This window comes from Lactuca saligna, chromosome 3 (genome assembly GCF_052625555.1).
Source record: "Lactuca saligna cultivar CGN05327 chromosome 3, ASM5262555v1, whole genome shotgun sequence".
In the NCBI taxonomy this organism is placed as follows: domain Eukaryota; kingdom Viridiplantae; phylum Streptophyta; class Magnoliopsida; order Asterales; family Asteraceae; genus Lactuca; species Lactuca saligna.
Genome location: NC_136419.1, coordinates 134,260,049 through 134,332,137, shown reverse-complemented (window position 1 = coordinate 134,332,137; position 72,089 = coordinate 134,260,049). Strand labels below are relative to the sequence as shown.

Below are 72,089 nucleotides of genomic sequence, written 5' to 3'. Positions count from 1 at the left end.
GTTTGTAAGTTATGAAAACCTTTTATCTTTAGCTTGTATTCCCCCCTGAAAACATGACAAACTCGAAAAGTGTAGGGGTATGAACTCACAATTTATCGTAGGATCCAAATGATCGATTGGTTATGAGTGTCGCGTGTCAACCGATGATTTGTTCGTGTGTGGACCCTATTAACATATATCGCACATATATGTATTAGATTAAGTATTCCGTGACAAACCATGATGGGAAACCACCCTAAAGACTTGGAATCAGTAGAACTAAGTGTTTTATGTCCCATACTTATCGATCTTTGTAAGTTTAAGGCCAAATATGAGATTTAGAGTAGGTGTATGGCCATAAAAGTGAGTGTGCGGCCAGACTGTGTGTGCAGCTGCACAAAGGAGTGTGCGGCCATACAGAGTGTGTGTGCGGACGTACACAGGAGTGTGCGGCCGTATACTCCTTGTTTGAGCCCAAAATGTCGATTTTTGAGGTGTTTCAAGTTCCAAACCAAGTCTTAATTCGAATATAGGGGCCAAACTCTCACTTTGGAGGGTATTTGAGTGTGTGTGGCCACCTTATGAGTGTGTGAGGCCTAAATTTAAGTGTTTTACCTATACAGCAAGCTAAATGATGGAGTTATTCACGTTTTTGAGGTCCTTAGAGTGTTCTTGGATGAGACTTTTAGAGAGAGAAAGTAGAGAGAGAGAGAGAATAGTGTGCAGCCAATGAAGAAAAATAGAATGAAAGGGGGTCCTCTACTATATATAGAGTCGGGTGTGTGGCTAGGGGTGTGTGTACGGCTGGGTGTGCGGCTGGCTTGCCGCACACTCGGGTATGTGGCTGCACACACCTTCTTTGGTGTGATTGGCTCGATTTTGTGATACTACACACTCTTTAACCCTTCTTAAGACTCATATCTAGGCTATACTAAGCCTAAAGCACTCATATGGACCCACAATTTCGCTAAAAGATGATAAATTCGAGTGTAATATTGATATACGGATCAATTGTACAGGATAAAAGTTTCAGGTTGTCACACCATGACATGTACTCAACCTGATGTCTCATTTTCTCTAAGCATGGTGAGTCATTTTCAGGACAATCCAGATGACAGTCATTGAAAAGAAGTAAAGAACATTTTGAAATACTTAAGAAGAACAAAGGAATTTTTCTTGGTATATGGGGGTAAGGATGAGTTGAGAGTCACAACTTATATAGATACGAGTTTCCAAACTGATAGGGCCAACTCATGTTCGCATTCCGGATGTGTATTCTTGCTTAATGGAGGATCAGTCACTTGGAAGAGTTCGAAGAAGTCAACAGTGACAGACTCTACGTGTGACGAAGAGTATATAGTGGCTAATGAAGCTGCAAAAGAAGCTACATGGTTGAAGAATTTCATTGATGATCTTGGTGTCGTTCCGAGCATCAAGGATCCTTTAGAAATCTTCTGTGACAATGAGGGTGTAGTCGCACTGACGATAGAACCCAAGGACCATGGTAACTCTAGACATATACATAAGATATTCCACTATGTGAGGCATCGAGTCAAGGTTAAACACATTTTCCTGAATAAAGTATCATCATGGGAGAATCCAACAGATCTGTTCATGAAGCCATTATCAAGGATCAAGCATGCTAGTCATACTAGATCTATAGGCATTAGATTTGTTGATGATATGGTGTAATTCTTTGGTTGTTTAGTTTGATGATCTTTGAAACATTTATCAGTATGAATTGATGTTTATTTTGTTGAGACTTAATAAATTTCTAGTGATGCTATCATTTGTATTAATTTATTATTGTGTTTCACTTTTACATGTTTGGAACCTACTTCCTGATTAATTTACTCAAACCTCCATAGTCGGTGATACCCTTGGAAGTAAGTAGCGATTCAAGAATGTCACGAGTATTGGTTGATTGGCCATACTGATTGGGCATAGCATCGTGATTGCACCAAGATTCATGAGTACTTAATGGAGATTTAAGTATTGGAACAACCCGCACATAAAGATTACTTCATGGATATAGTCACAAGTAATCCTAAGATGATAATATATTTTGTTCTTCAAACTATGATATAGATGGGATTTTGATCTATGGTTCTGTTATATATTGGTGTACTCTAACACTATCCGTAACTGGTAGGAATAACATGTATATCCATGTATAATATGATGAAATAGATAGAAACTATGTAGTCAAAGTTTATTCGTCCCTTCTTCTTTAACAGGAGAAGCAATATCTATGGGTCCCTCGATGATTTGGTGTTGACATCATGAATACCTGGTTGCGTCTTAATTGAAATTAATGTTTTGAATTTAGTAGTCATATGCAGTTGTCACAAGTCTTTATCGGGAAACATAATATTGAATTCTGAGATTGATCATTATCTATGTCTCAAATTCATATATATATAATGAGGATGAAGGAATAGATGATTATTTACCTGAGGGCTGAAAACTGATTAGATCATAGTTTGGTAGATGCATTGGATGACATTCTCTCTGTTGATTATTAGAGAAGTATTTGACCACATATAGTTGATGACTTGTCCAAGTGGGAGACTATTGGAAAGTGTGTCCAAGGTCATCAATTATTGGTAATATTTCTAATAATAACAGGGTCCTCTTGGGTTGACCTCAAGACTCAAACTAAGTGGAATAATTAAAGGAGAAATTATTTTATTAATTATTATGGTTTAATAATTAATTAGAAACTAATTGGAAAATAATTTGCGAATTTATTAACACTTTAATTAATAGAAGGGTTGAATATCAATTAATCAATAGTTAGTTAATAAGGAATATTCCAGAACGCTAAGAAGAAAGGTGGTGGACGAAAATACCCTTTGGATAAGGGAAATTTCGTTCTTAGGGCTATCCTATCCCACATGTGCTTGAGGATAAAACCTTAGGAGATATCTAAGTCTATAAATAGGGCCTTAGGGATTTATTCCTCCTTGCTCATTCTTGGTTTGATTTTTCACCACTTCTTTCTCCCTCTTTTTGGAACAACTCTCCTTATAGTTCATTCCCTCCTAGTTATTTTTGATTCTACTCTTTTGAGTAGGAGTGTTCACTGGGCAGTACAATTCAGAGAGTAATAAAACTGTGAACCGTGATCATGGGCGGGTACCTTACATGCACTAACCGAATCCGAACCGAAATGATAGAAAACCCGAACCGAACCGAGCCAAACCGTGTAAAGACGGGAAATGACGGTTCGATTCGCGTACACCCACTAAATACAAAAAAAATAAAAATCAAGCAAAGTTATAAAGTCCACTTTTGTCACACCACCGAACCGTCAGGAAAACAACGGCGGAAACGTCCGGGGGCGACGACGTCATACGTAGTATCACAACAATTGTATCATAGCAATCAAAGTAAACACAACCATTACATTACAATATGAATATTTACATCTGTTTGAAAACATAGTTTGTATATAGCATTGTATAACAAAAGATAAAGACGAGACTCCTAAAATGCTCCGTCTTCTCCAAAAGCTGGCTAGGTACCTGTCTATCGTTGCCTTGAGAATACAAGCGGTTTTGAAAATGTATCAGCATCAAGCTGGTGAGTTCATAAGCAGCTTTTTGTATTGAAAACTACTCACTGAATTTGTCTAAACAGTTTCTTTCCATTATAATTAAATATATCGTTTGTATTGAAAAACCATTGTTACCGAGTTCTGAAATATGTATGCATGCTTACCAAGAAAATCCAATATTTTCTAACATGTTTGTTGGTTTCTGTATGAAAGGTACGTTCTGTTTGAAAAGCCTGGCTACCATCAGTTTGTAATGTATGATCTTTTTGAAACCCTGGTTACCACCAGTATGTGTAGTAGTTTTATTACTTCAAATAGAACTATAGATTTTGTCCCTGGAATACCCTCCAGTAAGTAGATAAGTAGTTTTATTAGTTAAAATAAAACTATAGAAGAAAAAAAATCCCGTAAACAATGATTCGTTTATACTTATTGTGAGTCGTATAACCATACTAATATGACTGATGACTTCCTTGACATTCTTCAGGCGTTGCATGATTCCAATATTTGTCACCCCAGGCGTGCCCGCCTAACTATAGCTAATAGTTTAGGTGTGGTATTGTCGGTCCCGAATAGATCTATTCACAAATTTCATGTTCTCCCTCCAAGAGACTTTCGTTATACTACTGGTGAGAATTTATTGGTACCCCGAGGGGCAAAACGAAGATAGTCTCACAATCCTGTATTAACTAGTTTACATGTTTGTTCGGTTGTTCTCGAGTTCGAAATCGTTTGGAACGGTGTAGAGTATAAATAATTATACATAAAATAATTATTCAGCATGATACTCTAGTTTTTGTATTCGTAGTAATGGATAAACTAAATCTGACATGGTTTATATGTTTGACTTTGCATGAAAGTTTGAGCTTGTAAGACTGGTAATGAAATCCCAAACTATACATATTATAGTTTGAATGGTTGTTACGTTCATGTATGGTTTTGAAAACTATGCAATTATGAATTGAAAACCTCCCTTATGCTCCGCATAATACAAAAGGGATAATTGTATCTAAACATTTGATAGAAAATCATTGTAATTGCATCAGTTTTTAAGTTATGAAAACATTTATGTTTAGCTTGTATTCCCCCCCCCCCCCCCTAAAAACATGAAAAACTCAGAAAAGTGTAGGGGTATGAACTCACAGTTTAACGTAGGATTTCAGTGTGCGATTGATATGAGTGCTGAGTGTAAACGGATGTTCTGAACGCAATTGGACCCTATTAGTCATATGGTAACACATATACGTATTATATTAGGGTATTTCATGACTAATCATGGTGGGAAACCATCCTAAGGTCTTGGAAATCTTTGTACTAAGTGTTCTAGGTTCCACACGTAGTGATCCTTGCAAGTTTAAGGCCAAATATGAGCATTAGAGTGGGTGTATGGCCATAAAAGCGAGTGTGCGGCCAGGGAGTGCAGCCAGACTTGTGTGTGCGGCCGTACACTCCTTATTTGTGTCCGAAATGTCGATTTTGAGGTGTTTTCGAGGTGTTCTTGTGCTAATACCAAGTGTGACATCCCCAATTTCACGGCCAGAAAAGACCGATTTGTTTATGCTTTGTTTTATAAAATAAGAGTAATCTTTTGATTAAAAGAGTTGCCGAATTTGCTCCCAAAATAAAATATGATAACCATTTATCAAAACATTTCTCGAAAAAAATGTATTTTCATTAATAATAAAACCTTGGGATGTCATGTTCGATACAGACCAAAAGCATAAACAATATAAAATAGACCTTACAATAGTTATTCAACTACTGATCTATAATCCAAAATCTCTCGTCAAGTCCACCAACTTATACATTTGTGCCATTACCTGTAATGAAAAGAAAACTGAGTGGGTCAGGCTTGGGAGCCTGGTGAGCATATAGGGTTTTCAACCCACAATAACATAATTATTATATGTAATCAGCAAACAATCAACCTAATTACCCATCCCCATTATCTCCTTAAGGTTTTACCCTAAGAACCAACTATCCTTCATTCATTTATTCGTAAGGAATTTGGCACGAATTCCATTGCTGCCAAAGCTTATTTATCAAGTACTAAATCCATAGTTATCTGGCACTAACTCCATAGTCACCAAGGTTCACTTAACAAGCGCTAACTCCATAGTCGCCAAGGCTTACTCAACAAGCGCTAACTCCATAGTCGCGAAAGTTTACTCAACGTGCGCTAACTCCATAGTCGCCAAGGTTTACTCAACGTGCGCTAACTCCATAGTCGCCAAGGTTTATACAATAGGCGCTAACTCCATAGTCACCAACTATTCCATCTACCTATGTTCTACCCAACAATTTTGTAGATATAAATACTTACACAGTTTAAATCATTTAACACCTGTATAAAACTCCAAATTTCCATGCCCATCTCAAATAGACAAATAACATATAAACACATAGCACATATTCTATAGCAAATACGTCATATTAGTGTGTTAGAAGAAAGTAACTACACACTCACACATATAAACAACAATAAACTCAATACACTCAAACCATACTTGTATTATTATCGTGTTTATGAAAGGTAGTATACACTCACTTGAGCAGAAGATGATCGGACAACACTACGACTTGCAAAAGTAGAAATCCTCAGCAGATCTGGAAGATCTCTACAAAAATCGAACTTCTCGCGGGCAGAGCTTCGGCTCGGAAACCGCACCTCTCGGGATCTTCAGAATCTCGGGACTTGCTTCGGGACTCGGGAATATTACTGGGGATTTGGGGTATTTCTGGCACGCAAAACGATGCAAAACGGGAGAGAGAATGGAGAAAAATAGCAAAGAAGTCGGCTGCCCTCGCATCCTATTTATAGGAGGCTGGAGCCTCGGAGTACGCGGGGCGTACTGGTCCGAAATCGTCACTGTGTTCGTCATCCGAAGTCCTCGAGTGCGAGTGTCGACATCTTCGCTATACGCGGGGCGTACTTCGGATCGGACCGCTGACTCCTCTTCGGATAATGCCGGGGTTTAATAATTAATTTTAATTATTAATTATTTAATAAACTTCGGAAATCCATATCTCCTTCATACGAACTCCGTTTTCGACGTTCTTTATATCCACGCGAAGGTGAGACCACGCTCTAGAACTTTCGTTTAGATTCCATCAGCTAATTTTGAATTTATTTTTATTATTTATTTTTAATAGGCTGGGACAAAAAATTTCGTTATAAATTCATAACTTCTTCGTTTGACGTCCGTTCTCGCCTAACTTTTTATCGCTTTGATACTAACAACGAGATCTTAGATTCTCGTTTGGATCGCTAATTCTAAATATCACTCTAACGTAAATTTACTTTTTACGTCATTCGGCGTTGTGCCGTTTCTGTCGCGAAACTTTAACAAGTCGTAACTTCTTCGTTATAACTCGGATTTTGGTGTTCTTTATATGCACGGAAACCTTGTAACATATACTACAACTTAGTTAGGATTATTCATCCTAAATAATCTTCTATCAAGAAGTCATTTTTGATGCTTATTGTCTCTAAATTGACTAGCCCTGATCTACGGGCGTTACAATTATCTCCCCCTTAGGATGATTACGTCCCGGAATCATCAACGAAATAGGATTTGTATACTGACTCCATAAGTTATCTCTCCATTCTAAGTAATAATCCTGATGCTCAACCCTGCATCTGCTCTTCGTACTACGTTGGAATTTAGATCGACATCTTTAAGTTACAAAATAAATCCTTATTGTGGACTCCTTCTTCTTCTAAGGATAAATACATTCATTTATCTATTGTAACTAACCGATGGGTCGTGCCCCGATGACCTCTCATCGCGGTCGGACTCAATTAATATGACCACTAGGGTCTGAATAACCATCATCCTACTAGTCATTACCGAAACAAGGGAAATGACAAACTTGAATAAAACGAAATCAATTACTAGCTTCTTGATAACCTTGTGACTTCCCCTGATCCAAGCGTGAGTCCTGTGCTTCCGGTAGTATAGATCTCTACTAACATTCACACCTACTCATACTCGTCCCAAGTATTGTCTCGCAGTTAACCAAGTCACCATACATAAATCATATAATCATTCAACACATCAGATAACAAAACCAGGGTTTATATTAAATCTTGAAACTATTACACAAAAGTTCAAGTTCACCCTATACTATGCCTCTAACAGGCTATGCTTCCTGATACAGACTTTATATATTAATATGAAGTCTTCATCTTTTAATCCTCCCATCCTTTTCTGCTTCGTTTAGGAACATGTTGAATGCCCTTGGCTGTGGAGGCGTGTTTTTCTGTGGACAGTCTTTAGAAATATGACCTTCTTCGTTACACCTATTGCACACCTTCTTGATAGGTGCGCACTTGTTGGCGTAGTGCCCTGTCTTCCCACATTTGTAGCAAGTCATCTCCTCGCTACATTTCCTGAAGTGTTTCTTCTTACACTTCTCACACCACTTAGCTTCATCTCTTCCCCCAGATTTCGAGAATTTACTTTCTTTGTCGATTATTGAAGATCCTTCACGCTTCCTTTTCTCTCTAACTTCAGCTCTTTCCAGACCCTTTTCTTTTATTTGGGTCTCAACATTCTTGGCTGCCCAGATGGCGGCTTTCAGAGTGGTTGCTTGTTTGACTATCGGACCAAAGTCCGCTGGTAATCTATTGGCAAACTTGTTGACCTTGGAAAGCTCAGTTGGAATTAGGTATGGAATAAGCTTCATCTTCTCCGTAAAGCTCGTAGCGTATTCAGTAACGCTCAATTTTCCTATCTTAAGATTCTGGAACTCATTGTTGATTTCCAGAAGATCTTGCTCAGAGCAGTATTGCAATTTCAGTTGCACCACGAATTCTTCCCAAGACATCTTGCTAGCTTCCCCCTTGGGCATCGAACCAGCCAGTAACTTCCACCAGCTCAATACTCCAGATTCTAACAGAGGGATTGCAAGAGCGGTCTTCTGTCTGTTGCTACACTCGCAACTTTCAAACATTGTCTCCATTTCGGAGATCCAGTCCATGACTTGCATCGGTGTCGGGCTCCCAGAAAGACATGGTGGTTTGGATGCCATGAAATCCTTGTACTTGCATCCACGTCCATCATTTCCTCTATCCTGGTTGTTTTGAAGAACTATTGGTGGGTTGGCTTGACCAACGGTCCCACTGTAGTTTCCTCCTTCAGACTGCCCTCCGTTTACTTCGGGCTCTTCAACTTGAATTGACAATTCCTCGCGATTCTGCCTGATCATACGTCTGGTTTCTTCCATCTGATTATTCAACATTGCTTGGATCATCACTTGAACTCCGGCCATTGTCATTGGTTCAGGCACTGCTGCTACAACAGGTATTTGTTCAATTACTGGTATTTGATTCCTATTTTCATCAGCATTTCCAACTCCACTCCTCGTTCTCACCATTTTTGATCTATACACCGAATAAGGTGAAATTAGATCCTTAGTCACGATAGATATTCAAATCATCCTTATCACTCCGAAACGTTTACATGTTAGTTCTAATATCGTAGACGCACACTTAGAATCCTAAACACATAAGGTTTCCAGATCCGGTCGGCAACAGACCATAGATCCGAACAATTAACATCATATATGGCAAACATATAACAATTAGCACCTAATAGCATTTTAGGCAATTTTCCTAAAATAAAATAGTGTCTGTGTCAATTTAGGTGTACTACCTAAAATATAATGGACACACTCAACTCACAATCATTTCTTAGCATTCTAAGTTTAAGTCTAGAAATAAATCCATATTCCTAGTTCGCTTAAACTAATGCTCTGATACCAACTGTGACATCCCCAATTTCACGGCCAGAAAAGACCGATTTGTTTATGCTTTGTTTTATAAAATAAGAGTAATCTTTTGATTAAAAGAGTTGCGGAATTTGCTCCCAAAATAAAATATGATAACCATTTATCAAAACATTTCTCGAAAAAAATGTATTTTCATTAATAATAAAACCTTGGGATGTCATGTTCGATACAGACCAAAAGCATAAACAATATAAAATAGACCTTACAATAGTTATTCAACTACTGATCTATAATCCAAAATCTCTCGTCAAGTCCACCAACTTATACCTTTGTGCCATTACCTGTAATGAAAAGAAAACTGAGTGCGTCAGGCTTGGGAGCCTGGTGAGCATATAGGGTTTTCAACCCACAATAACATAATTATTATATGTAATCAGCAAACAATCAACCCAATTACCCATCCCCATTATCTCCTTAAGGTTTTACCCTAAGAACCAACTATCCTTCATTCATTTATTCGTAAGGAATTTGGCACGAATTCCATTGCTGCCAAAGCTTATTTATCAAGTACTAAATCCATAGTTATCTAGCACTAACTCCATAGTCACCAAGGTTCACTTAACAAGCGCTAACTCCATAGTCGCCAAGGCTTACTCAACAAGCGCTAACTCCATAGTCGCCAAAGTTTACTCAACGTGCGCTAACTCCATAGTCTCCAAGGTTTACTCAATGTGCGCTAACTCCATAGTTGCCAAGGTTTATACAATAGGCGCTAACTCCATAGTCACCAACTATTCCATCTACCTATGTTCTACCCAACAATTTTGTAGATATAAATACTTACATAGTTTAAATCATTTAACACCTGTATAAAACTCCAAATTTCCATGCCCATCTCAAATAGACAAATAACATATAAACACATAGCACGTATTCCATAGCAAATACGTCATATTTGTGTGTTAGAAGAAAGTAACTACACACTCACACATATAAACAACAATAATCTTAATACACTCAAACCATACTTGTATTATTATCATGTTTATGAAAGGTAGTATACACTCACTTGATCAGAAGATGATCGGACAACACTACGACTTGAAAAAGTAGAAATCCTCAGTAGATCTGGAAGATCTCTACAAAAATCGAACTTCTCGCGGGCAGAGCTTCGGCTTGGAAACCGCACCTCTCGGGATCTTCGGGATCTCGGGACTTGCTTCGGGACTCGGGAATATTACCGGGGCTTTGGGATATTTCTGGCACGCAAAATGATGCAAAACGGGATAGAGAATTGAGAAAAATAGCAAAGAAGTCGGCTGCCCTCGCATCCTATTTATAGGAGGCTGGAGCCTCGGAGTACGCGGGGCGTACGCTAGTACGCGGGGCGTACTGGTCCGAAATCGTCACTGCGTTCATCATCCGAATTCCTCGAGTGTGAGTGTCGACATCTTCACTGTACGCGGGGCGTACTTCGGATCGGACCGCTGACTCCTCTTCAGATAATGTCGGGGTTTAATAATTAATTTTAATTATAAATTATTTAATAAACTTCGGAAATCCATATCTCCTTCATACGAACTCCGTTTTCGACGTTCTTTATATCCACGCGAAGGTGAGACTACGCTCTACAACTTTTGTTTAGATTCCGTCGGCTAATTTTGATTTATTTTTATTATTTATTTTTAATAGGCCGGGACAGAAAATTTCGTTATAAATTCATAACTTCTTTGTTTGACGTCCGTTCTCGCCTAACTTTTTATCGCTTTGATACTAACAACGAGATCTTCGATTCTCGTTTAGATCGCTAAGGCTAAAATCACTCTAACGTAAATTTACTTTTTACGTCATTCAGCGTTGTGTCGTTTCTATCGTGAAACTTTAACAAGTCGTAACTTCTTCGTTATAACTCGGATTTTGGCGTTCTTTTTATATGCACGGAAACCTTGTAACATATACTACATCTTAGTTAGGATTATTCATCCTAAATAATCTTCTATCAAAAAGTCATTTTTGATGCTTATTGTCTCTAAATTGACTAGCCCTGATCTACGGGCGTTACACCAAGTCCTATTACTAAATGAAGGCCAAAACTCCTCACTTTGGAGAGTTTAGTGTGTGTACGGCCACCTTATGAAGGTGTGAAGTCGTACACCTTCAAAGGATGAAGAACATGAAGAACACTATGAGTTTTAGGCTTAGATTCAATTGTCTTACCACTATAACAAGCTGAATGATGAAGTAGTTCACGTTTTTGAGGCCCTTAGAGTGTCCTTTGATGAAGTTTTTAGAGAGAGAAAGTAGTGAGAGATAGTAGAGTGCAGCCAAAAGAGGGAAAGAGTGAATGAAGGGGTCTCCTCCTACATATAGGGTCAGGTGTGAGGCTGGAGGGTGTGTTCGGCCGCACACACCTTCTTTGGTGTGTTTGGCCCGATTTTGCGATGCTACACACTTTCTAACCCTTCTTAAGACTCATATCTATGATATACTAAGCCTAAATCACTCATATGGACCCAAAATTCCTCTAAGAGATGATAAGTTCGAGATAAATATTGATAAGTTCGAGAAAAACTAATGGCCTAACATCCATCATGGTGATAACATGGTGAAATACTTGAACGATCTTGATCATCATACATGACTTCATAGCATACATGGCTCATCAGGGACCAGGATGGTCTATCTTGCGCCATGATGGCACAACAAGTGTATGGATGGCGCAACAGGCATCAAGTGTGGCCCAAGAAATTCTAGGTTGGAACATGATCACTACCTTGGCACAACAGGAACATGCAAGGCTCAACAAGGCCATGCTTGGCACAACAACATATTCCATGGCACAACAGGAACACCCCATGGCTCAATAGGGATAACCTATGACTCAAGGGATATACAACATGGTTCAAGAGGGAGGCTCATGGCGCAAGAAGGAATACCCTTGGTGCATCATCCCTCTTAGCCCAAAACTTCATCATCTAGTGCAACAAGTTCCTGATGGGTTTTGAGCATAACATATAATCCTATATGTGCATGCAACCCTAATTAAGATCTATGTTTTCTCTAATTGAACATACAATATAAACAACCAAGTGTAAACCCTAGATCTCTATAATATAATAGAAAATCACATGATAAGGGTAATCATACATACCTTTAGGATTGTTAATGTATACAATCTTGAATCCTTGCTTGAAAGACCTTTGGTAGAAAGCGTCACAAGTGTCATGCCTCTAATGGTTCACAAACAAACCCTAGCAACCAAGGAAAACTATATATATATATATATATATATATATATATATATATATATATATATATATATAGAGAGAGAGAGAGAGAGAGAGAGTGAAGAGGCTAAGATTTCATCCAAGGCACTTAGAAAGATGGCATAGATGAAATTCAACCCTAAGGAGGGTTTATATAGGTGTTAGGAAGGTATTGGATAAGACAAATATCTCCAAGATAACCCTAATCCCTTAACTTCATCCCTAAGGCATCCAATGCACCCTTAAAGCCCAAAGAAATCCTAAAGACACTCTAGATTTCGTCCCCCCCCCCCCCCCCCTCCACACACACACATCTTTAGGGAGGTTCTAAAATTGCCGAATGCTCAACTATTAAACATTGTCACCTTAAATCCCTGCACATTTAATTAATTCCTTTAACACCAAAATTAATACCAAATTAATTTCTTATTAAATATTAATTAAACAATATGATTTCTAATTAATATATTATTTCCATAATACATTAATAAATCATTTATTTTGATTTCTAATTAATTTATTAAGCAAGTGCTAATTAATAAATTATTATTCTCTCTCTAAAAGTCATCCTATTCAATTTCCATATTTGAAGGCAACCCAAAAGGATTGTGCTACTATCAATTCAAGTATATACCAGTTTTAATCTCATGAAACTCCTAGATCTTTAAGATTCATTGAACTATTTAATGTCATGTTTAATCATGATTATGCTCTCACGTTGTGATTGGGATGCCGAGGATCACAAACGAGATGTGAATAACCATGCAAATTAACTTGGTACTCTCGATGTCATTTATCATCTAATCAATGTGCCAGTTAGCCAAACACGCTCCAGTAACCAATGATAATTTAGGAGACACCCATTTCCTCCCTTTATTAGTCTATATTAGTGTGTCAGTTAACTATACACGCTCAACTAATGACTTACATATAAAGTGCAATGTGCAATTTCATGGATTAGCATCAAATTCATATTTATCCTAAAGTAACTAAGAATGAGATTTTAGAAAATAGTTTAGTTACTTTATTAATTCCATTATACTTATTAATGAGAATTATTTGTCCTATCGAACCCGTTCGGCTAACGACCATCAACCAATCAAGGAAGTGGTGGGTGAGAGTGTACACCCATTTAACTACCATTTTATAGGCGTGGTTCTGATAAGGGATTTATGTTTGAGGATGACAATGATTACCCTATTATTAGAGTAGATTCGAGAGGCTCAGATTGAGGCAATGAAGGAAGAGCACCGAAAGAGTGAGCGCATCGTGGGATAGGTGGCTTCCTTTGATTATGATAGTCGGGGGTTATTAACCCTTCATCGGAGGGTGTGGGTTCTATACTGGGGTGGTTCGCGGCAGATTTTGATGGAAGATGTGCACAAATCAAGATTCTCTATTCATCCCAAAGCGACAAAGATGTATAGAGATTTACTGGCTGATTATTGGTGGACATGTATGAAGCGGGATATAGCATAGTTTATGGAGAGGTGCTTGACTTGCAGGAAAGTCAAGGCCGAGAATCAGCGACCCCATGGAAAAATAGAGCCGTTGGATATTCCCATTTGGAAATAGGAAAAAAGTATGGTGGATTTTTTCACTAAATTGCCTCAACCGGCGTGTAGAGTGGATTTGATATGGGTCATCATGGATCGATTAAACAAGAGCGCATATTTTATCCCGATCCAGGAGAGGATCTCCACAGAGAAGTTGGAAGGCATCCACATTTGGGCGGTTGTGGCATGCCACAGAGTACCGGTTTCTGTGGTCTCGGATAGGGATCTTCGGTTCACTTCCAGGTCCTGGAAGAGATTTCATGAGGAGTTGGGTACTCATCTGTACTTTAGCACAACTTTTCACCCGTAGATAGATGGTCAGAGTGAGCGACCCATCCAAACATTGGAGGATATGCTACTTGCATGTATTCTGGATTTTGATGGTGGTTGGGATACGTGTCTTCCCTTAGCGGAATTTTCATATAACAATAGTTATCATGGCAACATTGATCAACCTCCTTTTGATATGCTCTTTGGGAGGAAGTGTAGGACCCAGATATGTTGGGGTGAGGTTAGTCAGTGGGTCATGGGGAGTACCAAGGTGGTACTATGATAATTAATCAATTTGTATAGCTAGCTTTTAGAATTGTATTATCTTAATGATATATATCGAGACATGCTTTTGTTCTCTAACAATAATAGTTTGATCTATCATTTTTTCCTCATAAAATACATCAATAAATATTTTCTTCCATTCATTTATATAAATAAAAATTTACAATCTAGATATAAAATCAGCTAACTTTGAAAAAAAAATTATAATTACACGTTTACATAGAGACACATGTGAGTAATGAAATCATTTTACCTAGAGAATATGACACCACTGAATATACTTCATGTCATATAGGCATAATTGTCATGTGGGTAAGTTGGATTTCAGGTTATCGGTATGATGTTTGTCACTTAACCGAATCATATTACTTCTATTAATCTGCTTTTTGGTCATTCGGGTCCAGTTTGACAAATTTGGTTTCGTTACTCGAATAACACACTAAACCCAAATTGTTGCATTTGTTTTCACTTACTCACGTAATCTCATCAACTTGTTTAATATCATATTGGTTATTATATTTTGGCAGTCATTAACTTGGTTAAACTTTGTACTCGTGTACATCGAGTCATGTGAATATATCATATGTCATATATTAATATAGAGATATACTATATATAGTGAAGGGTATACAAATACTTATTTGAGTAAAAATATTAAACCACCAAGTCATTTGTTTTAATGAATTAATTAAATATAATACTATAAATCTTTTAATTAAAAGTAATTATATAAACAATCATCACATTTTAAACGTATAATGTATTTATTTAGGTGAAAAAAACTAAGCATGCACGCTTAATAAAAAATGCTCTAAGAACGAGAAATCTTGTCATTCTATTCAATCAGAAGAATTAATAATTAGAATCATAATTATTATCTAAAAGTAAAAAAAATCATGTAGGTAGAGATATATATTGCCACTCTAGATTTCGGTTTCACTTCAAATATGAGAAACAACCATTTGAGATGTGAGAAACAACCATTGAAAAAAAAAACAAATAGAATACAAAAACTTCATCAAAAGAGAGAAAAATATTAATAGTAAGGATAAAAAAACTATATGTATTAAATCAATAACAAAACTTGCAACAATATAATCCAAAAATTTTAGCGATAATACATAAATTGGTATTCTCTGTAAGGAAATAAAATTATGCATATACATAAATAAAGATATTATGAGTAAACATTTAGAATGCAATGACCATGAAATATTGTTAAATATATATGTTAAAAATAAAATAATTTAATAATTTTCTTTTCATAAAATACCATATTATATATATATATATATATATATATATATATATATATATATATATATATATTTGTAAATGATCGTTATTAAATATATATGTAAAATAAAAGATTTTGAAGGTTTTAAATACATATGATATATGGTATAGAAGAAAAAAAAATATTCTGAAGTATATAAATATGTAAAGATATTGATGGATAGAATTTTGTAAAACATTGATGTAACGACGTTTGTTCACGGTGTTAAAGTTTATAGGCTTGAAAAGTCATCATCTAGCCTTAGAGTATACGGTATGAGCAACGATAAGTACAATTTTTGCTGATGTGACACCTCATAACCTAGTCATAACAAGATGAACACCACCCTTCCTTCTTGTTAAGAGGATGTTATGGCATATCTTGTTGTGACGAGCACAAAAAGTAATGGGAAGTTTAATTGGTTGCTGCCTTTATCAACCAATCAAATCATTTTATTTATTTCTCTATTTACTTCTTAACATGTTATAACATGGGGAACACCATTTCCTCCTGGGTTAAGCTATTTAGACATTTTTTATTTTCTTAAAGGACCCCTTAATAATTATTTTAACTTTTTTCATAAAATAAGCTAATCATTACCAAATAATTTTTTTTATTAATTATTATTATATAATATTAGACCTGCATGATTATTTTATATTTTACTTGAAATAAAACTAATCATTACATAATAAAATGGTTCAATATAAAGATTTGTTTATAGAAAAAAAATATTATTTTTATAAAAAAAGTATTAAAATAAAAATATATTTATTTTTTTTCAAATATATAAAATAAAATATTTAAAAATAATTAATTTATTTTCGATTTTTTAGTGCAATTTATTAAAATCATTTTTATATGAAAGCATAATAATAAGTGATTTCAAATACGATATAATAATAATACTTATCTTTCATTTAAATATTTAATATCTTTTTATTTTTATTTTTTGGTTTATATAAATATTAAAATATAGAAAATATTAAAATATATAGAAAATTTGACATGTTTGTATTATTATTTGATTATAAAAAAACAAAATATATAATAAATAAAAAGTTTATAAGAATTAAATGACAAGTAAGAGTTTATATTAAAAAAAATCATTAATAAGAGATCTTTTAAGAAAATCTGAACTCCAATTAGTAGAATCTTTTCCCTTCGTGTTATGATTGTGCTATAGATAAGATACATATAAACTTTGCTAGGATAACGTGAGCATACTAATGCTATTACCAATTCCACTATTCCCTTCTTCCACTGACATGTCCGTCAATAGCCATTTGCAGCTCTTCCCCTAGATTTTCCCGTCACCGCTTCTCTTTCCCATTTTCAAAACCCAGAACTTTCTCACATGCTGATCTTGAGCAAAAAGACTCTCTCTCTCTCTTTTATTCTTTGAACTCCTCGGTTTTTTCCCGTTTTCCTTTTTTTACCCAAGCTTTTTGCAACCTTCTGCAGTCCTTCTTCTTCCCGTTTTCCCGTTAGCTGGTAAGCCCCTTTTCTTGATTTTCTTAAACTTGTTAAGCACCTAATTATTCGTATCTTACATGTAATAATCTTGAATTTCGCTTTTACTAGATTATGATTTTAACCGATTTCCACCTAGGTTTTGATATCCTTGCATATGTTTGATATATTTTTTCGAGGTTATTGGCTTGATGTTCTTTTGTGTGTTTGATAAAAACCTTTGTACAGAATTGAGTGTTTGTATATCATTCGAAATCACACTTTTTTTCCCCCTAATAATCCAGTCACAAATTTGATGTAGAAGTGGTTAGAAAGATTCTCAAAGAAAGCTTCTATTTAAAGATGCATTTCCTGATTTTTGTAATAAAAGCATGTTAGTTTAAATGGTTTTGTATCTAATAAGACGTGTTTTCAAACCTTGTTCAATGGGTCAAAATTGCCACCTCTTATTTCCAATTTTTATTGCAGGTGAAACATGCAAAAAGGAAAAGTATGACGACTAAGGATGAAGCTATGGTTGATTCTGAAAACTTGACGACTTTTTATCAGGATAAGTGGCATTGAAACGAAATTTATAAGGTATGTTTTCCAATTAACGTTAATTTTAGAATTAAGTTCAAAAAAGAAAATTAATCAGTCATCAATATTATGAGCATTGAACATGGCTGTAAATTAGATTATTAATGATTCTCTTAGATATAGTTGGAGGATGAATTCAACTTTTATTATCTAGATAATATCTCTCACGTGTTGAATGTGAGATTGCACGTGAGACTGGTTGGTGGGGCATTTACCCATTTCATATTTGGTTATGTGATAATGGTTACATATTCCTTTAAATAACGATAAAATGGGTTGATTTCACAAACGAAAAGGAGTTTCAAATGGTTAACATGATGAAATTGGAGATACAACTTCCTTGGAAGAAATGTTTTGAAATTTTATCTTTCTAGATGAATATCATACCATAGTTCCTTCAAGGTTGTAAGAAATCTATGGTGATGCCTTTTGGAATAGCATGAAGTTAGAAAATTTCTTTCAAATTTGTGTAATTTCATTTTTCATTTCTTGGATCGAACTATGTTACAAGTTCTTACATAGCCCTTCCTTCACAATTTTAATTTTATTATGAGATATTTAAGATCAAACTAAACTTCTATAGTATAAGGGTGAAATTAATGAATTTCCCAATTTAAAGGATTCATTTGCAGCATTTCATACGAGCCCTCTTCTAGCTCTTCAAACAGAAGCGATCAAGTAAGTGCATTTACAAAATCTAAATCGGTTACATTTGATCTTCATGTTTCATGTACAAAGCTCATGCATAATTCGATCTCCACAAGTACATACCGATCATCAATTGGTTTCGATCATTGTGATATTAATGACAACCGCACATGCATTTTTTTTATCTGTCAGATGGGTGGCACTTTGCATGTTATAAACTTTTTTCATGTTAGAAAATAATTCAAAATCTATCAACACCTATGCAAAAGAAATATTAGTCTCATGCCATCTTGCATTTGACACAAACGCCATGCCGATAAGGCTACTACTATGATTTTTTAGGATCTATTGCTGACTTGATTGTCATACTTTATGTAGTGTGTTATGTGCCGTGTGTTGTGGTGTATTTATATGTGTTTATATGGTGTAAAAGCCATACTCGATACTTACATTAAGTTGATTCCTAAATATCAATATAAGAAAAAACATCATAAATGGTCCTTGTGGTTTCTCAGGATCTAAAGTTTAGTTCCCGTGGTTTAAAAACATCATAGACGGTTCCTGTGCTTTCAATATTTTTGACGATTGGTCTGTTAACTGAAGAACATTTTCGTCATTTCACTACCACATGGACCATTTATGATGTTTTTCTCTTATTTTTTTTAAATAAAAAATTAAATATAATTATTTAATATATAAAAGGTCTCTCTCTCTCTCTCTCTCTCTGTGTATGTGTGTAACCTAGTGTGGTTTTTTTTTTTTTTTTTGCTAAATAGCTGCTAACTTCAATGACAGCCACATGAAGGTTAGATTTTTTTCTTCTTGAAACGAGTCTGATTCCTTCTTTTTTTTTTTTTTTTTTGCAAAGTAATTTGCTTTTTCCTGTGACCTTATCCAGGTTTTTTTGTTTCCAAAAACAGATTGTAAATGGTTATTTTCTTTTAAAATCACTACATGAATCTGATTCATTATTCATTCCATGTTTGCATAAAAGTTCTTTTGTAAGCTACGGTGTATCGAAGATTTAACACATTCCACTGAAATGTGATTTGAAATACGATTGAGCGAACTAATTCTTAGCTCCAGGAGGCGGAATTTGTTGAAACCCGAAAAAAGGACTGAATTCAGTCGCAAACATTTAATTCCTGGAAGAATGAGATTGTTTTACAACATAATTGGAAAAGGGCCTACTGAAATTTGATTTGATTAGTTCCTACCTTCGGATCAAGAACTAAATCCTCTCCTCTATTACTTGATTCACTAAAGAAATTGTCATCTTCTTCTTCCTCTCGATGCTATCAGAAACATTCAAGAATAATCAATTCCAAAGCTCACATGTGCTACTGCCCTCTATTAACTAAACCAGTTGGTCGTTTCATATAGATTGAAGATAAACCGTAATCAATTATACCTGATGTGAGAATGAATGATACAAAAAACAAAAAACAAAAACCTACACAAACACTCGTTGCAGCAAAATGCACACACATACATACATGCACACACTTCATGGAATGAAGAATCTTCAATTTCTGGGTTTGAATTGATGGCGTTTAATGCCAAAGCGTTCTTGATCTCATGGAGATCATTGTATAAACCTAGAAGAAAATCATGTCGAATCTGAGACATTGTAAAAACCCAGAAGAATAACAAATACCCATAAGCAAATCGAAAACCCTTTAATTCAAAAAAAAAAAAAAAAAAAAAAAAAAAACACCTGATGAATATCAAAGCACCGATTTGTGTGTGTATGTGGGTTTTTAAATTATTCCCTATATGAGCACACAACCACCAGGATGACCAAAAGGGGTAAGGAGCAATGGAGAATATGAAAAAAAAGACAATGACCATATGTATAAACGTAAATTAACAAACGCGTTCGTGAGCTTTTATGAACAACAATGGTGGATTGACATGAAGAGACCTTCAAAATACATAATGGGTACAAGCTGATATTGCATGAGGTACTGCAAAATTCTTTTTCCATCATCGGTTGAGGGAGAGACCCTCTACATATTAAATTTCAGTTTTTTTCTTTTTATTTAAAAAAAAATAATAAAATACATCATAAATAGATCCTATGGTAGTGATATGACGAAAATACCTTTCATTTAACAGACAAACTTAACGGAGTTTGCAATAAAGACTGATGGTCAAAAGTTTTGAAAGTATAAGGATCATCTATGATATTTTTAAACCACAGGTACTAAACTTCAGATGTGGGGAAACCATAGGGACCATTTATGATGTTTTTTCTTCATAATTTTACTCTTGTTCCCTTTATATATATATATATATATATATATATATATATATATATATATATATATATATATAATCATTTTTTTGTGTGTTGTGTATATTATTTTTATCGTTTTTTTTTTGCGTTGTGTATAATCATTATTAAACATCTTTCCCCACCAAAAAATGACTTTATAATAGGTTCTCCGGCCCTTCGAATATCCAATATGTGAGTCACTTAGTAAGAAATAAAGATTATAAACACTATTTAGATGCGATATTAACAAATAATATTATAGATAATATTTTTATCAAACAAACTTTATTTTATCTTAGAATATATTTACAATTAACGTACAAATGAGAATTAAAATATCATACAAACATATGAGAACTTTGAACTAAAATTCCATGATACTAAAGGACTTAAGGTTTTCCCTTTCGAGAAATTCCTTAAAAAACTAAAAGTAATTAAAGAAAAAAATCTTACATGCAAACTTGAATATCTTACAACATTTATACAAAAAAGTTGAAGAACTCAAGAACTTTTAAGTGAAACGGTTGAGAGAAAGTGAGAGGGAGAGTGTTTTTGCTTCTTAGTAGTTGTCTAATTTCTAAACAATAGCTTCTTTATATAGAAAGATTAAAAGAGGAGACACAACCGGAACTATTTAGAAAATGCATAGGTGTCTTCTTGATGTATTATGATATCTTGAAATTTTGCTTCAAAAAGTTGGGTCCATAAATGTGACAGGTGGAAATCTGTGGTGGAGGTCTTTTCTATCAATGCTTCATAATGGAAGTTGTGGTTTTCTTTGAAATGTAATTTTGTAATAGTAAATGTCTTGTCTATCACTATTGACTAAAATTATCATTTTTATTTTTATTTTTTAAGAATCTTCAATAGTAAAATATCTTCAAGTGTCAAGATTGTGTATGACAATTGAATCAAAAGGGAATGCATCATCTGATTAGTTGTTGTTTTCATTTCGATCAAATTGGTCTTCTAAATTATTACTTCCACTTTCCTTGCTAGATACATTATCATTTAGACATGACAAATAAGCTAGCATAGGAGTGTTTTTTCTTTGTTCATATTCAATAATAGTTTTTTTTGAATTATCATCTAAATCTGGAATCATATTCTATTTCTTGAACCGTTTTATTAACTGATTCTTGAAGAGTCTTTTCATCGAATCTTTTCTTTTTTGGATTTTTTCTAGAGCAAGAGGCTTCATAATATTTTTTATGGTCTTTTATTTGGTTTGTAATATTTTTGAGGTTTTCTTGAGAATAATTTGGATTTTGGGCATCTTTAAACATAGAGGAATCTGAGTTTTCTGGGATTAGGGTAAAAGAGGGAAATTATGGATTATTTGGACTAGGTGAAGTGTAAGGTCCTCAAAATTGATTTTACCAGTGATCAAACAATCAAAACACTCAATAATAACAAGAATGAAGTAGAAACATAAATCAGAACAAGCTTGCACACGCTTCTATTAATGAAAACGTCTAGTACAACTTGTAAAATAGCAGCCGTGAACTCTGTGGCATCAACAACCATTAAATGACCTAGCTAGCATCTATATATAGTGGACTTGGGCTGACCTTGGCTTTACTGCCGTAAACAAGCTTACAACCGTAAACTCACAACCTGGCCGTAAACTACTATCAACACTACGAAAACTGCATATTGACACAAAAGAACCTATTACAACGAAAGCCTAGACCAAACCATTAATTAGATCCTTTAATCTCCCCCTTGGTTTGGTGCTAGCTTGAAGTTAATATTTGTCAATTACCATTACATTTTCTTGCCCCATTGCCCCATTCCACATACGCTTATTTATGATCTCAGCAACCATTGATGTGTATTCCTTCGCGATTGACTCAAATATCTCCCCAACAACTTTAATTTGATGAAGGCTTAGATGATGAATGTCCCATTTCCTGAACTGGAACAAATCCCTTCGATCATACAGACAGATACATCCCTCTTTCAGTTTGATAACAGCAGACACTGTAGTTTCATCGAATACCCAATAAAGCATGGAGCTTAGGGATCCATCCGAGTAACTTTGAAGCATGGGGATTTGTTTGACCTGATTTGTTGCAGGCCACATCACCACCTGAAGTGGATGACCAGTTTTGGGATCTATGACATCATGATAATGCTTTATAACAGATTCAACAGTCTTCATGGAGGGAAAGACCTTCTTTACCTGATCTTCAAGAAAGTGTTTGAACTGAGTTGCCTGTTGATCTGAAGGGTTTGAAAAAGGAGATTGGGACAGCTCTGAAAGATCCACCCTGGTCCACGAATTAAAATCATGACAATCTTTATAAAGCTCCGTGTTGCCGCTCTTTCTCCGCACGATGCACATATTTAGGTTGTCATGAAATCCCCAAGAAATGATCTCTGACTGATCACCATACGTGTCTCTAAACCGTACGGCCTCAAGATCTGTAACAGTGATTGTGAATTGATTCCCTGGTGCGTTTTTGTCAGAACTCCTCTTGAACAAGAGTTGTCCCTTTTGAGCAGCTTGAGCTTGTCTGTCACGAATAATTTCTGCAACATGTGGAGCATGAGCAGGTTCTTCTTCGAAACGATCTACAACCTGTTAAGTTTGAGTAGTTGGTACGGCAATAGGATGAGCTTGAGAATGAAGATTGTTTCTATACTCATCTGCAGATGTTTTATATTTGGTGCCAAAATCTTCTTCAAGCTTCGTCTTTAAATCAAAATAACTAGAGGTCAGAAGATTAAAATGAGCCTGAAGCTCAGAGATTTGCTTGGTATTTGTTGTTCTATCTTCTTAAAGATCAGAAACTTGAATTTTCAGATTTGTATTCTCGCTCAAAAGATCTTCTACTCGAATGTTGAGCTCTATATTCTTCTGGTTAAGCACATTCACTCTCCTTTGAAGCTTATCAACCACGTAGTCATCTTCTCGTGAATGACCTTCTCTAAAAGTAATTTCTTTAGCTTTAGAAGAAGGTGCATCAGTTTGTTCCTGGTCAAGATGCAAAGCCAAATGCACAAAGGCCTCATCAAGATCAGCCCTTGGAGTAAAAAATCCTGGTGGAGCAGAGGAGCCACCGGCTTCAAAAATGGTGCTAGGACCTCCACATAAAGGTTCTATTGATACAATAGCAGGGGTAGTCGTTGGCGTAATTAGCAAGCCATGAGTCAAGTTAGAATCTAGAGGCCCAAACCTAGGATCACGTCTTCTTCTTTTAGATGGAGGCTGTAAGGTCTGGTCTGTTGTGTGATCACCCTGAAGTGGTTCTGTCACACCCCCGAACCAGACGGCGGAAACGTCCGAGGGCTGTCGTGACTTAATTGAATACCATAACATTGAATATATATTGAACATAACAACATTCGTCACCATGCATTAATATAGTACAACCGATAAAGTTTACATGAAGTACATTGTTTAAACGTTACATTCCCAAAAATAAATTGTTCGACTCGTTAATAAGTAAACTGCAAGCCATCACTGGGTACATTTTTCCTTTGAATCACTGGTTACCTGAGAATACAAGTATTTTGAAAAACGTCAACATGTGAAATGTTGGTGAGTTCATAAGCGGTATTTGAAAAGCAATGTTTTGTATCATTTTGAAAACCACCAGAAAATCCGATATTTTTTGAAAAGAGCTTTTGAAAACGTTTGTGAAGATCCATAGGTATGCTTGTTTGTTTCTATAGTTGTAAGAAAAATGTTCATCAAAATTATGTACATTTTGAAAAAAAAAACGTGTGTATTGAAAAACCCTAGGAAAACCCGATGTTTTCCTAATTCTTTGAATTCCATGAAGTTAAAGATAAAACCGTTGCAGCGCGTGAAGTCATTAATCCCAGGCGACATCGGATTATTTTGCGCATGATTATTTGCTATAAACACGCGTTACACAAACAACCCGTTTATAACTATACTAACGATCCCGTAGGCGTCGTCCGTACTAATCACGTATCCGACCGCCCTGATTTCGAGTAATCCCACATCCGAAGAGAAAGAGGACACGAAGACCCCGATGACTCCATTAACCGGTTGGGGATAAAAAAAGGTACGAGGGGCCCTTGACCCGCCTCGCATAAAATACCGACTTTACTAGCAATACCATAGGACCCTTGGGGACCAATAGTATAAATGCCATTGAAAGTCCTTTTACGCTGTGTTAGATCATGTAAGACCCAACAACTCGTAAGGTAGAAGTCTTCGAGCCTTAAGATCAGGTCATTGGGCTAGCCAGGCCCAACAAACAAGATTTTACACTTTGGGGCCCAAAGATGGTGCGTAGACGTCTGTGCACTCTCACGTGTGTATTGAATTACTAAATGTTTTCGTGTATGAGTCGAGTTATCGTGGTGTTAGTAGTTTCGGATTATTATTGATTCGAGACCGAATCAATTCGTTTAACAACGATTTTTGGGTATTGTTGTGTATTGTGTCGGTAGTCGCGGTGCCAATATTTGATCAAGTTGCGTGTATTGAATTTGCCTTGAACGTTTTCTGTTTTCAGCCCCTCATTGTTTGTAAAATTTACTTTTTCCACCCTCTAATTAAATAACTTTCCGGTTTGGTCCTTAAATCATTTTTCTTGACATTTTAACACCAAAAATTATTGAAATTAATATTTTTCAGCATATTTTTCATTGAAAACAATTTAAGTCCCTGAAATTGCAGTTTTCTCGGTTATAACCCTTCTTTTTCGCAGTTTTTACAAATTTGGCCCCAATTGGAAAATTTTTGCAACTTTGGTCCTTTTTAAATTTGAAAAGCATTTTAAACCTTTGAAAAGTACTTGTAACACTAGTAGTCCACTGTTTTACAGAAAAACACAGTTTTGGCCCTCCAAAACAGAAAATTTCGCATAATGGGCCCTATTGGGCCGAAATTGTCATTTTTAGCCCATTAAGCTTGAAATTTATGTTTTTTAATCCTCCAAAAGAGTATATTTTCCGAAAATACATTATGGAAACTGTTTTGACTCATCTCACCCATCAGATTTCGAAATATTTCATTTTGGGCCCTTCAACTTTGTATTTTTAACATTTATGTCTAAAAAAATGAGTTTTTAGCCCAAAGTATGTATCATTAAGCCACTTAGCTATTTTTCTTGGTATACTTTGTATGTAGTAGTATGTTTTATGTTAGTATCATTTAACATAAAGTATATCTCGGTTTTTAGTGATTTATGACTAGATCCAACATCATAATCATACCAAACACACATATAAACATAGAAATCATACAAGGCATACACATAATGTTAGATCTACACCTTTGCTTGTATTCACCCCCACAAAAACTTATAAAAACCGAAAATAAGGGGGTATGAAGCTCACCTTAGGGTTTGGTTTCGGCTTTGGAGGAGAAATGGAAGAAAATTTGGTGATTTTCGGCCTAAGCAACCTTTTCTTGATGATCTCGAGTTTGAGAGGTTCTAAGACACAAGATTATGCTTTCATATGAGTTAAGGAGAGATTTTTGGATATAAGAAGAAGTCTAAAGTATGGATCCAAGTTTCAACTTTCCTAGATGATGATTTTTGTGAAGGATTCTCCTTGGAATGCTCTTAAATCTTCGAAATTTAGTGAAGAGAGTGGAGGGTGTTCTTGAGAGTGTTTGATAAGCAAAAATGATGGAAGTGTGTGTGTGTGTGGGTGCTTTCGGCCAAAGGAAAAAGAGGGAGGGAGAAGAGAAGTGAATGAGGTGATGTGTGCATGGAGATCCAAGGGGTAATAATGAGGTGGCAATCCATAAGTCAACTTCTTCCTCTTGGGCTTGTCTTGGGCCGAAATTTGGAAAGAAAAGAGAAAATTTGGGCTTTTTGCCTCTAGGCCCAATATTAGAGTTAGTTTGGGTGATCATTGGCCCTTTAAAATAAAATTGTGATTTTTATATTTCATTAAGCTAGATTAGGTTAATTATGGATCAAGGCTTTAAATTCATTTCATTCTAGGCCCACAATGGCCCAAAATGTTAAAATAACTGATTGTGGGTCCAATTAGAGCCCAATTAGGGTTCTAAGCCCATGATAGTCAAATTGGAAGCTTATTGGTCCATTTGGGCCCAATAAGGAAGTCCTAGTCCAAAATGGACTTAAACGAGGACTTCTAGGGTTTCCAATTTCTTGATGACCATTTGTAGTACTTGTATGATGTATTTGATTGAAGTTTTTGATGTCATAATAATAGGTATCACACATGCTCTTAAGTTTTTGATTCAACCTTTACTTGAATGTAGTGATTACAAGACACAAAATTTCTAGTTATGACAGGTTCAGATGTTGGCGAGGCACCATCAAAGGGAGGAATCCCTAACACTGTCACCATTGGAGTTGTAGAACCAACCACTTGCTCTGTAGAAATGGGTGTTGAAATAAGAACATCTTCAGTATCCCTTATCTCCGTTGCTGGGAGAGCAAGATCACTGATATTATCACAAGAAGTCAATCATTTCTTCCAAAATTGGTAGGAATTTCATCTCGATCAAAACCTGTAAGGTCAAGGTCTTCATACTGATCAGTCTCAGTCGCATTCATGGAAGACCCTTCATTGTAATCGCTTTCGATTTGAACTAATCGTAGGTCATGCTCCTCGGCTACAACCACATTAGGAGCAATTGTCTCCTCCCCTTCCTAATCCGATACAGTGATCACATCTCCTTCCGAGATCACCCTCTCTGATGAAGTGTGTTCTGAAGATATCTTATCAGAGGATCTATGGGACTCGGACGCCTCATTCAGCTCAGCAAATCGTCCGAATTTAACCAGTGGATATAGTCCTTGAAAAGTAACATTTCCTTTGCGATTTTGTTTAATTAGCCCAATAGTGTGAGGGCCCAAGGACTTCATATCAACTGTATCTTCCTCCTTTACCATGTCAGGAAATTGTTTGTTGATGAAAAGCTGAATGAATCTAGGATACATCAAAAAGGTATCCCGAGTGATGGCGTTGATGTTGACTACAAATTCATCCAGGATAAACCTTGAAAAGTTAAAACCAATTCTTGCAGCAAGAGAAACTATAGCTCCAGTGTTTCTCAGTGATATTTCATCTGCACCAGACCTCCTGCCGGAGATGCAACTCACGAACACATGGGCTAGAAATCTCTAGTAGGGTGACAGAATCTTTTTCATTGTAGGAGAATCGCCCTCATACCCTATCTTCCTCAAAATCTTCTGAGCATCTTCAATACCAATTTCAGTGAGAAAACTTGGTAGATCATTGATCAATAATGTTTCTCTGATGAACTGCTCATTGATCACAACTTTGCATCCTTGAACAATTGCGTCTGCAGTCACAGCTCCATTATCGTCTCTTGTCATTTTGGCAGTCTGCCAGAACTCTCTTATGATTTTCTGATAAACAACGGTGTTCATGGTGATGACGGAGGCCAAACACCATTCTCATAGTCCATAAATCATTGACTTGAAATCCACATGAGCCACCGGAGGATCAGCCAGTACCATTGCCAGATTGTGCATGTCTGCGAACTTTAAGACTGCCATTTGATCTGCACTAAAACATACTAAGTAAGACAAGGAAGAAATTTGATCGAATAATATTTTAAATGATTTAACTTCGAGCCCAAAAGTGAATTATTAATTTTTAAAATTAAATTTCAAGTCAAAAGGGAGTTTACGGTCAACGGGGGTTTTCAGCCGTAAACTCGTGACCGTAAGCCTATGGCCGCAAACGGAGTTTACGACCGTAAGCTCTTCACGGCCGTAAGCTTGGGCCGTAAACTCCGACGATTCCTTTTTCGTCAATTTTGGGCTTAAAACTCGTCAAATCCCAGAAATAAACACATATCCATGGTTAGAAACATGATACATTCGAAGTGATCGGAGCAATTTCACAAAAATACAAGAAAAATTTTCGAGGAGATAGAGAGAGAGAGAGAGTTTGCGGCCGGAATCAGAATAGTGAATGAGTTCCTGGCTGTAAACTCTATTTATACCTTTGATCATTTTACCTGCTGACCACACAGTGTACGACACCACACAGTATAAGGCACAGTCCAATATTTTCAAAATTTTTTAAAAACAAAACTTTTTGAGGATTAAAATTAAAATTAAAATAAAATAAAATAAAATTAATTTGCAAAATTTAAAAATTAACAATTAAATAAATAAATAAAAATAAAAATTAAATTAAAATTAAATAAGACAAATAAAATAAACAACCTAAAAATTTTAATTACTAAAAATAATTTTGTGACACTGAGATTAAAGTTGTTGGACAACTCTATTCCACTTGTCAGTACCCTTATTTTCATGTCTTCGTCTGATCGATAGTCAATATTGTGGTCCATTTAAACATGAAACATTTGTGACAGAATTTGGACAATTTACGAACGACACGACATTTTTAGCCCTTATTCTTAGATAAATTTCATTGGGACCATTTAGCTGACTACAACCAGGGATATTATTGTCCAACTAAATTGAGCAACGAGATCTATAGACAATCTGTATGTATTCAATTTTTAATTGTACTAGAACGTGTTTCCCGCTTCCTGATATGCTCCAATAATCAAGGACTTCCAGAATACTCCTTACACCGGGTGAGCAGATAATTATTAAGAGAGAAGATAGATTTAGAATGCATATGCTATACATCTAGGTCGGATCTCTTCCAATCACACAGAGGATGAAATATATGTCTAATTGAAATTTTAAAGGGATTGAGAAGAGAATGATGCATATACTGTGTACCAGGTCAGATTATGAGTCACGCAGAGGAGACACTATATGGCTAACAGATAGAAAGAATTGCATATAGAGAAGATGCAAAAAGATATAATTGCATATGTTACAGTCCAGGTCGGATCTCTCGATCACACAGAGGAGACAACATATGACTAACATACAGAAAGCAAGAAAATAATCTTCTACAGATCTAGTTTATCGGGATTCCCAAGTCACCCCATAAAAACTGGAATTAAGGACATAATCCGCACATCGAGGAAAAGTTAATCCACAGTTCTACATACGGGTTCTTTTAATGTGATTGGTAGATTCTCATGTATATCTCCCTGTTCAACCTATCAGACCGTCGTATTGTCAGGCTAAACAAATTTAACTAGTTCAATATTTCTCGAGTCCTTGAATTCCTTAAGTTCAACTCTTCCTATTCAAGTCCATTTAAAATCTTTCGTGCCTACCAGCGCATCGAGCACAGAGCGTAGACAATTCAATTTTGGTACGTTACGCAGATTCAGATTATCCGTTATCACTTGATAATATCATTTCCCGTCACAACACCTACAAACAACACTGTTAGCAACATTTTTAATTTTCTGGATTTTTTTATTGTTTTTGGATTTTTGAATTTTTTATTGTTTTTGAATTTTTGATTATTTCTTCCCCTAAATTTGTGCATGGGTGAGAATGAAAATAAAAATGAAATAAGATGCGTAAATTTAAACTAACATATCTACAAAAACTAAAAAAATAAAAATTAAGAAAAAAAAAAAAGAAAAACTTAAAATAAAAAACAGAAAAACTTAATCCTCAAAACGAATCATTTTCAAAAATCCCACAAACACATTGAATAGAGCTTTGTTAAAAGGCTTAGTGAATAAATTCGCCACATTATTAGCAGTTTGAACCTGTTCCAGCCGGATGAGTGAACGTTCATAACAATCTCTGATGAAATGGATTTTAATATCGATGTGTTTGGTTTTGGAATGTTGGACAAGATTTTTTGCAATTTGAATCGCGGCCTCATTATCACAGTAAATAGGGGTTTCTAAGTAATTCAAACCGTAGTCTAACACCTGATGTTGGATCCATATAACTTGAGAACAACAAGCAGATGTGGCAACGTATTCCGCTTCCGCTGTTGAGGTTGAGATAGTGTGTTGTTTCTTGCACTTCCACAATACTAGCCTGTCACCAAGATATTGACACCCTCCTGAAGTAGATTTCCTGTCAAGCTCACAACCTCTATAATTACTATCAGCAAAAGCATATAAATCAAATTCAGAATTCTTCGGATACCAAAGACCCAACTTTGGGCTGCCTTTGATATACCGAAAAATTCTTTTGACAACAATAAGATGTGAAAGTTTAGGATTAGTCTGATAACGTGCGCATTGACTAACTGCAAACATGATGTCTGGGCGGCTTGCAGTAAGATACATCAACGATCCGATCATCGATCTATAGAGTGTCTGATCTAGGAATCGCCATCAGTATTTGGAGTCAAAAGAGGTCTTTCAGCCATTGGCGTCAATGCAGGTTTAGTGTCTTGTAACATGAACTTCTCAAGAATATCCTCCACATACTTGGCTTGATGTAGCAGGATTCTCGTTGAATTTTGTTTGACCTGAAGCCCCAGAAACATAGGCATTTCCCCCAACGAACTCATCTCGAACCGCTTTTTCACAACGCCTTCGAATTCCTTGCAAAGCTGTGGATTGGTTTACCCCGAAAATAATGTCGCCAATGTAGATTTGAACCAGAATCTGATCATTACCGACATGCTTGATAAACAAAGTTTGATCGATGGTGCCACGAGAGTATCCATGCTCGAGCAAGTCCTTTTGTAAGAGTCGCATACCACGCTCGAGGAGTTTGATGTAACCCATACAATGGCTTGTCCAACTTGTAGACATGATTAGGAAACTTCGAGTCAACGAATCCAGGGGGTTGATCAACGTAGATTTCTTCCTTCACCTTGCCATACAAGAAGGCTATCTTGACGTCCATTTGGTAAACAATGAAGTTCATGTAGGAGACATATGCAAGAAAGATACGAATAGCCTCCAAGCGAACTACTGGAGCATAAACCTCAGTGTAATCAAGACCCTCGATTCGTCGAAAACTGCGAACCACCAGTCTAGCTTTATTTCGCACTATAACCCCTGAATCATCCTGCTTGTTTCGATAGACCTAGCGTGTGTCAAGAGACTTTTTTCCCTTTGGCAACTCAACCAACTTCCAAACCCCTTTCAAACTGATGTAACTGTTCATGCATAACATCTACCTAGCTGGGGTCATTTAGAGCCATTTCAACATTTTTGGGCTCTATTTGAGAGATAAAGCAAGAGTAAAGACAGGTATTGACATCTCCACTCTGACTTCTGGTTTTAACACCTTCGCCCAGCTGACCAATGATGTTCTCGATCGGATGATCGCGTTGAATCCTTGAGAGTATCTCCTGGCTAATATCATTAAGTGAGACAGGAAGATTGTGAATATTGACACCTCCTTCATTTGCTGATTGTGTCTCACCAGACGACTCTGCTACATACTTATTAGAAATGTTTTCAGGAAAGAGTAGTTCCATAAAGGTTGAAGTGACATCGAAAGCATCTCTAGAAATGAACTCTCTTTCTACAGGAGTAAGTGGTGTAGTTTCAGTATCAGGACTATTATTTTGAACTGGAGATTTTGGACTATCTGTTGGGTTTTGAGCAATCTAACACTTCCTAAGTGTGCATGCAACCCTAATAAACCTTGGATCTATGTTTGTCTAAATACATGCAAAATAATAATTTTCCAAGGTTTATAACCTATCTAACATGGCATGGGGAACATTTCAACATAAAAGAGTTAGAAGAGATTACATACCTTTTGGTGAGTTTGGTTCTAAGGAGTTTGAGGGCCAAGCACCAATAGTGTGAATGCCTCAAATGGAATCACAAACACCACAAACTCTTGGAAAACTTTGAGAGAGTATACACATTGTATAAAATCGGCCACACACATGCACACACACACTAGTTCACTAGTTTTCTCTTAGGCTCCATTTCATGCTCCATAAGCATGCTTATATAGTGTGCATGGTTAGGGTGAAACCCTAATAACCCATGTCTTTTCCTTTTCCAAGGATCCATGGGTTAAAAGCTCCATGGATCATCCATGGACTTCCACATAAGCCTAGCCCATTAACAAATGAGTATTAGCCCACACTATATAAAACAAATAGCCCATAATTTAATTAGTCTTCGTTTTAATCTTTAAATTAATTCATAATTAATTTAAGACTAAAACTAATTAAATAACGTAACTTCATATTAATATATTATAACTCATAATATATTAATAAACATATGTGTATAACTCTCATAAAAATTATCCATAATAGTTTGGATGAGATGCAACCCAAATGGACCATGCCGGTCGGGTCAAGTATATACCAAATAAGTTATGGACTTAGACACCTTATCCAACACTATCAAGTTGTACAGATGACCCCCCCTCAGGCAAAGTAGAAGACTCCCCCTCAGGTGGTAAAGAGGATACCGTTGGGGGTCTATAGACAACTTCTTCGTCTTCGTCTTAAGAACATTCTTCGAACCAGAGACAGATCTAGATGAGCTACCCGAAGACACATCTATGGACTTGAAAAGCGATGTGTAATCAAACAATCAATCCGGACCCACTCGAGCATCCGTCTCATTCTCCTCCAACCAGAGTACGTCATAAGATTCCGCAACCTTCTTTGTCTTCTTATTGTAGACCCTATATGCGGTGCGTGCAACATACCCTACGAAGTAACAATCATCGGCTTTGGTATTAAACTTTGGGTTGGTCTCTAGGTAAAGAAGGTGCAAGGGCAACCAAATACACGGAAATAACTAACTGAGGGCTTGTAACCATATAGAATCTCATACGGGGTCTTCATCTGAGCTTTATTGATCAACACACGATTCTGAACATAGCAAGCAGTGTTAATTGCCTCGGCCCAAAAGAAAACTGGTAGCTTGGAGTCACACAACAATGTCCTTGCAGCGTCTTTTAAAGTTTTATATTTCCTCTTAGCAACACCATTTTGTTGAGGGGTGTGAGCGGAGTTTTATTGACGGATAATAACTTTTTTTTGCGCAAAAATGATCTAGAATAGAATTCTTGAACCCTGTTCCGTTGTCGGTATGAAGCGCCTTCACCCGGTTGTTAGTTTGGTTCTCAATCAACACAATGAATTTCTTAATTAGATCAGCAACTCCAGCTTTGTTGGATAGAAAAAAACCAACGTAAAACGAGAGAAATCATCAATCACAACCAGACAATGTGAATTTATGTTAATACTAAGAACGTTGACTGGTCCAAACAGATCCGTATGTAGCAATTGAAGCACCTGACTGATTGAGTTAACCTGTTTTGGCAGGTGTGGTTTTCTGTGATGCTTACCCTGGGCACATGACACACACTTTTCAAAAGTTATAAAGTCTTTGACAGGCAAACCACATACCATCTCATTCTTCGCAAGACGATTCAAGTTTTTGTCGTTAGCATAACCGAGTCTTCGGTGCCACAACATTAAATTTTGTAAAGAGATCTTTAAAAATAGGCACGTAACTTGTTTTGGAAGATTGCTATTCATATCAATGATGTAAGCATTCCCATCCTTTTTAGATTTGACGAGAATCCACTCTCCTGGGATGACAAAGCCTGGCTTGAGAATCATACATTCCTTGTCAGTGAAATGTGTAGAATAGCCTTTGTTGCATATCTGAGTGTAACGCCCGGGTTTCGGGGCTAAGCATTTTTAGATGATGTAATAGTCTAGGTCAACTATTGTAACTCTTTTTGATGTAATAAAGATGAAATATTTTAATTCTATGTGAATTATGTGTATTTGTGTGCTTATTACTTTATTATAAATATATATTTAATAAAGACTAAAAATAAGAGTTAAAATTAAAGTGTGAGATAGGACCGATATCTCTACATAAAGTTGTAATGGTCGAAACAAGGATTCCGAGGATATAAAGAACGCCAAAATCTGAGTTATAACGAAGAAGTTATGGCCAACCGAAGTTTTTCGGCAAAACCGGCATGGCACCGGGAGACGTAAATAGTGAATTTACGATGAAGGGATTTTTAGCCTTAGTGAACTAAACCAAAGTTGTAGTATATGTTAAAACGAGAACATCCATAAAAAGAACACCCAAATCTGACTTCGCAGGAGGAAGTTATGATTTTTCTAAGATTCGGCTTAGCAGTGCACGACCCGAAACTCGAATTTTAGTTTGAGCGGTTTTTCGCTTACGCAACCTAAATGAGAGTTGAAGATCTCATTAATAGGAAATCAACGGTAAAAAGACAGACGAAAACAGAGTCCGTATGTAGAGGTTATGAATTTTACGCGGACGTTTAACAGTATAATCTCCTTGTACTGTTAAATTTAAGATCGGTCGAGAATTAGCCAACGGAGTCAAAATGAAAGTTGTAGATCTTATTATTACCTACGCGTGGATATAAAGAACGTAAAAAACGGAGGTCGTATGTGAAAGTTACAGATTTTAGAAGTCGGAAGTGTGCTGTGCGAAAATGGGTGATGTGGCACCCGACTGTTTTACGGCCTGGTACATTGTCAACCAAGTTCCAAACTTGATTGTCATACATGGACTGTATCTCGCTGTCCATAGCCTCCTTCCATTCAGCTGACTCCGGGCCTGCCATGGCTTCCTTAACACTGCTAGGTTCATCCAAATTTACTAGTGTACTATCACTAATAAACGTATCACCTTCCGTAGTAATATGAAAACCATAATAAAACGAAGGTGTGTTCCTAACCCGTGTGGAACGCCTCGGAGGTACAGACTCGTCAGCTGGATCAACAGGAGTTTCCTCCTCAGGTTGATTGCTAGTGTCTGAGGTTCCTTCACCAATTGATTCTGGAATTTCTTCAAGATCAATCTGCCTCCCACTGTCTCCTTGGCTTATAAATTCTTTCTCGCGAAAGATCCCTCTTCGTGCTACAAAAACCACATTCTCACTGGGTCTGTAGAAGAGGTAACCAAAGGATTTCTATGGGTAGCCGATGAAAATACACCTTTCACTTCGGGGTTCAAGCTTATCATGAGTTTCACGCCTCACGAAGACTTCGCAACCCCAAATTTTGATGTGGTCCAAATTGGGAACCTTCCCAGTCCACATCTCATGAGGTGTTTTGGTAACCTTCTTTGTAGGGACTAGATTAAGGATATGGGCGGCAGTCTCTAAGGCATACCCCCAAAAAGAGATTGGTAACGAAACTCGACTCATCATAGAGCGAACCATGTCCAACAAGGTTCGATTACGCCTCTCAGCTACACCATTCAGCTGTGGTGTCCTGGGAGGAGTCAATTGCGAGACAATCCCACACTCCTTAAGATAGTCAAGGAACTCGGTACTAAGATACTCACCACCTCGATCGGATCGAAGCATCTTAATGTTCCTGCCCAATTGATTTTCTACTTCCTGTTTGGATTCCTTAAACCTTTCAAAGGTTTCGGACTTATGTTTGATTAAGTAGACATACCCATATCTACTAAAATCATCAATAAAAGTCACATAATACCGATTAGCATCCCTTGTGGCGGTTTTGAATGGACCACATACATCAGTATGTATTAGGTCCAACAAACCTTCACCCCTCTCACAAGTTCCAGTGAAGGGTGATTTTGTCATTTTTCCAAGTAGACAAGATTCACAACTATCATCTGATTTAAGGTCAAATGATTCCAAGACTCCACTCTTTTGGAGTTGGCCTATGCGTTTCTTGTTTACATGTCCAAGACGACAATGCCACAATGATGCTTTATCTAGGCTAGTAGAAGAATCAATATACAACACATTATTTCCTAAGTTGTCTACAATCGACACAGTTTCATACACACCATCACAAGGTAATGCTTTAAAATAAAACACATTATTAAAGAAAGCATTAATACCACCACATTCATTATCAAACGAAAAGGTAAAACCTTGTTTGTACAAAGCATGAAAAGAAATAATATTCCTCGCCATTTCAGACGAGTACACACATTTATTCAAATCTAATTTTAACCCATTATTAAGCAACAAAGTATAAACTCCAATCTTGGAAACATGTGAAGCCTTCCTATTCCCCATGATTAAGTTTATATTCCCGTGCTCCACATCCTCACTTCTTCTTAGGCCCTGCAAATCAGAACATATGTGAATACCACATCCTGTATCAAGCACCCAAGAGTTAGAGTATGTTGAGTAATTAGACAATATAGTGTAAATACCTGCATAGGTGGGTTTCACTTTCCCATCCTTTAGACCCTGCAAGTACTTAGGGCAGTTTCGCTTCCAGTGTGCCTTTTCATGGCAATAAAAGCATTCAGCATCTTTGGGAATGGCAGAAGGAGTGGCAGAACCGTTCTTGGTCTTTGATGAGGAGCCTTCAAGAGACTTTCCCTTGGTACCCTTCGAAGGGTGCTTCCTCTTTTTCCCTTTGCCTTGCCCAATAGCTAAAACAGGGGTAGAAGTTGGAGTAGGAGTAGTAGAGGTAACAACCGCTTTACCCTTAAGACCGGTTTCAGCGGTGTTCAAGAGTCCTTGAAGCTTGCTGAGGGTAACTTCCTCCTTGTTCATATGATATGTCATTCGAAAATGATCATAACAAGAAGGTAAGGAGTGCAAAATGATGTCAATTGCCAACTCCTCGGGGATGTTAACATTCAGCTTCAGCAAACGGTCCACATACCTTTTCATCTTTTGCATGTGGCCCGTGACGGATTCACCATCCTTCATGCGGGTAGTTATTATGGAGGAGATTATTTCATACCGCTCCTGACGAGCACTCTGATGGTACCTTTCCATCAGGTCTTGGTGCATCTCAAAAGGGTAGAAATCTTCATACGACTTTTGGAGCTCGGCTGTCATCGTGGCCATCATGATACATGCCACCTTAGTAGCATCTCTCTCATGAGTCCTAAATTCAGCGATCTCCTCAGGAGTAGCAGTAGACTCATCAAGTTCTTTTAACTCCTTATCGAGGACATATTCCTTGTCCTCGTAACGAGTAACCATCCTGATGTTCCTAATCCAATCCATGAAGTTGGAACCATCAAAGATGACCCTCCCACAAAGATTCATGAGAGAGAAAGAACCAGTTGGGTTAGAGCCTGAAGCATTAGTGTTGGAAGACATCTGAAAGAAGAAAGTAAGTTTAGATTAGATATTTAGGATCCTTAATAAGACACCCAAATGTAATATGAAGGCTAGGATCCAATCACAATATATTACACTTAGAAGAGGGATGCCGTAATCTAAGTAATAATATATTTGAAAGGTAGGTGAATGACGATTCACCAATTTCCACCATGAAAACGAAATGATTTATTAGGTTTAATTGGATTTGAATTTCCTAGATTCTTTTGAGATTCATTGAACTTTTCAATGGCATGTTTCAATCTCGATTGTGCCCTTCAAGTTTTGTGACTGGGATGCCGAGGATCACAAAACAAGGTGTGAATAACCATGCTAATTCACTTGGTACTCTTAATATTATCACCTAATCAATGTGCCGGTTAACCACACACGCTCCATTGATCTATGACAAACATTAAGTCACCCTTCGTGATCCTTACTAGTCCTAGTTAGTGTGCCGGTTAACCACACACGCTCCACCAACGACTTGGTAACGTACAAAGTGTGAATTCCATGGACTAGCACCATGTTCACATTTTCCTAAAATAACTAAGATTGGGAATTAAAAGAGTTTAGTTATTTTATAATATTCATTATACTTTTAATGAGGATTTAAAGTCATTGTTCTACCCGTTCGGCTAACGACCCTCCACCGATCAAGCAAGCGGTGGGTGAGAGTATACACCCATTAAGTCGCCATTTTATAGGCAACAACCTTATACCCACCTTATAGACCGGCTTCGTGAATGAGGCCTACTAACGGTAAAACGACTTATTCTTATACATATATATAATAATTAACCATTAATGTTATAAATAGTATAAGGGTTGAATTTTAACTATTAAAACTCTAAGGTTTGGAATTAAAGTTTATTAAAGTGTGTGAAACTTTACAAATTCCAAAACTTGAGGGCAAGTTTTGTAACTTTGCAAAACTCTTCATTTCATAACTTATGAATTAAAGGTTCATAAAAATGAAGACTCTTCATTTTCATGTAACTTATGTGTTTTAAGTGTGTGTTAAATGAAAGTGACCTTTGGTAATCCATAACTTAAGGACAAATTATGGACTCCATTAAAACACATAAATGATAAAGAATTAATCCTAAACAATTCAGCAAATAATTCCTATCATTTTCTAAATTCATAAGAACATGAACATGATCATCAAAAATTCAAGAATTATATGAACACATAAAATCATGGAATTTTGATATATGCTATTGTAAATGGATTAGAACAACCATTACACCAACTAAAATAAGTTTTATAACACCAAAACAATTTAGGGTAATGTTTCTAGTCCATTTCCAGCAGCAAAAGTTGAGAATCTGCACTCTTTCGATCCTACTCGTCGAGTGCATGAACTGACTCGTCGAGTAGGTTGAAGTTTGCCTTGGACTCGTCGAGTCCCCCTAATGGACTCGGCGAGTCCACCATGCAGACAACAACGATTTCGACCTTTTTCACTATTTTGCATCAAGTGTCAAACAAGCAAACCTGGCTCTGATACCACTGTTGGGTTTTGAGCAATCTAACACTTCCTAAGTGTGCATGCAACCCTAATAAACCTTGGATCTATGTTTGTCTAAATACATGCAAAATAATAATTTTCCAAGGTTTATAACCTATCTAACATGGCATGGGGAACATTTCAACATAAAAGAGTTAGAAGAGATTACATACCTTTTGGTGAGTTTGGTTCTAAGGAGTTTGAGGGCCAAGCACCAATAGTGTGAATGCCTCAAATGGAATCACAAACACCACAAACTCTTGGAAAACTTTGAGAGAGTATACACATTGTATAAAATCGGCCACACACATGCACACACACACACTAGTTCACTAGTTTTCTCTTAGGCTCCATTTCATGCTCCATAAGCATGCTTATATAGTGTGCATGGTTAGGGTGAAACCCTAATAACCCATGTCTTTTCCTTTTCCAAGGATCCATGGGTTAAAAGCTCCATGGATCATCCATGGACTTCCACATAAGCCTAGCCCATTAACAAATGAGTATTAGCCCACACTATATAAAACAAATAGCCCATAATTTAATTAGTCTTCGTTTTAATCTTTAAATTAATTCATAATTAATTTAAGACTAAAACTAATTAAATAACGTAACTTCATATTAATATATTATAACTCATAATATATTAATAAACATATGTGTATAACTCTCATAAAAATTATCCATAATAGTTTGGATGAGATGCAACCCAAATGGACCATGCCGGTCGGGTCAAGTATATACCAAATAAGTTATGGACTTAGACACCTTATCCAACACTATCAAGTTGTACAGATGACCCCCCCTCAGGCAAAGTAGAAGACTCCCCCTCAGGTGGTAAAGAGGATACCGTTGGGGGTCTATAGACAACTTCTTCGTCTTCGTCTTAAGAACATTCTTCGAACCAGAGACAGATCTAGATGAGCTACCCGAAGACACATCTATGGACTTGAAAAGCGATGTGTAATCAAACAATCAATCCGGACCCACTCGAGCATCCGTCTCATTCTCCTCCAACCAGAGTACGTCATAAGATTCCGCAACCTTCTTTGTCTTCTTATTGTAGACCCTATATGCGGTGCGTGCAACATACCCTACGAAGTAACAATCATCGGCTTTGGTATTAAACTTTGGGTTGGTCTCTAGGTAAAGAAGGTGCAAGGGCAACCAAATACACGGAAATAACTAACTGAGGGCTTGTAACCATATAGAATCTCATACGGGGTCTTCATCTGAGCTTTATTGATCAACACACGATTCTGAACATAGCAAGCAGTGTTAATTGCCTCGGCCCAAAAGAAAACTGGTAGCTTGGAGTCACACAACAATGTCCTTGCAGCGTCTTTTAAAGTTTTATATTTCCTCTTAGCAACACCATTTTGTTGAGGGGTGTGAGCGGAGTTTTATTGACGGATAATAACTTTTTTTTGCGCAAAAATGATCTAGAATAGAATTCTTGAACCCTGTTCCGTTGTCGGTATGAAGCGCCTTCACCCGGTTGTTAGTTTGGTTCTCAATCAACACAATGAATTTCTTAATTAGATCAGCAACTCCAGCTTTGTTGGATAGAAAAAAACCAACGTAAAACGAGAGAAATCATCAATCACAACCAGACAATGTGAATTTATGTTAATACTAAGAACGTTGACTGGTCCAAACAGATCCGTATGTAGCAATTGAAGCACCTGACTGATTGAGTTAACCTGTTTTGGCAGGTGTGGTTTTCTGTGATGCTTACCCTGGGCACATGACACACACTTTTCAAAAGTTATAAAGTCTTTGACAGGCAAACCACATACCATCTCATTCTTCGCAAGACGATTCAAGTTTTTGTCGTTAGCATAACCGAGTCTTCGGTGCCACAACATTAAATTTTGTAAAGAGATCTTTAAAAATAGGCACGTAACTTGTTTTGGAAGATTGCTATTCATATCAATGATGTAAGCATTCCCATCCTTTTTAGATTTGACGAGAATCCACTCTCCTGGGATGACAAAGCCTGGCTTGAGAATCATACATTCCTTGTCAGTGAAATGTGTAGAATAGCCTTTGTTGCATATCTGAGTGTAACGCCCGGGTTTCGGGGCTAAGCATTTTTAGATGATGTAATAGTCTAGGTCAACTATTGTAACTCTTTTTGATGTAATAAAGATGAAATATTTTAATTCTATGTGAATTATGTGTATTTGTGTGCTTATTACTTTATTATAAATATATATTTAATAAAGACTAAAAATAAGAGTTAAAATTAAAGTGTGAGATAGGACCGATATCTCTACATAAAGTTGTAATGGTCGAAACAAGGATTCCGAGGATATAAAGAACGCCAAAATCTGAGTTATAACGAAGAAGTTATGGCCAACCGAAGTTTTTCGGCAAAACCGGCATGGCACCGGGAGACGTAAATAGTGAATTTACGATGAAGGGATTTTTAGCCTTAGTGAACTAAACCAAAGTTGTAGTATATGTTAAAACGAGAACATCCATAAAAAGAACACCCAAATCTGACTTCGCATGAGGAAGTTATGATTTTTCTAAGATTCGGCTTAGCAGTGCACGACCCGAAACTCGAATTTTAGTTTGAGCGGTTTTTGGCTTACGCAAACTAAATGAGAGTTGAAGATCTCATTAATAGGAAATCAATGGTAAAAAGACAGACGAAAACAGAGTCCGTATGTAGAGGTTATGAATTTTACGCGGACGTTTAACAGTATAATCTCCTTGTACTGTTAAATTTAAGATCGGTCGAGAATTAGCCGACGGAGTCAAAATGAAAGTTGTAGATCTTATTATTACCTACGCGTGGATATAAAGAACGTAAAAAACGGAGGTCGTATGTGAAAGTTACAGATTTTATAAGTCGGAAGTGTGCTGTGCGAAAATGGGTGATGTGGCACAATCTTGGCCATTGCTTTCTCCCCTAGGCTTGCCACCAGATGGTGACATGTGGCACCAATTTCAGCCACATTTCACCCTATAAATACCACCTCTCCCACCCTCATTTTCTTCACACATTTCCCATTCTTTCTTCTCTTTACTCTCTCTCTCTAGAACCTCTCTCTAGCCCCGAAATCCCCCGAAAAGCCTAGGGAATCTCCCTAGCACGAGGCGGAAGCTCCGGAGTGCTCGACGGCTCCGAGAAGAAGAGATTTTCGACTCAGAAACGCTGCTCCAAGCAAATCCTGATTTTCTATAAAACCCGTTGTAAGTGAGCTACGCCTACGCTATTTTTAATATAGCTTTTATTTTATTATAGTAACATTATTAGGAACTTATAATAAATACTTGGCCTATTATTATGGGTTATAGAAGTATTTTTTGATGCTTATATAATAATAATAGCTAGATTATTAATTAGTCTCGACGAATAATAAACTAAACTCTAGTTGTAATAATAGTAGGTTTCGTCGAAGAAAATTCTTTTTAAGAAGCGAAGCGCTGTCTGAGTTCGGAATCACCACCTTTTCAGGTGAGTACATAGTTACTTTCAGCTTACACATAGATATGAAGTATTTAATATGAATTACGTGCTATGTGTGCATATTATCTGAATACTTGCTATCTATGTTGGATGAACGTTTTATACATGTTTTCAAAGATTTAAACTGTATATGTATTTTATATCTACAAAATGTGTTGGGTAAAACATGGGTAGATGTAATAGTTGCTGTGTGACGAAATAAAATAATGAGAGGCCTCATTATAGATGTTATTGATGATCCAGTCATCTAGCGGAGTATAGATGACGACTACGGACCTATTCTAGACAGTCCAGTGGAACAGTAGCAGGCTCGCAACCTGTAGGTGTTTATTCGAACTGTGTGTTTATTTGAACTGTGTGCTCACCAGATGTACTCCATCCCCCACATGGTTGCCTTATGTACATTTGTTGCTAAGGAATCCCCTTAGCAGTAATGTCCATCCCGATGATAATCCTTAGGATAGGTCCTTTATGATAGATGCTTAGGGACGTAATGTGAGGATAACGGGAACGGGTAATCGGGTTTGTTTAATTTAATGAAGTTGATAAACTGATTTATTCTGGGTTGAAAACCCTATGTGCTCACCAGGCTCCCAAGTCCGACCCACTCAGTTTTATGTATTACAGGTAGTGGCGCTTGAGCATATATATGATGTTTGGATGAGGGAATACGGATATAGGCCTGTAGATATGAAATAATGTAGTAAGGCTTGTATTGTACTGTTTATGCTTTTGATCTGTACGAACATGACATCCCGAGTCTTTTAATGAAATACATTTCTATGGAAATGCTTTTGATAAATATCTATCATATTATTGTTTTGGGACAAATTCCGCAACACTTTTATTTAAAATGTTACTCTGATTTTTAAACAAAGCATAAACAAACCGGTCTTTTCTGGCCGTGATTTTGGGGATGTCACAGTTGGTATCAGAGCATTAGTTTAAGCAAACTAGGAATTGGTAGGATTTCTAGACTTAAACTTAGAATGCTAAGCGATAATTGTGAGGTGTGAGCACTAGCTTATTTTAGGAGTTATGCCTAAAAAGCTTTTATGTGCTAAATGCTTTGTGCCTGATATGTTGTTAATTGTTCGGATCTATGGTCTGTTCCCGACCGGATCTGGAAACCTTATGTGTTTAGGATTCTAAATGTACGAGTACGATATTAGAACTAGCATGTAAACGTTTCGGAGAGATAAGGATGATTTGAACATCAGTCCTAAATAAAGATCTAAATTCACCTTATTCGGTGTATAGATCAAGATGGCAAGGACCCATAGCGGAAACGTGAAGACAAATGGGAACAGAAACCAACCCCTAGTAATCGAACAAATACTAGTTGTGGTAGCCGCTGCTGAGCCAATAACAATGGCCGGAGTGCAAGCGATGATCCAGGCGATGTTGGATCGTCAAATGGAGGAAACCAGACTCTTGCTCCAACAAAATCGAGAGGAAGCATCTATTCAGATCGAACAGCCCGAGTGGAACGAAGGGCAGACTGAGGAGGGAAACTACAGTGGGACTGTTGGTCAAGCCAACCCACCAATAGTTCAACAAAACAACCAGGGTGACGAAGTCGAGAGGAATGGATGCAAGTACAAGGATTTTCTGACTTGCAAGCCATCGACTTTCACGGGAAAGAAAGATCCAATCGGGGTCATGGATTGGATCTTGGAGATGGAGTTAGCTTTCATGACGTGCGGTTGCAGAGGAAAGCTACAGACCACGTTTCCAGTGTGTCAGTTTCGAGGAGGCACTGTACGTTGGTGGAATACCTTGGGGAAGACTTTAAGCCCCAACAAGCCCCTACAACTGACATGGGCAGAATTTCTAGTGCAATTCAAACGAAAGTACTGCTCAGCCCAAAACCTGCTAGAGTTAGAGAACCAGTTTCTAACCCTGAAGAAGGGAAGCAAGTCAATCGATGAATACACGAACAACTTCACAGAAAAGATGGAGTTTGCCTTGTGTCTTGTTCCGGATGAGCTGACAAAAATTGATAAGTACGCAAAGGGACTTCCATGGGAGTACGCGGTGCCAGTGCGTCAGACACCTACTTTGGAGGCAGCTATCTGGGCTGCCAAGTCTGTGGAGGACATGATTAAGGGAAGAGCTGCCAGCAAAATCGAGGTTGGCGAGAAGAGGAAATTTGAAGGGTCTGCTAAACCCAACAAAAAGAAGAGCAAGTTCGGTTCAAAAAAATTCGGGGGAGGAAATGAATTTAAATGGTGTGAGAAGTGCAAGAAGAAGCACTCAAGAAAATATGGCGAGGAAGTAACCTGCTACAAGTGTGGGAAAACGGGGCACTATGCCAATGAGTGCACCACCAACAAGAAGGTGTGCTACGAGTGCCATGAGGAAGGGCATATTGCTAAGGATTGCCCAAAGAAGAAAGATGCTGGAAGGCCCAACATACCACCGAAGCCGAAGGCAAGAGCCTTCCAGATGACGCTCGAGGCTGCAAAGGAGGCAGCAGACGTCGCTTCAGGTACCTTTCTTGTAAATGGTTTACCTGTAAATATACTATTTGATTCCGGAGCCAACTACTCCTTTGTGTCGCATAAATTTAGTGAGAAATTAGCATTACCTGTAGAAAAACTTGATAACGCCCTAATCGTAGAAGTTGCCAGTGGCAAATTCGTACCTGTTAGTAATCGTATTAGGAACATCGTCATTGACCTAAACGGAAACGAATTCCATGAGGAACTATTACCCATAGAGTTAAACGGTTTCGACATCGTTTTGGGTATGGATTGGCTTAGCGCCAACGATGCCGAGATATTATGCCGAAAGAAGATAGTTAGGATAAACCCACCCGGAAAGGAATCATTTATGGTGTACGGGGACAAACGCAGAGTGAATTCTGGAATCATCTCCCTGATGAAAGCCAGGAAATGTTTGACTAAAGGATGTGCATCATACTTGGCATTCGTAATCGATGCTAAGAAGGAGAAGAAAGAGGTGCAGAATATAGCGGTTGTGTGTGATTATCCGGAATTCTTTCCCAAAGATCTTCCCGGATTACCACCTGACAGGCAAGTGGAGTTTCGTATAGACTTGTTACTAGGAACAACACCAATAGCAAAGGCACCTTACCGATTAGCACCAACGGAGATGAAGGAGCTCATGACGCAACTTCAGGAGCTGTTGGACAGCGGTTTCATTCGACCTAGTTCATCACCCTGGTGAGCTCCGGTGTTATTCATGAAGAAGAAGGACGGAAGCATGAGGATGTGCATAGACTACCGAGAGCTGAATAAGGCAACGGTGAAGAACAAGTATCCATTACCGAGGATTGATGACCTATTCGATCAGCTGCAAGGTTCGAGCTACTTCTCAAAGATCGATCTTAGGTCAGGATATCATCAGCTGAAGGTGAGAGAGCAGGATATTGAGAAGACTGCATTCAGAACAAGATATGGACACTACGAGTTCTTGGTTATGTTATTCGGACTAACCAATGCTCCCGCATCATTCATGGATTTGATGAATAGGGTTTGTAAACCATTCCTCGATAAATCTGTGATAGTGTTCATCGACGACATTCTGATGTACTCAAAAAGCCAAGAGGAGCATGGCAAGCATCTACAGGAAGTGTTGGAAGTGTTAAAGCAAGAGAAGCTTTACGCCAAGTTCTCTAAGTGTGATTTTTGGATCCGAGAAGTCCAATTCTTGGGTCATGTGGTTAACCAAGAAGGGATAATGGTTGACCCAGCAAAAATCGAAGCGGTAATGAAGTGGGAACGTCCGAAAAGTCCCACATAGATTCGAAGCTTTCTAGGATTAGCCGGATATTATCGACGGTTCATCCCAGGCTTTTCTTCGATAGCTGCTCCGTTAACAGCTTTGACCCATAAAGGAGCTATGTATACGTGGAACGAGAAACACGATGAGGCATTCGAGAAACTAAAGAAGAAGTTATGTGAAGCACCGATACTTTCTCTACCCGATGGAGTCGAAGATTTCGCGGTTTATAGTGACGCTTCTGGAGTCGGGTTGGGTTGTGTTCTGAACCAAAGAGAAAAGGTGATAGCATACGCATCTCGACAATTGAAAGAGCACGAAAAGAACTACCCCACTCATGATCTAAAGTTGGCAGCGGTAGTATTTGCCTTAAAGATATGGACGCATTACCTCTACGGCACGAAGTGCAAGCTCTTCACTGATCATAAGAGTCTCCAGTATCTCTTTAATCAGAAGGAGTTGAACATGAGGCAACGACGCTGGCTAGAACTTCTCAAGGACTACGACTGTGAGATACTTTACCACCCGGGTAAAGCAAATATTGTTGCTGATGCTCTCAGTCGGAAAGTCAATCTTGAAAGAAAAAGGCCAAGAGCGTTAAGAATTGAAGTCATCTCGACGATTGTGGAAAGTATCAGGAAAGCTCAAGAAGAAGCCTTAGAGAAGAATGACCGAAAGGAAGAACGTTTAGGAAAAACGTTAGTGTTTAGTACAAACAGTCGAGGACTGAAGGTATTCCAAGATCGAATTTGGGTACCTAAAACGGGAGGAATAAGAGATCTTTTGATGGAAGAAGCACATAAGACCATGTACGCAATTCATCCCGGTAGCACTAAAATGTATAGGGACCTAAAACCCTACTACTGGTGGCCAACGATGAAGCTCGATGTTGCAAAGTATGTGGCCGAGTGCGTAACATGTGTGAGGGTTAAGGCACAACATCAGAAACCGTACGGGAGTTTAGAACCTTTACCTGTACCCATGGGTAAATGGGAAGACATCACCATGGATTTTGTGACTAAACTGCCCAGAACGAAGAACGGTCACGACATGATTTGGGTAGTCGTGGATCGTTTCACCAAGAGTGCACACTTCATAGCCGCCAACGAGAAGTGGTCTATGGGTAAGCTCGCAAATGCTTACGTGAAGGAAATTTTAAGACTTCACGGTGTCCCTCTTACGATTGTGTCAGATCGTGATAGTCGTTTCACGTCGAGGTTTTGGAGGAGTCTGCAAGAGGAATTGGGTACGAAATTATGTTTGAGTATTGCTTACCATCCACAAACCGATGGTCAGAGCGAAAGAACGATTCAGACGTTGGAAGATATGTTGAGAGCATGTACCCTCGAATTCCAAGGGAATTGGGACGAGCACTTACCTCTAGTAGAATTTTCCTACAACAATAGTTTTCACTCGAGCATCAAGATGGCACCTTATCAAGCCTTGTATGGACAGAAGTGTCGTACGCCGTCTTGTTGGCTTGAAGCCGGAGAGAAGCAGTTTATGGGCCCGGAGATAGTCCATGAGACTGCTGAGAAATTGAAGGTGATTAGGGAAAGAATGTTAGCAGCTCAGGAATCGTCAGAAGAGCTATGCTGACAAGAAAAGACGACCGATAACCTTCGAAGTTGGGGATTCCGTTTTGCTTAAAGTCTCACCGTGGAAGGGACTTATACGATTTGGGAAACGAGGAAAGTTGAGTCCAAGGTTTATTGGACCGTACAAAGTTCTTCAGAAGATTGGGAACCAAGCTTACAAGCTGGAATTGCCCGAAGAACTCAATGGTATTCATAACACCTTCCATGTGTGTTATTTGAGGAAATTCATGGGAGATGCTCCCGACATAATTCCAATCTTAGAGTTAAGAATGGATGAGAATAAGAGGTTAATCGAAGAGCCCGAGGCAATTGTTGACCGTAAGACTAAGAAGCTACGACGCAAGATGGTCGACTTAGTGCTAGTCCGATGTAAACATTCGAATGGGCCAAATCGCACTTGGGAAATAGAGAGTGACATGATGAGTTGCTACCCTCATCTGTTTGCTGATGCATGATTCCGGGACGGAATCATCCTAAGGGGGAGAGAATTGAAACATCCAGGTTTCGGGGCTAAGCATTTTTAGATGATGTAGTAGTCTAGGTCAACTATTGCAACTCTTTTTGATGTAATAAAGATGAAATATTTTAATTCTATGTGAATTATGTGTATTTGTGTGCTTATTACTTTATTATAAATATATATATTTAATAAAGACTAAAAATAAGCGTTAAAATTAAAGTGTGAGATAAGCCCGATATCTCTACATAAAGTTGTAGTGGTCGAAACAAGGATTCCGAGGATATAAAGAACGCCAAAATCCGAGTTATAACGAAGAAGTTATGGTCCGCCGAAGTTTTTCGGCAAAACCGGCATGGCACCGGGAGACGTAAATAGTGAATTTACGATGAAGGGATTTTTAGCCTTAGTGATCTAAACCAAAGTTGTAGTATATGTTAAAATGAGAACATCCATAAAAAGAACACCCAAATCTGACTTCGCATGAGGAAGTAATGATTTTTTTAAGATTCGGCTTAGCAGTGCACGACCCGAAACTCGAATTTTAGTTTGAGCGGTTTTTGGCTTATGCAACCTAAATGAGAGTTGAAGATCTCATTAATAGGAAATCAATGGTAAAAAGACAGACGAAAACAGAGTCCGTATGTAGAGGTTATGAATTTTACGCGGACGTTTAACAGTATAATCTTCTTGTACTATTAAATTTAAGATCGGTCGAGAATTAACCCACGGAGTCAAAATGAAAGTTGTAGATCTTATTATTACCTAAGCGTGGATATAAAGAACGTCAAAAACGGAGGTCGTATGTGAAAGTTACAGATTTTAGAAGTCGGAAGTGTGCTGTGCGAAAATGGGTGATGTGGCACAATCTTGGCCATTGCTTTCTCCCAAAGGCTTGCCACCAGATGGTGACATGTGGCACCAATTTCAGCCACATTTCACCCTATAAATACCACCTCTCCCACCTCATTTTCTTCACACATTTCCCATTCTTTCTTCTCTTTACTCTCTCTCTCTCTCTAGAACCTCTCTCTAGCCCCGAAATCCCCCGAAAAGCCTAGGGAACCTCCCTAGCACGAGGCGGAAGCTCCGGAGTGCTCGACGGCTCTGAGAAGAAGAGCTTTTCGACTCGGAAACGCTGCTCCAAGCAAATCCTGATTTTCTATAAAACCCGCTGTAAGTGAGCTACGCCTACGCTATTTTTAATATAGCTTTTATTTAATTATAGTAATGTTATTAGGAACTTATAATAAATACTTGGGCTATTATTATGGGTTATATAAGTATTTTTTGATGCTTATATGATAATAATAATAGCTAGACTATTAATTAGTCTCGACGAATAATAAACTAAACTCTAGTGGTAATAATACTAGGTTTCGTCGAAGAAAATTCTTTTTAAGAAGCGAAGCGCTGTCTGAGTTCGGAATCACCACGTTTTTAGGTGAGTGCATCGTTACTTTCAGCTTACACATAGATATGAAGTATTTAATATAAATTACGTGCTATGTGTGCATATTATCTGAATACTTACTATCTATGCTAGATGAACGTTTTATACATGTTTTCAAAGATTTAAACTGTATATGTATTTTATATCTACAAAATGTGTTGGGTAAAACATGGGTAGATGTAATAGTTGCTATGTGACAAAATAAAATAATGAGAGGGCTCGTTATAGATGTTATTGATGATTCAGTCATCTAGCGGAGTATAGATGACGACCACAGACTATTCTAGACAGTCCAGTGGAACACTAGCAGGCTCGCAACCTGTAGGTGTTTATTCGAACTGTGTGTTTATTTGAACTGTGTGCTCACCAGATGTACTCCATCCCCCACATGGTTGCCTTAAGGACATTTGTTGCTAAGGAATCCCCTTAGCAGTAATGTCCATCCCGATGATAATCCTTAGGATAGGTCCCTTATGATAGATGCTTAAGGACGTAATGTGAGGATAACGGGAATGGGTAATCGGGTTTGTTTAATTGAATGAAGTTAATAAACTGATTTATTGTGGGTTGAAAACCCTATGTGCTCACCAGGCTCCCAAGCCTGACCCACTCAGTTTTATGTATTACTGGTAGTGGCGCTTGAGCATATATATGATGTTTGGACAAGGGATTACGGATATAGGCTTGTAGATATGAAATAATGTAGTAAGGCTTGTATTGTACTGTTTATGCTTTTGATCTGTACGAACATGACATCCCGAATCTTTTAATGAAATACATTTATATGGAAATGCTTTTGATAAATCTTTATCATATTATTGTTTTGGGACAAATTCCGCAACACTTTTATTTAAAATGTTACTCTGATTTTTAAACAAAGCATAAACAAACCGGTCTTTTCTGGCCGTGATTTTGGGGATGTCACACTGAGACACACTCAACAAACTATGATTTAATTCGGGAGCAAAGTTGACATTCTCGAAACTTAACACCTTATTTGTGAGGGTTCCTCTCTGAGTGATCTTGCCACCTTCTCCACCCGCAAAGGAAACATATGCACCATTAAAAAGATTGAATGTTGTTCAGTTGGGAGATGTCTCCTTTCATATTCTGGGAGTAGCCGCTGTCAACGAACCAAGGTCTGATGACATTCCCCCGCAACTGTCCTTGCAAAATGTGCGGGTTCATTTAGATTTGGGAACCTAGTTCATTACTTTCCTGGGTTGTCCCGTTGCCTTTTCAGATTTATCATTATTTACTAATTTTTCAGAGGATACAGATGATGGATTGGAACTTATTTTGGGTATCCATTGATAATTAGGTTTTCTAACAGTCATCGATGGTTTTGAAACATGATTTTAATTAGTTTGCTTTGAGCATCTGGGTTTTCTACCAGAATTGGTTGAAGACCCAGAGCTACTCCTTGACGAAACCAATCTTGGCTGAGCCATGTTTGGTTTTGGCAAACTCTTCGGGACTTTGTTACGAAAAACCTTTTTATTAATTTTAAAAACTCTCCGTCCAATCATCATTTCGAGAACGAGTTCTAGAGGATTTTCTAGTTAAAGACCTTCCTCTAAATTCGTTCTCTCCTCTTGGTGACATATAATGTACAAACATTCTATTATGACAATTTCTAGCTATATGACCACCAATACCACAATTAAAACAAATATGTTTGTTATTGTTAAAACATATATTGCATTTTTTAGATTGGTTTTCCATACCAACACCCTTGCTTTTCTCACATGAACATGAACAAGAATTAGGTTGTGAGACAAGTGAGAGTGTATCAAATGGAGAAACTTGTGAATCTGGTGGTTTTTCATTAGTATCATCACAAACATTAGAATTGTCAACCACATCATCAACCACTTTAAAACCATTAAAATCAATATTAAAAGGTGCAGAAACATCACAAAAAACATTATTACTTGCAACATCAGAAAATTAAATTCTTTATTTAAAACTAAAACTTCAGGTTCAGACTCAGTTTTATTTTCAGAAACAGATCCTTCAATTTCGTTCTTTGACTGATTTAATGATTGATCTGCATGAGAAGTAGAAATGTTAATACTTTCAACATTAATAAACCCTCCCGAAACAAAACCAGATGGCTTGCCATAAACCATGGATGGTTTGTAACGCCCGTAGATCCGGGCTAGTCAATTTAGAGATAATAGGGGTCGAAAATAACTTTTCAAAATATTATTTAGAATAAATAATTTGAACCAAGTTGTACTATATTTCACAAGGTGTCCGTACATATAAAGAACGCCGAAATCCGAGTTATAACGAAGAAGTTATGACTCGTCGAAGTTTCGCGACGAAACCGGCAAGCGTAAAAAGTGAATTTACGATAGAGCAAGATTTAGCCTTAGTGATCTAAATGAAAGTCGTAGAATATGTTAAACCGAGAAAATCCATAAAAAGAACGCCCAAATCTGACTTCGTATGAAGAAGTTATGATTTTTCTAAGATTCGGCTTAGCAGTGTACAACCCGAAACTCGAATTTTAGTTCGAGCAGTTTTTGGCTTATGCGACCTAAATGAGAGTTGAAGACCTCATTAATAGGAACTCAACAGTAAAAAGACAGACGAAAACGGAGTCCGTACGAAGGAGTTACGAATTCTTTGCGGTCATTTAACAGTCTAAACGCCTCGTACTATTAAATTTAAGATCGGTCGAGAACTAGCCAACGGAGTCAAAATGAAAGTTGTAGATATTATTTTTACCTACGTGTGGATATAAAAAACGTCCAAAACGGAGGTCGTATGTGAAAGTTACGGATTTTAGAAGTTGGAAGTGTGTTGTGCGAAAATGGGTGATGTGGCACAATCTTGGCCATTGCTTTCTCCCCAAGTCTTGCCACTAGATGGTGACATGTGGTACCAAGTTCAGCCATTTTCACCCTATAAATACCACCTCTACCACCCTCATTTTCTTCACACCTTTCCCATTCTTTCTTCTCTTTACTCTCTCTCTCTAGAACCTCTCCCTAGCCCTGAAATCCCCCGAAAAGCCTAGGGAATCTCCCTAGCACGAGGCGGAAGCCCCGGAGTGCTCGACGGCTCCGAGAAGAAGAGCTTTTCGGCTCGTAAACGCTGCTCCAAGAAAAGCCTGGTTTTCTATAAAACCCGCTGTAAGTGAGCTACGCCTACGCTATTTTTAATGTAGTTTTTATTTAATTATATTAACGTTATTAAGAACATATAATAAATACTTGGGCTATTATTATGGGTTATATAAGTATTTTTTTAACGCTTATATAATAGTAATAATAGCTAGACTATTAATTAGTCTCGGCGAATATAGACTAAAATCTATTGGTGATAATACTAGGTTTCGTCGAAGGAAATTATTTTAAAGTAAACGAAGCATTGTCCGAGTACCAAGTTACCACCTTCTCAAGTGAGTGCATGGTCCCTTTCATCTTACACATAGATATGAAGTATTTATTATATAATTTACGTGTTGTGAGTGCATGGTCCCCTTCATCTTACACATAGATATGAAGTATTTATTATATAATTTACGTGTTGTGAGTGCATAGTCCCTTTCATCTTACACATAGATATGAAGTATTTTAATATAAATTACGTGCTATGTGTACATATTGTCTGAATACTTGCTGTCTATGCTGAGTGAAAGATTTTTATACCTGTTTTAAATGATTTAAACTGTATACTTATTTTATATCTACAAAACGTGTTGGGAAAAACATGGGTAGATGAAATAGTTGTTTTGTGATAACACGATGGGAGACATCAGTGTTATCAGTGATCCCGTCATCTAGTGGAGTATAGATGACGACTATGGACGATACTAGACGGTCCAGTGGAACGATAGCAGTTACGTAACATGTAGGTATTTTTGAACTAGGTGCTCATTAGGTATTTTTGAACTGAGTGTGTTCACTACGTATCTTTGAATTGAGTTTGTTCACTAGGTATTTTGAACTAAGTGTGTTCACTAGTTACTTTTGAACTAAGTGTTTACCAGATGTTTCGGACTACGTGTTCACCAGATATATTCTATAAGCCTTGGTAATGATGGACTTCGTGTCGATTCCTTAGGATGATCCTTAGGACTAAATAAACGAAGAATAGCTTATTCTTAGGGTAGATCCTTAAGACTAAAGAAGATAATGGGGATGAGTAATTGGGTTGATTGTTTGATTGTTTAAACATAATAATTATATTATTGTGGGTTGAAAACCCTATGTACTCACCAGGTTTCCCAACCTGACCCGCTCAGTTTATTTATATCACAGGTGTTGATACGAAGTCACTTTACACTGAGAGATTTAAAGAGATGTAGATCACTAGTGTAAATAAATGTAAGTTCTGTTTATGCTTATGTTCCTGTATTGACGATGACATCCCAAACGTTTTAAAATGAATAAAGTACATTTCTTCGGAAATGTTTTAATAACGTATTTATCATGTTTTTCTGGGAACAAATTCCGCAACATTTTTATTAAAAGAAGAACTCTGATTTTTATAAAGCATAAACAAAAAATCGATCTTTTCTGGCCGTGAAAATGGGGATGTCACATGGTTCATTGGCAATCTCCTCCTTGGACAAAGGTTGAAATTGATATGAATGATTGAAAGGAGGAGGCACTTTATCATACCTTAGACCCTTTGACTGATTATGTTTAAATTGCATGCAGTGATCTATCATGTTGGCAACTACCTCACTTGATACATCAAATTATCTAAAATCAAAATCAACAGTTTCAAATTTGCCCTTTAATGTTTCAAGTTCAGTAACTAACTCAACGTTCTCTCTCTTTATGTAATCATAATTTTCACATTTATTACTATAGTCTTCCTGAAGTCTTCTAAAGTCCTTAATTTTAGTTTCTAACTGGGCCTTAAGAGGTTTTTGTCCTTTTCTAAGTTGATAACCCTCACATCTAAGATCATTTACTTATGTTCCTATATTGACGATGGCATCCCAAACATTTTAAAATGAATAAAGTACGTTTCTTCGGAAATGTTTTAATAACGTATTTATCATGTTTTTCTGGGAACAAATTCCGCAACATTTTTATTAAAAGAAGAACTTTGATTTTTATAAAGCATAAACAAAAAATCGGTCTTTTCTGGCCGTGAAAATGGGGATGTCACAGTTGGTATCAGAGTATTAGTTTAAGTGAACTAGGAATATGGATTTATTTCTAGACTTAAACTTAGAATGCTAAGCGATGATTGTGAGGTGTGAGCACTAGCTTAATTTAGGAATGATGCCTAAATTACTTTTATGCGCTAAATGATTTGTTATGCTATAGTTTGATAGGGTCTATGGTCTGTTGCCGACCGGATCTGGAAAACTTATGTGTTTAGGATTCTAAACGTACGAATACGATATTAGAACTAGCATATAAACGTTTCGGAGCGATAAGGATGATTTAAACGCCAATCCTATGTAAGGGTCTAGATTCACCTTATTCGGTGTATAGATCAAGATGGCAAGGACCCGTAGCGGAAACGTAAATGCAAATGAGAATAGGAACCAACCCCCAGTGGTTCAGCAAATACCTATTGTAGAAGAAGTTGCACCTGAGCCAGTCACCATGGCTGGAGTTCAAGCCATGATTCGGGTTATGCTAGCTGAACAAAGGGAAGAAATGAGGCGGATGTTGAATAGGGACGAACCTACGATGCCCACTGAGCAACCCGAGCTGATTCCTGAGCAATCGGAGGAAGGGAACTACAGCCGCCAAGTGAGTCAAGTGGGGACTCAAGGTGATCAAAGGGATGGCCCGGAGAGGAGAAACGACAAGGATGGGCGAATGTACAAGACTTTCTTGGGTGCGAAACCACCAAGTCTCTCAGGAAGCCCAAAGCCTATTGAGATTATGGATTGGATCTCAGAGATGGAGATGGTGTTTGAGAGCTGTGACTGTAGCGAGAAACAGAAGACCGTCTTCGCTGTAAGACAACTGAAAACTGGAGTTTTGAGCTGGTGGAAGCTATTGGTAGATACGATGCCACGAGGAGAAGCCTTAAGGATGTCATGGGAAGAGTTCTTGGAACAGTTGAAAATGCAGTACTGCTCAGAGATAGATCTGATAGACCTAAACAATGAGTTTCAGAACCTGAAGAAATGGAAGATGAGTGTTGATGAGTATGCCACCGCATTCACTGAGAGGATGAAGCTATTCCCCTACTTGGTGCCTACTGAACTCTCCAAGATTGATAGGTTTGCTAACGGATTACCCACTGACTTTGGCCCAATGGTCAAGATGGCAACTACCTTGAAAACAGCTAGGGGTGTGCATGGGTCGGTTTGGGTCGGTTTTGGACTCAAACCCAACCCAACCCATAAATGGTCGGTTTCTGGTTTTTAGAACCCAATAGGATCGGTTTCTGGTCAGTTCGGTTTCTTGGGTTCTGAGGTCGGTTTGGGCGGTTTTTCGGTTTCTTGGGTTCAACCCATACACTCACGGGTTCTGGGTTTAAGGTTTTAACCCATTTTCCACAAATGAAGCAACAAGTTAGATACTTAAAAAAATAACAAATTTAAGTTAAGTACTTCAAAAAACATGACTCTTACACAAATAGTCAATTACAAGTTACAACTAAAGCCCGAAATAGTCTATTACAACTAAAACACAATCAAGTATGGGTGGTTTCTTGGGTTGGATGGGTCGGTTTCTTGGGGCGGTTTGTCGGTTTTAAGTATGGGTCGGTTTCTTGGGTTGGATGGGTCGGTTTCTGGTTAGAAACCGAACCCGAACCCGATTTTTCGGTTTCTAAAAATATCAAACCCAAACCGTCGGTTTTGCTTCGGTTTCGGTTTTTTCGGTTTCGGTTTTGTCGGTTTTAGTCGGTTTCTCGGTTTTTTGGTTTGGGTTTGCTCACCCCTAAAAACAGTTGTTAGGGCAGCTAAGAATGTAGAGGCCCAGATAAGGAAAAAGGGTCTAGAAAAAGATAAGGCAGGAGAGAAGCGGAAGTTTGAAGGATCTTCAAGGTCCAACAAGGAGAGAAAATTCTCGAAGCCTGGAGGAGGTGAAGCAAGATGGTGTGATAAATGCAAGAAGAAACACTTTGGAAAATGCGGCGAAGAGGTGACATGTTTCTGTTGGATTAGTGTCTAAGTCCATAACTATTTTGGTATGTACTTGACCCGATGGTGCATGGTCCTTTTGGGTTGCCTTCACCAAAGCAACTTGATTGGAGAAATAAATAGAGAGAGAGGTTATTATGATTTATTAATATGTTATAAGAATAATATATTAAAGGAGAAATCATATTTGTTTAATTAATATTTGTCAATAATTAATTAGGAATTAATTTTGTGATCAAGTGTAATTAATTAAACTAGAGGGGCTGATTTGTAATTATGTGATAGTTACAAAATAAGGTAAGGATTATCTTAAATATAGGGTGAACGAATTTAAGGAGATAATGCCTTAGAATTCGACTAGGATAAGGGTTTCTAAGACTTATCTTATGGTTACTTGGTGGGCAAGCAACTAGCTAAGGATAAGGACTAGAACCCTAATCTCTACACCTATATAAACACCCCTTGGTTCATGAATTCGTGTATCCCTTCCCAAGAAGTCCTAAGGACGAATTCCTACCTCTCTCCTCTCTCTTTATACCTTCTCCATTTGCTCTTGGTGTTTGTAAGCCATTAGAGGAGTGACACTTGTGACTCTAAGCCTTCCAAAGTCAATTCAAGGAGGAATTAGAATTGTTATTGCTACATAACAATCAAGGGATGATCTTAAACCTAATTACATATTAATATGATTACTTGAATCTAGAATTAGGGTTTATAGGCTTGGATAACTTGCATGTACAATAGAGAGACCTAGATCCAAGCATTAGGGTTTGTATGAGCACATAGGATGTCTTATGACCAAAACCCATCAGTGGTATTAGAGCCTAGCTTGGTTTCAATTGTATTGATGCATTGCATATATAAAAAATTCGATTTTTGGTGATCAGATAGTGTTTATCTCGGGATTTCTTGTTGTTTTTGCATACGGATAGTTACCTTATCATGTTAGATCAATATTAATCCGATTATATGATATATTTGACTATATTTTTGATCTAAATGAAGATATTTATCAATTAATAAGATAATTGTTTCCTTATAAGATAATTGATTAATTATTTTGAGTAAATTGATAAATTGTTTTGCAAGAAATCATTAAATAAATCAAATATGGATAATTATGTGATTAAATGTTAATTTAAAATTATTCGTTATTTGATCATTGTTGTTATGAAAAGTTTCATATTTTCCCCTTTAGGTTTTATAGTTTAAATTTGAACCCAAAAGTTTTGTTGTTTTGAAATTTAAAACAGTTAAAACCCTAATGTTTTGAAAAAAGGTTTCAAAACTTGCCCTCAAGTTTTGGAATTTAAAAGTTGATTAAAAAGTTTAATTAGGACTGTTAAATTCTAAAACCCTAGTTTTGAAAAGTTCAAATACACCCTTATGGTTTTATTAATTAATTAAGGTGTATAGTTAAAAGAGATTTAATAAATCCATAAAAGTTTAGGTTAACCATTTAATTGAATTAAAAGTATAATTGTTAAATTTGATCACCTAATATTTTAAAAGTGTAAAATGCACCCTATACTATATATAACATTAAAAGTCTAACATTATATATATGTATGATTAAAAGTCAGTCTTACCGTTAGTAGGCCTCATTCACGAAGCTGGTCTATAAGGGGTGTTTAAGGAAATTGCCTATAAAATGGCGATTGAATGAGTATCCACTCTTACCCACCGCACTCTTGACTAGTGGAGGGTCGTTAGCCGAACGTGTAGGATAGGACGAAACCTTCCATTATAAGTATAATGAAATACAAAGTAACTAAATGTTTTTCAAATTCCCAATCTTAGTTACTTAAGCAAAAGTGAATTGATGCAATTCCATGAAATTACACTTTGTGCCCTTGCAAAGACGTTAGTGGAGCGTGTGTGGTTTACCGGCACACTAAATGGTTCTAAGAAAAGGTAGCAAAGGGTGACTCAATGTTTGTCATAGTTCGGTGGAGCGTGTGTGGTTTACCGGCACATCGAATAGGTGACTGTAACATGTGAGGGCACCATGTAAGTTTGCATGGTTATTCACACCCGCTTTGTGATCCTCGGCATCCCAGTCACAAACAAGAGGGGCATATCGAGATTTAAACATGCCATTGAAATGTTCAATGAATCTCAAAGGATCTAGGAGTTTTCATAGATTTAAAACTTAAATTTCTTTTTCGTTTTTCATGGTGGAAATTAGTGAATCGTCATTCACTTACCTTTAAATATTCTGCAACTAGATTACGCCATCCCTCTTCTAGGTTGTAGCATATTGTGTTGGGTTCTAGCCTTAGTATCTCATTTGGGTGATTTACTAAGGACTCAATCGATCAACTAACTTGAATTTGTTTTCTCCCGTTTTGTAGATGTCAAAGTTCGACAACTATGGTCTTCCCAAATCCCGTGGAACAAGCATTCCACATGAAGATGATATTCCACGATTCGATCGAGGAACAAGAAATCATGTTTCACTTCCTCCTCCTCCAATTATTCTCGCTAACCCACAAGATTGTAAAATTGAAAGGTTCAATATCACTCAAACCCTTTTGGCAAGTAAACATAAAGAAGGAAAGTCGGTGTGTGCACACGTCTTAGGGATGAAGTCACACATTGATAGGTTAAGAATGATGGGATCCGTTGTCGGTGAAGAGATGGCTGTTGATTGGGTTCTTCAATCACTTCCTAACTCGTATAGTGAGTTCGTAAGAGAGTACTATATGATGAACCACGACGTGACCTTTATTGATCTCACCTATATGCTTATAGCTGCTGAATCAACAATGGTTTGGCGCAATAGAAAAGAAAAGTTGATTGGTGAATCTGCCTTCAAGACCTCTATGGATATAGACAATGGCAATGAAAGACATGCAATGATCGAAAAGTTTGATCATAAGAGAAAGACGATGTCTGAAGTAGTTCCATGTGTTGTTCCAAAAGAGTCAATTTGCTTTTATTGCCAAGAGAAGGGGCCTTGGAGACAAACTTGCCCTATTTACCTAAGAGATCTAAGAGATGGGAGAGTCAAAAGTATGACTACGCTTCAGGTAAAATCCACTATCTAACTCTGCTAAGTTCCTATTCATTGATTCTTAATACATGATGTGATAAGATTGCATTTGAATGTTTTGCAGGATCGGTGAAAAAAAGGAAGCTTGATAAGATAGCAAGATGAATCTAATCACAAGAGATGGATCTCGATCGCATGGACTTGAAGATTGGATTTTGAGCGTAGATAGTTATGATAGAGCTGTTAGAAATTTTCCTTTTACATAGTTTTCAATAGATTTTGCATTGTAAGGACAAATGTTTTTCCGCTGCTTTTATAAAATAAATTTTGTTTGACTTATTTATTTATTTGTTTACTTCCTTGTAATGAAATCGTTATGAAAATTGATGTTTGCATATTTCTACAACGAATGGATATGATTCTTAGTTATGTTATTTATGGAAATGTCGAGAATTTACCAAATAGGGAGAGTTTCTCATCGCCCAAATTTCAATTGGACTGAAAATTGGAATCACGCAACTTGGTTGCATGATGAATGAGAAATTTCATATTTGGAAATTAGACAAATTCGTTGACAAAGTGTCAAGTGAAGGATTAGGAGATCGAGTACACAAAGTTTTGGGTTGATCAAGTTCACCATAAGAGTAACAAAGATATTCGTCATGATTTACTAAAGGTTTAATAAATATGATTATACTTACAGGATTAAGTGTAATTCTAAATTGATTAAAGGGTTTAGATCAATAGTAGAACGAATAAGAAGAATCAAGTAGGCAGAAAAATAAAAGTTTCTCCATTCTAAGAAGAAGGGAGAGTAGCTTTTATGCTTTATGATAGATCTTAATGATTAAGAACCATATCTCAATTGATCCTCTAAGTGAGTCTTAGTACAATTGTATGTTTAAGAAAAGGAATCAAGGATTGAAGAAATGGTTAAATCAAGAAGTCTATCATACTTCGTTCCAATAACAAGTCTTAAAGTTAAGATTGTGACAATGAGTGAAAAGTATTAAAGGTTTATAACATCCATCAAATGTGGAAAATTGTGATGTCTTGAATAAGACAAAGACCGACTAGGACCAATTTATGAAGTGTTTTGATAAAAACTACACTAACTCTTGAATATTTGTTTGTCAAGAAATGGTTATTGACAAAAGAATCTTATATGTCAAGGAGTCAGTGGGAGCCTTAGATGTATTGAAAGGTTTCAAGAACAAGTCAAATAAACCTTATTGATCATTACTAGCACACGAGTTAAGGTTTACAACCTATCGTGTTGACATTATTTTGTTTCTGTGATGTTTCCATTTGAGTTAATTATGCATGTGAGTTATATGAGTTCTCATTTTGAACGCATAAAAGGCAAGGCACCTTGATCAATGAAAGGTACATTGATAGGAAAAAGGTGAGATGCTTAACTACTTGGAAGACGTGGTGGGCAGCTGTGCTACCATAAGGCAAGAAATCAAGATTAAGAAAGTTCGGTCCATATGAGTTTGAATTTGTCGTAAACTTTGGTTGTAACAAATTCACATGGATAGAAACATATACACCGTTTAAAATCTAAGTGTCATAAGATTTCCTCCTTCATGAAAATGATTGTGAGAAAATGCTTTCACTAAGAAAGGTTTTAATAAGATAGTGATTGTAAAATTGCATTCTCGAATTCGACTATGGTCACGGTATCCCTTTCCATGATTTGAATTGTGAGGTTTGGCAATTAGTCTTAATTGTTGAGACACACATATGAACTATCTAAGGCAAAGATGTATAAGTTCGAGAAGCCTTGATAAAAGATTATCAAAGCATTAAGTATTAGAAACATGGACTTAAGAAATTCAATAGGTATTGTTTTTCTGAAAGTTAAGATGTTTATGAATACATGTCGAAGCTAGTGGGAGCATAAGTGTTATGTTTTATAGTAATCATCATGATAGTGGGAGCATAAAAGTTATGATTGTATGATTATTATGGAAAGTATTGCAAGTTGGCAATATTAATTATAGAAAAACAAGAGTTATACCTTGCAAAGTCGTAAGGGTTGTAAAGTTGTTTTGCTATAATTAAGGGAGAGAATATTATGCTTCATTTCAAATCTAAAGGCTTAGGTTGAGAAATGTTAATAAATTTAGTCAAAGGTACATAGTGTGTTCTTAAAATTTCGATTATGATTACGAAATTCCTTTTCACAATTCGAATTTTGAGAACATAGCTAATAAAACATTATGCGTCGTGTCCCATACGCTTCGGGTATAGGATCGATTGCAAATGCTTTAATGTTTGACCATTCTAAAATTTTCCAAATGTCTAGCGCATTTAGAGGGAAAAGGGAGTAGAATTGGTTTTGACTAAAATAATTAAACAACTATCAAAGGACAATCCAAAGTTCGACGAGGATTGGTTGCTTGTGAGTAGTTGGAAGTATAGTATTGTAAAATATGGAAATGTTTCCATATTGGATGGACCATATCGACATCATTACAAATAGAAAAGATTCTATTAAGAATGAGTTGTCATGAGGAAAATATGGTAGCGTGTTCATATTAGGAAGTAAATATTGAAAATCTATGTCTAGATTAGAAACTTTTATGCAAAAGAATGTTCAACGGAATGTACTTTGAGAGAGAGAGACATCATATCTAAGGAATTGTCTTGTAACAATCTCCGATAGAGGACTTTGTAACATCATTAGCAATAGTCTTTGTGACTTTGGTGCAGTGACATTACGAAAGGATCGTTGCATAATCTAGCATATTCTATAAGTAACAAGAATTTGATATTCTTACACTTATGAAAAAGGATTTGGAGTTGTAAAATGAGAATGATTGGAAATGTGTTCAATTTGTCTATTTAACAAAAGTAAGAACCGTAGGTAAACATTGTGTGCATGCTAAGAGCATGGGACAAGTGTTATAATTCAAGTAAGAAGTTGATTACCCGAAACGACAAATAATGAGTAATCGATATGGTGATAAATAAAAGGAGTTTTATTTATACTCAAAGGGTTGAGGCCATATGGGATTAGTATTATTCTTGTGTTTCACTTTGCATGTTTTGACTTCCTGAATAGTTTAATTGGTTAAGAACAATCAAATTATTCGAACGGGCCACAGTCGTTCATATGTTGGAAGCAGATATGAATGAATACTGTCGTGAATTAGTGTGTGGATTGTCTAAAAGAGTATTAGACATAAGCAAATGTTTGCTGCAACGTTCATGAGTGCTTATGAATATGAATTTGAGCATTGGATTAAACCCACGCTCACTTGGATCACTCCATGAATTGTATCACGAGTAATTAGTGAGACGATAACATCTTATATTCTTGAAACCGAGATGTGTGAGTTGCATCTTGCTAATCGGTTGCACATTGATAATATGTAAACGCACTAGTAACTTGATGTTATAAAACATATTGTTGTGTGTGATTTGGTTAGTGAGTGCAAGCAAGCATTGTATCAAAGTTTATCCGTTCCTTTTATCCAAGGTAGGATAAAAGCGATATCTTTTGGGCCCCTCGATGGTTTAGTGATGACAAACGTAAATGCTCGGCCGGGCTAGGGCTAATTTGATTTGTTTAATTAGTTAGTCGTCATAAATCAGAAATCGAGATATAGTACAAAGAGAATGATTTGAAATCATATCTCATACGTTATCTAGAATGGAGGAATATATGATCCCTTATCTAAGGACACGCGTATCTGATATGATCAGAGTTGACAGCGGCTTTGGAAAGCTACGATTGCAGATCAGGATCTGAAGTCATACGCATAATAGTTATTAGACTTATCCAAGTGGGAGACTGTTGGATTAGTGTCTAAGTCCATAACTATTTTGGTATGTACTTGACCCGATGGTGCATGGTCCTTTTGGGTTGCCTTCACCAAAGCAACTTGATTGGAGAAATAAATAGAGAGAGAGGTTATTATGATTTATTAATATGTTATAAGAATAATATATTAAAGTATAAATCATATTTGTTTAATTAATATTGGTCAATAATTAATTAGGAATTAATTTTGTGATCAAGTGTAATTAATTAAACTAGAGGGGATGATTTGTAATTATGTGATAGTTATAAAATAAGGTAAGGATTATCTTAAATATAGGGTGAACGAATTTAAGGAGATAATGCCTTAGAATTCGACTAGGATAAGGGTTTCTAAGACTTATCTTATGGTTACTTGGTGCGCAAGCAACTAGCTAAGGATAAGGACTAAAACCCTAATCTCTACACCAATATAAACACCCCTTGGCTCATGAATTCGTGTATCCCTTCCCAAGAAGTCCTAAGGACGAATTCCTACCTTTCTCCTCTCTCTTTATACCTTCTCCATTTGCTCTTGGTGTTTGTAAGCCATTAGAGGAGTGACACTTGTGACTCTAAGCCTTCCAAAGTCAATTCAAGGAGGAATTAGAATTGTTATTGCTACATAACAATCAATGTATGATCTTAAACTAATTACATATTAACATGATTACTTGAATCTAGAATTAGGGTTTATAGGCTTGGATAACTTGCATGTACAATAAAGAAACCTAGATCCAAGCATTAGGGTTTGTATGAGCACATAGGATGTCTTATGACCAAAACAAGAGGTTGTGTGGAAAGTGTGGAAAGTCTGGGCATTACGCCAATGAGTGTACATCCAACAAGAGGTTGTGTTATGATTATAAAGAAGGGGGGAATCTTTCAAGGAATTGCCCAAAGAAAAATAAAGTAGCAAGACCAGAAACGCCACCGAGGCCAAGGGCATTCCACATGATCCTCGACGAAGCAGAAAACAATGCGAGGAACCAAGGATGAGGAATTCATACCCGAAGATCAAGCTATGAGGTAGCCAAAGAGATAGAACCATATGATGTAGCCTATTAGAGGCATAGTCTAGGGTGAACTTGAACACCTGTGTAATAGTTTCAAGAAATAATAAAATCTTCGTTTTGTTATCTGGTGTTTTAAACTGTTATGTGATTTTCTTGAATGGTGACTTGGAAAACTGTGAGACAATACTTGGGACGAGTATGAGTAGGTGTGAAAGGTAGTAGATGCATATACTACTGGAAGCACAGGACTCACGCTTCGATCAGGGAAAGTCACAAGGTTACCAAGAAGCTAGTAATTGATTTTGTTTTATTCAAGTATGTCGTTACCATTGTTTCGGTAATGACTAAGAAAATTCTTCTTATCCCGACCCTAGTGGTCATATCACATTGAGTCCGACTACGATGAGTAGGTTACGTGATTTAGAGAACCAAGTATGATGTATCGTCCGACTTAAACCAAACGATTGAAATCAAAGCGATCAATAGAAGTATCGCGCTCGTTGTTAAAAAAAAGTTGGTAGCCAGAAATGCTACATGTTAAAATGTGATTATATCACATTAGACCATGAAGGAATGCATATTTCATTCCGGAATTTGACTCTAAGAGACCTGAGTCTAAGCGTTGTTACGTACGATAATAGGTCATTAGAATATGACACCTCGATCAATTGTAGCAATCAAATTAACTTGTCCTAAGAAGAAGAAGGTGTCTCTGATAAAGAATGAGCTTGTGACACGAAAGCCATGACTAAAAGTCTAACGAGCAGGTGCAAGACCAAGCACCACCTGCAATCAAGGAGTCCAAGAGTTAGATACCCGTTCGAAGCAACATAGAAGTTACAGTTACTACCTAGGATGAAGAGATAATGTAGGGAGTCATTATACTGCCCTGTTTCATTGATGATTCCGGGACATAATCATCCTAAGTGGGAGATAATTGTAACGCTCGTAGATCCGGGCTAGTCAATTTAGAGATAATAAGGGTTGAAAATGACTTTTCAAAATATTATTTAGAATAAATAATTTGAACCAAGTTGTAGTATATGTCACAAGGTGTCCGTACATATAAAGAAAGCCGAAATCCGAGTTATAACGAAGAAGTTATGACTCGTCGAAGTTTCGCGACGGAACCGGCACGGCACCGGGAAGCGTAAAAAGTGAATTTACGATAGAGCGAGATTTAGCCTTAGTGATCTAAATGAAAGTTGTAGAATATGTTAAACTGAGAAAATCCATAAAAAGAACGCCCAAATCTGACTTCGTATGAAGAAGTTATGATTTTTCTAAGATTCGGCTTAGCAGTGTACAACCCGAAACTCGAATTTTAGTTCGAGCGGTTTTTGGCTTATGCGACCTAAATGAGAGTTGAAGATCTCATTAATAGGAACTCAACAGTAAAAAGATAGAAGAAAACGGAGTCCGTATGAAGGAGTTACGAATTCTTCGCGGTCATTTAACAGTCTAAACGCCTCGTACTGTTAAATTTAAGATCGGTCGAGAATTAGCCGACAGAGTCAAAATGAAAGTTGTAGATACTATTTTTACCTACGCGTGGATATAAAGAACGTCAAAAACGGAGGTCGTATGTGAAAGTTACGGATTTTAGAAGTTGGAAGTGTGCTGTGCGAAAATGGGTGATGTGGCACAATCTTGGCCATTGCTTTCTCCCCAAGTCTTGCCACTAGATGGTGACATGTGGTACCAAGTTCAGCCATTTTCACCCTATAAATACCACCTCTCCCACCCTCATTATCTTCACACCTTTCCCATTCTTTCTTCTCTTTACTCTCTCTCTAGAACCTCTCTCTAGCCCTGAAATCCCCCAAAAAGCCTAGGGAATCTCCCTAGCACGAGGCGGAAGCCCCGGAGTGCTCGACGGCTCCGAGAAGAAGAGCTTTTCGGCTCGGAAACGCTGCTCCAAGCAAAGCCTGGCTCCGAGAAGGAAATTATTTTAAAGTAAAAGAAGCGCTGTCCGAGTACTAAGTCACCACCTTCTCAAGTGAGTGCATGGTCCCTTTCATCTTACACATAGATATGAAGTATTTATTATATAATTTACGTGTTGTGAGTGCATGGTCCCTTTCATCTTACACATAGATATGAAGTATTTATTATATAATTTACGTGTTGTGAGTGCATAGTCCCTTTCATCTTACACATAGATATGAAGTATTTTAATATAAATTACGTGCTATGTGTACATATTGTCTGAATACTTGCTGTCTATGCTGAGTGAAAGATTTTTATACATGTTTTAAATGATTTAAACTGTATACTTATTTTATATCTACAAAACGTGTTGGGAAAAACATGGGTAGATGAAATAGTTGTTTTGTGATAAAACGATGGGAGACATCAGTGTTGTCAGTGATCTAGTCATCTAGTGGAGTATAGATGACGACTATGAACGATACTAGACGGTCCAGTGGAACGATAGTAGTTTCGTAACATGTAGGTATTTTTGAACTAGGTGCTCATTAGGTATTTTTGAACTGAGTGTGTTCACTACGTATCTTTGAACTGAGTGTGTTCACTAGGTATTTTGAACTAAGTGTGTTCACTAGTTACTTTTGAACTAAGTGTTTACCAGATGTTTCGAACTACGTGTTCACCGGATATATTCTATAAGCCTTGGTAATGATGGACTTCGTGTCGATTCCTTAGGATGATCCTTAGGACTAAATAAACGAAGAATAGCTGATTCTTAGGGTAGATCCTTAAGACTAAAGAAGATAATGGGGATGGGTAATTGGGTTGATTGTTTGATTGTTTAAACATAATAATTATATTATTGTGGGTTGAAAACCCTATGTACTCACCAGGTTTCCCAACCTGACCCACTCAGTTTATTTATATCACAGGTGTTGATACGAAGTCACTTTTCACTGAGAGATTTAAAGAGATGTAGATCACTAGTGTAAATAAATGTAAGATCTGTTTATGCTTATGTTCCTGTATTGACGATGACATCCCAAACGTTTTAAAATGAATAAAGTACGTTTCTTCGGAAATGTTTTAATAACATATTTATCATGTTTTTCTGGGAACAAATTCCGCAACATTTTTATTAAAAGAAGAACTCTGATTTTTATAAAGCATAAACAAAAATCGGTCTTTTCTGGCCGTGAAAATGGGGTTGTCACATGGTTCATTGGCAATCTCCTCCTTGGACAAAGGTTGAAACTGATATGAATTATTGAAAGGAGGAGGCACTTTATTATACCTTGGATCCTTTGACTGATTATGTTTAAATTGCATGCAGTGATCTATCATGTTGGCAACTACCTCACTCTATATATCAAATTTTCTAAAATCAAAATCAACAGTTTCAAATTTGCCCTTTAATGTTTCAAGTTCAGTAACTAACTCAACGTTCTATCTCTTTATGTAATCATAATTTTCACATTTATTACTATAGTCTTCCTGAAGTCTTCTAAAGTCCTTAATTTTAGTTTCTAACTGGCCCTTAAGAGGTTTTTGTCCTTTTCTAAGTTGATAACCCTCATATCTAAGATCATTTACTTCTCTACGTAGTGTTTCAATTTCCTCATGAAGAATTATAACATAATCAATACAAGCTTGAGAGCAGGAAGGCAGACTTATCTCATTTTTCTTTGGTCCAGAAGCAGAAGAGACCATCAGCGCAAACTGTAGCTCCATCATTTGATCTTCAGCTGCATCACTCTCTGCGGAAGCTTCACCACCAACTTGAGCCAAATGAGCATTTTCAGGTCTTGAAATATTCAGGTTCTACATCTGATCCTCCCAGTCACATGATTGTGCAACCATAGCCTTCTCACTGTTGACTTGAGCACCGCTCCGATTGTTTCCTAGTGCAACCATTGTTCGGTCATTGTTCAATCTTCTGCCTAGCTTGGGGCACTCACGAGCAAAATGACATGGCTCATGGCAGTTGAAACAACGCAACTTTCCCTTGCTGAACCCTATCTTTTTATCAGCACACATTCCCCATTTATTCTTCCCGGTCTTCTGCGCAATCTGTTTTGCCCTGAAAACTGTCATGACAATTTGCCATGTAATATTCATTTCTTCTACGTCTTCAGGATGAATCTGATCAAGATCAGCAAATGACAATTGTGGCGAAAGATCTCCAGCTACAAGAGCATTGTAGCAGTTATCAAGTCCTGTAGCGAGAGCAAGATTTTTATCACTCCTTGCTGTTTGAGGAAGAAGCCACATTAGAAGAAGTAGCTTGAGTAGCAACGAATGATTGGTTCTAAGAGAAAGGCATGACTAATGCAGCAGGAAGTGAAGTAGCTAATGGAGTGGAAAAGGATTGAATCTGAGCTTGCTGAGCAGCAAAGAACTGACCTGCAGAGGAAAAGGTGAGAGATGAAAAAGCATTGTTAGATGATACGCCAAGGTTTGCAGCTGAGTATGAATTCACATGATTTATCTCCTGCTGTTTGTCATCGCTATCACAGGCCTTGATGACCACCATCATTTCAGCAAGAGAGAGTCGACTTAGATCCTTGGTTTTCTTAATAACAGCCACATTCATGTCCCATGACTTTGGGAGAGCATTTAGTAGCTTTTTATTTATTTCAGACATTGTGAAAAAGATCTCGGCTACAGTCATCTCAGTGGTAAGAGTTGTGAATCACTGCAACTATGCCTCAAGGGTTTCTCCAAGAATGTAGTTGAACATGTTAAACCTTTGTCGCAACATATCCTGTCCGCTCTCCTTCATGTCTTCATTCCCTTCATATACCTCAATTAGGGCTCCCCACAAATCCTTTGGTGAAGTATACTCCCTAAAGCCTTGAGCAATATCTGGAGATAGGGCTATGTCAAAGTGGCAAAAGCCCGTTCCTGCTCCTCAACCTTTTCAAAGTCTTCATCAGTGTAATTATCAATCGCTTTGTCAACTACTTGCCCTGCAACAGTGGTGGTTATTCTGACAGGTATTTTAATGATGCTTCTCCAAATCTTGAAGTCCTTCATTTTAATATACTTCTCTATCCTGTACTTCCATTTAGCAAAACCTTCAGCAGACAACAGTCTGGGAATGCGAGTGGTTGTGCCCATTACAGAATCCAACACGTGGTGATGTGCTTGACTTTATGAATCCATTTAATATTAATTTAAATAAAAATTAAGTTATTTTTCAAAAAATTGAGTTTCCGGTCAAAACAAGTGTTCACGGTCAAAGGGGGGTTCACGGCCGTAAACTTTGTTTACGATTGAGAGTTTACGGTTGCAAAGGGTTTGCGGTTTCTGTATATGGCCTGTGAGTCTAAGCTTGCGGTTGTTTAAGATGCTTTACGGTCTAAGAACGAAGTTTACGGCCCAAGAAATTTCTTGAGCTTGCGGCCGTAAACTGAGTTTGCTACCGTAAACTCTCAGAAATTCAAGGAATCATAATTTTTGGATTAAACTTGAAAACCTTTCGCAGCAGACACCAACTTCAGTCGCAAACAATGAAGAATATGGTCAAAAACTCGATTGTAGGATGCTTTGACACTAGTTTTCTTTGATACCAATTGTAAGGTCCTGAAACGGATCTTACCAGTGATCAAACAATCAAAACACTCAATAATAACAAGAATGAAGTAGAAACAGAAATCAGAACAAGCTTGCACACGCTTCTATTAATGAAAACGTCTGATACAACTTGTAAAATAGCAGCCGTGAACTCTTTGGCATCAACAACCATTAAATGACCTAGCTAGCATCTATATATAGTGGGCTTGGGCCGACCTTGAGTTTACGGCCGTAAACTCATAACCTGGCCGTAAACTACTATCAACACTACCAAAACTGCATATTGACATAAAAGAACCTATTACAACGAAAGCATATACCAAACCATTAATTAGACCCTTCATGAAGAGTTGTATCCGACTAAGAAATCTTTGTGTTTTCCTAGTTCTCCAAGTGAATCCCAAATTTCTCAAGTTTTTTTACTTTTGTTTGTAAAGGAAATTGGAGTCCCCTGTGTCTCCTTATTTTTGTTTGTAGAGGACTCAAGAGTCCTCTGTGTCTACTGAGATTTTATCAATCTCATAGCTAGAATCGGATTTGATAAGTCTTTACCAGTTGTTGGACTCACTAGACTAGCTAGTAACTTATCCGGCTTACTAGTACCTTTTGTGTCACTCATTGGGGAGTAAGTACCGATCTTACTCTTTTTTTCAGGATCAGAAGAACCACTAGAAATATTTATTACTTCTGTTTGTTGAGAATGAATTTTTTTTCTAACTATTAATTATATTAATTAGATCTTGTTTTTCATTTCTAAGCTTGTAGATTTCTTCATTTAAAAGTTTGTAATTATTTTTTATAGTTTCACAGTGATCACAAAACAAAAATTGGTTTGAATCTTTGGTTACTAAATAAGTAACCGGAGGTTCTATATAATGCTTAAGAGAATGTGATATATAAAAACTCATGCTTTAACAAATTCTTGTTATTGTTAAAGCTTGTTGATAGTCATTAAATCCTTTATATAATGGATCAGTAAAGACTTTTATCCATGTGTGGAAGAAACCTGTCTTCCTAACCTTCAAAACAACATAAAACTTAAAATGATTGTGAGTCTGGTTAAAATGTTATGATAAAGCATTTAAACATGCAATAAAATATATTCAGTCTTTATGATCCCATCCATAAGCTATTTATAAATTATCTAATAAATATTTTTTTTCTTTACTAAGAGAAACATATGGTAAAGCTTTAAAAGACATTATTATTTTGAAAAACTTGTAAAGTCTGATTACCAAATCTAATATTATCATAATAGTATCTATTAGAAGATTGTATTGGTGTTGTTGCAAAAGCTTTATTAAACATATTACTATTTTGAAAAACTTGTAAAGTCTGATTACCTTCTGGCCTTACCATACCACGATACGGTGGATGACCTCGAGGATTACCTAAATTGGATCTAGACATCTAAGATGGAAAAGACATATTAATTTTTTATAAATTTATTTTCTAATAATCTACTTAAAATATCAAATGTCTTATTATCTTTTCCCTTAATGTGTTCTATAGAAATAGTTAATCCAATGTTTTTTATTCGATCTAATAAATTTAACCATCTCCTTATAATATTTATTTTACTATCTCATTTCAGTTTATTGTAAAAAGAATATAGCTTCACAATCACTTCTAAGAGTTATTTATTTTTTAGAAATG

At 36.9% G+C, this 72,089-nt stretch overlaps 1 protein-coding gene across 8 annotated transcripts; it reads left to right on the top strand.

Annotated features, from left to right (window-relative positions):
* Nucleotides 1-17,146: 17,146 nt before the first annotated feature.
* Nucleotides 17,147-60,443, top strand: LOC145037267 (uncharacterized). 8 transcript variants are annotated; one of them, XR_013678709.1, is made up of 4 exons: nucleotides 17,147-17,418; nucleotides 17,866-17,976; nucleotides 18,596-18,654; nucleotides 19,401-20,347. XR_013678709.1 is itself a non-coding variant. In XM_078985888.1 (4 exons), the coding sequence occupies exons 3-4, from the start codon at nucleotides 59,464-59,466 to the stop codon at nucleotides 60,235-60,237; spliced, it is 687 nt and encodes a 228-aa protein (XP_078842014.1). In that variant the 5' UTR covers nucleotides 17,147-17,418; nucleotides 17,866-17,976; the 3' UTR covers nucleotides 60,238-60,443. The 8 variants fall into 8 exon arrangements, 1 of the variants encoding a protein (XP_078842014.1); XM_078985888.1 differs by lacking the exons at nucleotides 18,596-18,654; nucleotides 19,401-20,347 and adding exons at nucleotides 59,464-60,141; nucleotides 60,229-60,443; XR_013678710.1 differs by lacking the exons at nucleotides 18,596-18,654; nucleotides 19,401-20,347 and adding an exon at nucleotides 54,306-54,434.
* The last annotated feature ends 11,646 nt before the right edge of the window (nucleotides 60,444-72,089 follow it).

Bases quoted from the DNA above. Each gene is read 5' to 3' on its own strand.
- LOC145037267 (XM_078985888.1), top strand. From the start codon at position 59,464: ATGTCAAAGTTCGACAACTATGGTCTTCCCAAATCCCGTGGAACAAGC.